This window comes from Dipteris shenzhenensis, chromosome 6 (genome assembly GCF_047967505.1).
Source record: "Dipteris shenzhenensis isolate YYH24624 ecotype China chromosome 6, Dip_SZ_1.0, whole genome shotgun sequence".
In the NCBI taxonomy this organism is placed as follows: domain Eukaryota; kingdom Viridiplantae; phylum Streptophyta; class Polypodiopsida; order Gleicheniales; family Dipteridaceae; genus Dipteris; species Dipteris shenzhenensis.
In genome coordinates this window covers 49,890,499-49,951,446 of record NC_141601.1, presented here as the reverse complement: position 1 = coordinate 49,951,446, position 60,948 = coordinate 49,890,499, and the positions used below count along the sequence as shown (strand labels likewise).

The 60,948-nt window shown below is 44.4% G+C and overlaps 2 protein-coding genes across 5 annotated transcripts; both read left to right on the top strand.

The window, feature by feature from the left end:
- The first annotated feature begins 201 nt into the window (after nucleotides 1-201).
- Nucleotides 202-43,583, top strand: LOC147901290 (chromophore lyase CRL, chloroplastic-like). Of its 3 annotated transcripts, XM_087375609.1 has the most exons (11): nucleotides 202-554; nucleotides 24,311-24,360; nucleotides 24,606-24,666; nucleotides 24,900-24,935; nucleotides 25,171-25,221; nucleotides 25,413-25,505; nucleotides 42,397-42,501; nucleotides 42,700-42,792; nucleotides 42,949-43,045; nucleotides 43,129-43,168; nucleotides 43,419-43,583. In XM_087375609.1, the coding sequence occupies exons 1-10, from the start codon at nucleotides 339-341 to the stop codon at nucleotides 43,140-43,142; spliced, it is 816 nt and encodes a 271-aa protein (XP_087231735.1). In that variant the 5' UTR covers nucleotides 202-338; the 3' UTR covers nucleotides 43,143-43,168; nucleotides 43,419-43,583. The 3 variants fall into 3 exon arrangements, with proteins under 3 accessions (XP_087231735.1, XP_087231734.1, XP_087231736.1); XM_087375608.1 differs by having other exon boundaries at nucleotides 43,129-43,583; XM_087375610.1 differs by lacking the exon at nucleotides 202-554 and adding an exon at nucleotides 14,942-15,029 and having other exon boundaries at nucleotides 24,295-24,360; nucleotides 43,129-43,583.
- Nucleotides 43,584-54,209: 10,626 nt separating this feature from the next.
- Nucleotides 54,210-57,261, top strand: LOC147901289 (Fe(3+) dicitrate transport system permease). 2 transcript variants are annotated; one of them, XM_087376049.1, is made up of 3 exons: nucleotides 54,210-54,348; nucleotides 55,942-56,259; nucleotides 56,462-57,261. In XM_087376049.1, exons 2-3 carry the CDS (start codon nucleotides 56,112-56,114, stop codon nucleotides 57,031-57,033), a joined length of 720 nt encoding a protein of 239 aa, XP_087232175.1. In that variant the 5' UTR covers nucleotides 54,210-54,348; nucleotides 55,942-56,111; the 3' UTR covers nucleotides 57,034-57,261. The 2 variants fall into 2 exon arrangements, with proteins under 2 accessions (XP_087232175.1, XP_087232177.1); XM_087376051.1 differs by having other exon boundaries at nucleotides 54,210-54,367; nucleotides 55,959-56,259.
- Nucleotides 57,262-60,948: the final 3,687 nt, after the last annotated feature.

The window sequence follows — 60,948 nt, the reverse complement described above, 5'->3', positions numbered from 1 at the left end:
GGATGTTTAAGGGCATCCCATGCAATGTAATGCATCTGTTTCTTGCCCTCACCTTTTGCCCACAAGAAGGCCCGAAAGAGCCTTTCCACCTCGTTCCAACTTGAAATTCCAAGGCAACATAAGTAATTGTCGCTGATAAGAGATTCTTTGGATATTCTTACTGTTGGTCCAAGAGTGATTTGAAGAGAGAATGGTTGAATTTATTGAGTGTGTGTGCATAATGAAGTTGATCCATTGGGTAAGGAAGGGTGGATTGGGTACCTAGTCTTTTGGTGAGGAAGCTCTACATTAGACTTCTTTCCAGTCTCTCTGTATGTCAATGGTAAGTGCAAGCTTCCATGGCGAGTTCTTCAGTTGATGACGCTTCTTCCCTCAAAGAAGCATCCTCTCCTCACTCTCCTGGTGACCCTCGCCCTCGCGCCCACATTGTCCCTGGCCTCGTCCTTAAGGCCCTTTGCTTGCTCGGAGGTGCTCTCCTCATCCGGAAGCTTACCAAGCGTACTACACGCCGGGATCACGCGCTCAAGGTCGCTGATGCCCTCAGCGGAGAGAAGGTCCCTGCTGTAACTTCCATGTTTTTCTATGTCCAATAATATATTGCAGGGCATGAATTCCTTCTTTTATGGAATATGCAATGGTAGCAACAGGCTTGTAATTAGATAGAATTGCTTCAGTGGACGATAAGGGAAGATCCTACCGGAAAACGCTCAGTAGCACCTACGTCGTATTGGGCTTGTTAACAACTGTTTTTGGTATCTAGTCATCTGAAATATATAGTTCAGTAGATTGAAATTTGACAGCTCTTCTTCACACCCACATGATGGCAGATGGCCACGAGGCATATTCTTGGACGAACCTGACATTGCTTTACAAGATGCATGCAAACTTTTCGATTCTACCTAATTCGGAATGATAAATTTCACTGTATATCGATGAATGCCAGCCATCGATACTAATTCCATCTGGGATTTATCGAGTTAACTCTGCAACATTGTGCTTGTTAATTCAATTATAAATATTCAAGACAGACGGGTCTATCTTCTTTGATGAGAAGATATTCTTCTTTGAATAGTCACGAGCTCATCCAATGCATTCACGATGTGGATAAGATTTAAGAATGTACAGCTTAGATTGTGCTGTCCCCTCAGACTCAAGTCAAGTTGTAAGATTCATTTTACTTGTAAGCAGCTGTGGAGTAGGTTAGTAAAATGCAACGTTGCCAGCAGGTCTCTAGTATCCTCCGGACCTTACTTTCAGAAATGATTAGTAGGAAACGGAACTAGATGCTATCCAGTATGTCAAGTTCTGAAGGAAGCTAAAGTGCAAGTCAAGTATAATGCAATCTTGACAGTAGCCTCTGGGCCTTGGCTTCTAGTTTCTTTCGGGAATGACCTTGCTTCTAGTTGAGAGGATGTACGGTAAATCATTGTCCTAGGAGCTTTTTTGGGGCACTGCTACAGGTTGTGCTGCCCTGTTTCAGCAGTTATGTATGCAGCTTGCAAAGAAGTGATGCCTTGTGGCAGGGTGACGTGTGCATTGATTGAGCAATTGACCTGTCCCTGGGGATGAGGAGAGCCTAGTGGTGATGTGACATGTGTGCATTGATTGATGGAGGCAGCAAATTGACCTGTACCTGTGGGATGGGCAGACCCTAGTTGCGGCTGTAGATCCTGTTGATGGAACCTTGTGCTGTGATAGTGGCAGTCATTTACTATCTGAAGGATGACCATTGGCGGGGCCTTCACTCCTTGTGAATGACATGTGACATTAAGAGGGACTTTAGTCCTATATACAAAAATATGGCAACGGAGGCCTTGGATATATGGAGCTTCTCTCTTGGGATTTCTTTGGGTGGTCAGTGGGCATGGCACGGCTATGGTATGCGGCGGGGAAGCCCGCATCCCAAACTACGATTACGGGGTGCAGCCTCTCTCTCTCATTCACTCTTTTTCCACTTGGATAGTCATGTAGGCTATTGACTGTAGTCTAGAGAGCATGGCTTGGGAGAGCATATCAGCAGTAGCATGTATACATTATCTAAGATGTAGAAGACTCGACTAGTAGTGCCTACTGGGTCCTGTAATTGTTGGTCCATCCTGGCAAGCTCATCATCAAGAAGCTCCAAAATCACAGACCTTGTACTCCCCTTTGTGCCATGCTGTCTACATTTCCCCACATTGGAAGCATTGATTGTTTTGCCATATATCCCACATGGTAGCTTCGATTAGCTGTCCTTGCATTGCATCTTTGGCTATGATGTCCACCCCAAATAGGAGCAGCCGAAAAACATATTCATTTATATAACTGTTGTAGTTAGGCTCAAGAAACAGTAAACCTTTGTGCTTCCTCACGGATCCATGATTGTTGGTAGTCTTTCAGAACTGATCTTGATTGTGTCAATGCAACCCGTTGTTGTATACAATAATCGAGGACGAGTGGAGACACAAAATTGGATACCGTGAGGTTGCTGAGATCAATCCATGTGTAGGGCATGCGTGATGATTTCATCATCCTTCTCCACCAAGTGTGGCCATAGTCTTCTGAGTGCATGGCATCATAAATGACCTTGCTCTCATCTTTTGTTAGACCAAAGCTGAAGTAATCTTCTAGGCTTGTGGGAGATTGTTCTAGCCCATTTGGTGCCGTGGTCTTACCTTTGAACCTGTGGATTGTCAATGTGTCTTTCAAGTCTCTGCTAAATACCTGCCCAACATTGCCTCCACAATATCATAATGAATGTGGCCTATGAATAGCTAAACAAGTGTAGGAAGATGAACGAGCCTTAGCATTGGTTGATAAGGCCATATGAGCATAGTGCAGCTCTAGCAAGGCATCATTAGTGTTCCACTGGCCTCCTAAATCCATGTGTTGGTTGGGCCTATACTTTCCCCTCACATGCTGATTGAGTCTAGATTTTGGGTGGGAAAAAGGCTCTCCCAAGAGGATTCATGGGAGGCTGGGATATGCCATTTCGAATGGCTGTCGTGAAGACGGGTCTCCACCCCATGCATGTGAAGCGTCGAACGACCCAATGGCATCACCAACCGGTGTAGTCAGATGTGGGAGTGATTGACAAAAGTTCCCGTTGAGATGCTCATAGTGCTGTGTTCACTTACAGATCCTGCATGATGCATGTCTTGTGTCCTGTGCTCTTCTGCAATAGGTTTTCTCCTGTCGTGCTAGTAAGGATGTAACATCAGCATGCCTATAGGCATCCCTTCTTAGATGTCCACACATATATTGATGAGCATGCCAACTATCAATACGAGAATGCTCCGTCCGCATCATCTGGGCTGTCATTTCTATGTCCCTTTTTGCACTCATCTAAACAGATTACACTCGTCAAAGCTGTGGAATTTTCTTTGCCTGCTGTAGGATTGACTTCCAAGGCATTTTGACAACTTCTAAGGCCTGTATTTAAGTCATATGGGCTGGAAATTATTCCAAGAGTAAAGAACACTCTAAACATCTTAGAGTCTTTGGCTCTGGCTATCATCATAGAAGCTGGGAAACCTTGTCCAATCCAGCCAGTTTCTGTGCTCTCAAAAGTGGGGTTGTTTGGGCCTAGAAGGGCTAAAAGGGATATAGTTGAGGGGAGTACATAAGCCTACCTCACTCCTATTGTACCTCATGTTTTGATGTTGACAACTGCTTCCTTATCGATAGTCCCTTCCATTTCCTTCACATCTATGCATGCTTTTGCTCTCTTTCCATCCCTCACCATGTGAAATACACAATGAGGCCTTTTGCATACATCACATACCACGACATTCACTTCGACCATAGGTTATCCCCCGAGTACGCCACCCTCCTTTCTACCCTACTCACACATTGTGAAGACATCCCAAGTCTAAAAAATTGTGTTGCTTTGATCATGTGCTTCCTTCATGATGCCGCTGTCCAAACCTTTCCCCACACCACATGCTCCACTCATCCCCCACCTATTGGTTCAGTCCCCTGCAATTGGTGGTATGATAGTGATGTAAGGCTTTACGTTGCCAACTCAGATTCAAAACCAAGCACCATCTTTTGAGTGCGATAGAGACCATATGCCAGGATCATCGTCTAGTCTGCCAAAAGAAGCAGGCATTCATGGACATGAGAAGTTACTAAACATCTTGTTTAGCAACAATTCTAACATTAGTTATATCTTTCTTTGATTGCTTGCAGACCCGCTGCATAGATCATGAGGTCTTTTTGGCATATACTGAAATTTTCAGTTGATGTAATTCTAGCACCTTATTTTGAGGTTGCTACTCATATAATATAATCAATCAAAGATTTCACCAAAAAAAAAAAGTGTGAGTGAGTGATGGCCTTTGTTGCTTGTTTGACAATGATCAACACAAGCTGAGAAAATGACAGCTTCGTTCCAGGCAAAAAGCTATGCAATATATGGGTCCTTTTTCAAAAGGCTTCATGCCTCCGCCGCATGCATTCTTTGCACCATGTCATGCGTCGGGATGGAACTTGGACAATGAATGAACAGCAGCTTGATGATGAGGTTCGAAGCTACTTTTCTGATATGTTTGCAGCCCCACCTCCTCCCCTGCTGTGGAGGTTGATGCAAGGAGGGTTTTTTAACAAAATGTTCGACCCACTTTCTCTCAAGAGGATGCACATAAGTTGCAATTGCCTTTTACAGATTTGGAACTGAAAGCAACACTATCCAAATCGGGGTGCGCTAAATCTCCGGGATGGGATGGTTTGAGACTGGAATTTTTTGTTGAATATTGGGATCATTTGAGCCCTGTTCTTTTGTGTATGATTAATAGGGTCGGACTTCTGGTCATATGCCTTTATCTTGAAAAAGGGCTTGCTGCGATTTATTCCAAAAAATTGTCAATCATTATCTGATTGGCGTCCAATCACCTTGATGCCTGTGGTATACAAGTGAATTTCTAAAATGTTGGTTTTGCATATATCACACTTTTTGTACATGGGATTGCATCCTGCACAGTATGGTTTTGTGTCTCACAGGCACAATATTGCAAATGCTTATATTGGCATAGAATATGCCAAATACACTTAGCAGGATGTTCTCATCATGCAAGTGGACATTGAACAAGCATTTGACACCATCAAATGGAACTCATTGCTGCAGTTATGAGACCATTGGGCTTTGCTGCAATTTATTCCAAGAAATCCCTTTTGTCAATCATTATCTGATTGGCGTCCAATCACCTTGATGCTTGTGGTATACAAGTGAATTTCTAAAATGTTGGTTTTGCATATATCACACTTTTTGTACATGGATTGCATCCTGCACAGTATGGTTTTGTGCCTCACAGGCACAATATTGCAAATGCTTATATTGGCATAGAATATGCCAAATATGTTTAGCCTGATGTTCTCATCATGCAAGTGGACATTGAAAAAGCATTTGACACCGTTAGACGGAACTCATTACTGCAGTTATGAGACAATTGGGCTTTGGGCCAAAAATGCAAAATGTGGTTTATTGACTTATGATGAGGGCACGGCAACTTGCCTTTTATCCAATGCCCTCTCATCTTCTTGGTCGTTAGGCCGTCTGGTTCGACAGGGATGTCGTCTTAGTGCTCTTCTCTTTGCGATTGCTACTGATCCACTGTTGATGCAAATTGATGCCTTGGATTCTCAGCGGGTTTTGCATGGCATTGAGTTTCCAAGAGGAGCGCCTTTTCTCAATTGGGCTTATGCTGATGATTCCTTTTTCTTCCTCCGAAACTCGGAGGATGATATCAGGCATATTATGCATGCATTACATCTTTTTGGGTCTGCTGCTGGTTTGGAAGTTAATTTCAGCAAATCCAAACTCTTGCCCCTTTGCGAGTGTGATTGGCAGCATCTTGTGGCTTGGAGTAGTGATCAGTTGGTGCGTCATTTGGGCTATCCTATAGGATGGCATGTGTCTTTGCCACAAGAGAGACTTGGGGTGTTGCAAAAGCTGTTCCGCAAGTTAGATTATCGGAAGTTATCTACTTGGCTGCTGCATGTTCTCCTTCGAATTTTTCAGTCTATTCTTATGGCTTATGTGCAGTTTTACTTGCCCCTTATGCCTTGGTCTTCTCGAGATATTCAAAAGTTTATCACTAAGGTTATGGAATGCTTTTGGTGCACCAAGTATGTGTTGGAAAGGTCACCTCCCCATCTGTAAGCCCCCATATGAGGAGAGCATGGGGGAGGGAGACCTAGGGCAGAACCCAACAGAAAAAGAGAGAAAGGGGCTGCCACATAGACAGCATCATGGCTGGCATGAGGGCAGCACATCTAGAACTGTTAAGGGCAGGACAGAGGGCCAGGAAAGTACGGAGCAGAAGCAAGACAGTCTGGGACAGATTGCGGAGGATCTAGGACATGGAGGCGCACTGTTTGCAGAGGCGCAGACATGGCAGGGAGTGCAGGCTCAGATCTGCAGCAAGGAATGTGACTGTCAGTGGGCAGGTGGCAGGCCTTTTATAGGCTGCATATTTGCCTTGAATGGAGGGCCAAAAGCCCTGGAAGTTTGGGCCATAAAAGGCCTGACTTGTGAGCCCTTTAAGGGCGGTTTTTACAGACTGAGTCGGTTTTTACAGACTGGTCGGTTTTTTGGTGCAGGCCTTGGGGCCTATATAAAGAGGCCATTTAGCCTCATTTCATCATCACTTGCAGCAGCAGATCCAGAGCAGAAAGGAGCAGGAGGTAGCCACCCTCTGGACCTACATTCAGGAAGATAGAGAGGTGCTAGCAGGGCTGCAGACTTAGCTAACAGGAAGCTGCCCACCTAGACTGGTTTCCAGACAGCAAGGTGGAGAGGATGATTCTAGACGGAAAGTCTAACTCACGCTCGAGGTGGAGCACGCGGACTCTAGTCTAGAGATAGCCAGCAGATAGGAGAAGGACTTTTGTGGTAAGATCAGAGGACCACACCATTGGTGGGACTCTGGATCTGTCTCTTTTGTATTGTGTCCATAGTTGTGGACGGAAATATATTATTTGGTGGTTTCTCTATCTGGTTTGGTTCATTGTCTATTGATGAGTCTGCACACCTATTGAATGCACATAAGTAAAGAAGTTTGTGATTCCACACCCACACCGCACACTGTGTGAGCTCCTGGGCATTATTTTCGCTGCGTGTACCCTCTGTTGGGTATTTTCTAACATGGTATCAGAGCCCAAGTAGGAGGCTCATAGGTGTGGGAGCCTGAAGGCAGGGACCTTGCTGAAGGACGACCCTGATTCAGAAGCTCTAGGGAATCGACTTCCACGACTGGAGGATTGTGCCCTTGCGAGAAGGAGGGTGACTCAGGTTCAGTCAGGTGCGTTCAGAGTTCTGGTTTACTGCATTTGAGTTTGGTTGACTTTGTTGAGTGGTATATACAGCAGAGATGTCGACAGCCTCTTCAGCCCCTGCTATTCCTTCCTCCTCCTCCAGTTTTCTCTCTTTCACTATCCCTAACTTTGGAGAGTTTGGGAACCTGGACGGGACTAATTACCCGATCTGGAAAGTGAAGATCCGGAGTCATTTAGTGGCTTGGAAGTTGTGGAAGCTGACCACGGGAGAGGAGTCGAAGCCGGAAGACATGGTGGACAGTAAAGGGAAGGTACTCATGGCAGTAGATAGAGAGGAGCTTGAAGCTTGGGAAGAAAGAGATGCCCATGCCCTGGCAATAATCATAGGGACTACGGTGGAGTCTGTTCTTCCGCATATCCAGCTGGCCGAGACGTCAGTAGAGGCGTGGGCCACCCTGAAGGATCTGTACGAGACAGATAATACCTCCCGGATCGTGCTTCTTCAGCATCAACTCTACAATCTTGATATGGAAGAAGGCGATACGGTACATAGCCATTTGACGAAGGTCAAGGTGGTGCGGGATCAGCTGGCAGCAATTGGTCAGAAGACGGACTCATGCCATCTGGCCTTGATGGTACTGAGGAGATTGCCTCGGAGTTTCAAGAGCTTTGTTACGGCTGTGACAGCAGGACAGAGGACCAAACCTCTGACATTTGAGGAGTTGTGTCCCTTATTGCTACAGGAGGAAGCTCGGGAGAAGCTCTACAACGGGGACAAAGATGACAAGGCGATGCTGGTGAAGGATTCCGCAGGTAAGGGAAAGGGCAAGCCTAACAGTGGCAAGTCCAATAAAGATGACTCTGATGACGAGGGGACTTCGAAGAGGAAGCACAAGAAGAAGTGTTTCTATTGTGATACGCCCGGACATTTTGCAAAGGACTGCAGAAAGAAAAAGGTGGATCTGAAAAACAAACAAGAGTCTGACCCAGATTCAGAGGGAAAGGCCAAAGCTAATGTGGTAATCGAAGAATTGTTCCTGGTGACATCACCTAGTGTTACCGAGGTCAGGTATGTTGATCCCGAAATCACAGTAAGGATGTTTGACATAGAGAGTTGGGTCGACGAGGAGTCAGATGCCTTTGTGAAGGTGAAGGACAGTATGGAGCGCTTGGTACCTTCCAGGTGTGTAGCTGTTGACACTGACACGAGGGTGGATTCCATGGAAAGCCTTGGGGTCTCATGGTCAGATGGATGCTGGACTTCAGAAGGGGACAGTACAGGATTACACAGGATCTTGGCGGGTGCCTCATTGAGGTACAGGGTTTGCTTTCAGAGCGAACATTCAGGCAGTACAACAGTCTGGTATGTATTTGATATTCTGCATTTGAGCCTTTATAGCATGCTGTGGAGAGATTCTGCTCTTCATTTGTCTCAAGTGATAAGAGATTGGAAGGAATTGGCCTTCTTCGAAGGCAGAAGGGGAAGTTTTGGTGCTTCTTCAAATCTCGGACGCAGATTGCTAGAAGGTGGTGGACAAAGAGTACTGAAGCCAGAAGAGTACCTGCTTGAGAACTCAGTGAGAGTTCATGGTCCAGGTTATTCGGAATTATTCATTGGTGCAGACCTTGCCAAAGGAAGGACGGGTTGAAACAGACCCTCAGAGCATGGTGCCTGGAAGACTCCAGGTTGTTCACTCATTATGAGGGGGACGACTGGAAGATCGTGACGGCTGGATTGCTCGAGTTCAGAGGCGGGAATGCGACTGAAGAAGGTGGTACCAGGAGATGCTACCAGAGATGGACCTGTGTACCAGGATGGTGTGCAGAAGCAGAACCGGACCTGGTGGAGCAGGAGCCACTGGATGAAAAGCCAGGAAAAGATTTTGACACCGAAAGGTTCCAGAGGACTACGACCAGGGAGTTACTGGAGCATCTTCATCGACGTGTTGGCATTGGGCTGAGATGTGTCGGTGAGAGGGGGTGTTGGAAAGGTCACCTCCCCATCTGTAAGCCCCCATATGAGGAGAGCATGGGGGAGGGAGACCTAGGGCAGAACCCAACAGAAAAAGAGAGAAAGGGGCTGCCACATAGACAGCATCATGGCTGGCATGAGGGCAGCACATCTAGAACTGTTAAGGGCAGGACAGAGGGCCAGGAAAGTACGGAGCAGAAGCAAGACAGTCTAGGACAGATTGCGGAGGATCTAGGACATGGAGGCGCACTGTTTGCAGAGGCGTAGACATGTCAGGGAGTGCAGGCTCAGATCTGCAGCAAGGAATGTGACTGTCAGTGGGCAGGTGGCAGGCCTTTTATAGGCTGCATATTTGCCTTGAATGGAGGGCCAAAAGCCCTGGAAGTTTGGGCCATAAAAGGCCTGACTTGTGAGCCCTTTAAGGGCGGTTTTTACAGACTGAGTCGGTTTTTACAGACTGGTCGGTTTTTTGGTGCAGGCCTTGGGGCCTATATAAAGAGGCCATTTAGCCTCATTTCATCATCACTTGCAGCAGCAGATCCAGAGCAGAAAGGAGCAGGAGGTAGCCACCCTCTGGACCTACATTCAGGAAGATAGAGAGGTGCTAGCAGGGCTGCAGACTTAGCTAACAGGAAGCTGCCCACCTAGACTGGTTTCCAGACAGCAAGGTGGAGAGGATGATTCTAGACGGAAAGTCTACTCACGCTCGAGGTGGAGCACGCGGACTCTAGTCTAGAGATAGCCAGCAGATAGGAGAAGGACTTTTGTGGTAAGATCAGAGGACCACACCATTGGTGGGACTCTGGATCTGTCTCTTTTGTATTGTGTCCATAGTTGTGGACGGAAATATATTATTTGGTGGTTTCTCTATCTGGTTTGGTTCATTGTCTATTGATGAGTCTGCACACCTATTGAATGCACATAAGTAAAGAAGTTTGTGATTCCACACCCACACCGCACACTGTGTGAGCTCCTGGGTATTATTTTCGCTGCGTGTACCCTCTGTTGGGTATTTTCTAACAGTATGATCATAAGGCTCTCCGCCTTCTCAAAAGCTTCCTTGACTTGCCCCAATTGCTCTCATGTATTGCAGCTGTCTGGGACCTGTCCTTTTGCACGGGATTTCTTTTTCCGATTGATGACAAGGCTTTGAGCTCGTTTTCCAACCACTTCCTTTGGGAAGCAATTTTGGTTGGTTGGAAGATATACTTCTATCCTGGAGTATGATAATTTCTTCTCTTGGTGTCAATGTTGGGTTCTTTGGTCATCGTATCATGCTCGTACCATTCAACTATATAAGCACTCTTCAGCGAATGTCTTCCCATACTTTTGAGCTTCTTTGCTTTGGTCTCTATAGGATTCTCTTGGAGACCTTCCTCAGGACCAGTTGGAAGTTTTTTATTGCTGTTTTTAGTTATGAATAGTAGCTGTCCCACTCTTGGACAGCTATGAATGTAAATGCTTTCTGGTACAAAAAAAACACATTTTCCTCCCCCTCCCTTATTATTGTTTATTATTATTTAAACTTGAAATTAAAAAACAAAAAACAAAGTAGTTAAAAAATAATGATACTAATTGTTTCCTTATGCTTGCATTGGTGTTTCATTTGCTTTCTTATATGTACGTTTGTTTATCTTTGTTCCCTTGTGTCAGTATATTAGTTGTTGTTTCTTTCTCCTCCTTTTTTTTACAATTTAAGGGGTTAGGTTGGGTTGTGATGGAAATTTAATGTAATTAATTCTAAGTCTCTCTCTCTCTCTCTCTCTCTGCATTTCTTTTTCTGATTTTCTGCTTTCTTTCTTTCTTTTTGCTATCGAATTTCTTGTTGTTTGGTTGTGATTTCAAAGCTTAGTAAGCACTGTGTTTACTGAAGAGATTCTGGAATCTTTCGAAACCCAGATGGCAGCTTATGCTAGGATACTGGTGAGAACAAAAGCGTAGCTTTACTTACTAGTTTTTATCATTTACTCATAATTTTGTCTAAAGTCTCTTACAAAGTCCCTTTGTTCTTTTGCTTATGCTATAAATAATTTTAATTGGTAAGATTGTATATATTCTAGTCTTATGAAGGTATATATAAAATTCCAAAGACTTCTAACGGAAGTTTCTCGAGTGACAGACTCTCAACAGACTGCTCTTCTCATTGTGCTAGCAGAGTTTGAGGCTACCCTTTTACAGCTTGATGCAGTTTTTCAGGTGGTCACCTATCTTCATAGAGTCACGAACTTTGACATTTGAATGAGCAGATTGCCATGGCTGGCTTTGTCCTCATCTATTGCATTGGAGGCAGCTGGGGATCAAAGACAACTGGGGATAAGAGGAACTGGTATGCTCGGATAGGCAGATGGTTTGCAAGCTTGGGACTCCATATGGATAGACTACGGCTGTTTTAGTATATTCTTGCGGCTCCATCCATTTTGCCCACCTATCATGAGGTGAACCAGGTCATTAAAGAGGATCTATTACAGCTCCACACATACAAGACTTGGCTTGCACCTTAGAAGCTTTCAATAAAACTCAGGTTTTACAGAGATCACTGCTTACAGATCTAAGAGGAGGGGGTTACCAAACCATCAGGCTACACTGAGATCCATCTCCACATGCTCGAACAATCTTGCGGGGGCAGTTCCGAGTATCTTCTCACATCTACGGGTTAAGACAAGATGGGCAAGAGGGCATTCCCACATGAGAGATGGTCTCTTGCACTTTGCCCTGTGTACTATGAGATTCGTGGATGGCACCTTTGACTATTCAAGATGGTCCACTTAGAGATTTCTTGGCACATCTTGATCATCGATGTGTGGCCAGCTTTGTTCTCGGGTCCTAGTGACGTAGAGATCAGCTCTTGCGAGCATAGAGGAGAGCACATAAGAGACCATTAGAACTCAGTCAAAGGACGATCACTGATTTTTTCTTTGGTGACTAGAGCCATTGACAGCAGGTGATGAGATGCAGTAGAGACCGAGAGAGCATGAGTTGAGAGACCCGACCTTAGGTGGACTCTCACATGAGCGCCGTAGACATCCCTCTTTACTAGTTGACAAGGGAAGATAGACCATTGGAGTGGTGTAATTTTTTGCTCATTGGTTAAGGATGGTGCTCTCAAATATTGCGTTTTGAAGCATGGTGGGAGAGTGGTATTTTGTCGTGTATGAGCACTGATCCCTCTCTGCTTCAGGTCGTGGACTCTACGGGGTTAGCGGAATTGGACCTTTGAAACGAAACTCAGTAGTTGAGGTGATTCGTTGAGGACAGCGTCATGATTGAATTGGCTGGAAGGCCTTTCCTTCATGAAACTGTTGCATGAATCAGTTCTAACTGGCTTTGGGACAGTTTGAGGGCATTGGTGTACTATTTTGGGCTGGTTTGTCAGTTTGGACAGGTTGAAAGAGATGACGAATAGCAGACAACTACCCAGCTTTTTGACTGTGGAATAGCCGCCGTGAGGTTGCATGCTGCCCTACCAAGGGCACAGGCGGCTATATGCTGATGGTTCTGATTTGTTTCAGTAGATAGAAGGCTTCTAGACAGAAGCAGAGATACGAATCTCCTTTACGCATGCATGTGCTATACATGTGGCCACGTGCCTAGATAGCTTTGTATGCAAATGCATTCTGCTGGTTTTACATGCAGATGTTCCTCCCTCCCTGCTTTGCATGTACATTCATGCAGGTGTTCCCCCCCTGGCTTTGCATCTTGTCGTCATGCATAGGTAACTTGGCATGCATGAGCTGGAAAGCCGTACATGTCAAAGGTATCTTTGGGCTGATGAGCTGGTCGCTGAAGACAAGTCAGCTGCATGACTGGCCATTTGTGCCAGCAATTGGATGTCAATCATTGGGTTTCAGAAGGCCAAAACTAGAGAATCTTACCATGCTTATGCATGCACGTGCGAAGGATTGAGATCTTTCCTTAAGAAGCATATGAAAGTACCGTTTGAGAAACATGCAAGAGGTGCATAGCTGCTATGATTAGTGTACTGTTACAGCCATGTCTACTCCAATGCCTGTGGAGTTTTTCAGAAATGTACCTTATGACATAGAGCTAGTAGTGAACAGTCATAGCAGCTAACGTTCTGTTGCCCACCTATCAGATGGATGTCAAAGATACCTTCCTCAATGGCTACCTAAGCAAAGTGATCTATATGGATCAGCCTGTGGAATACGCAGTTCCAGGACAGGACCATCTAAAATGCAGATTTAAGTTTGAAGCAGGCTCCTAGGCAATTGAATGCCAGGGTATTAGCACATGGTTCCCACAGTTCATCTGTAGATCCATCTGTCTACATCTTTCCGACTGGAAGGAGTATTGCAGTAATACTCATGTATGTAGATGATTATTACTGTAAAATTGACATCAGAATTTTCAATGAAAGATATGTGTTAGCTGCATCATTTCCTTGTAATACAAATCAGGAGGTCTAATTTGCAGACTATGTTAACTAAGTCCATGTTTGCAAAGAAACTGTTGCATCAGTTTCAGATGATGGATGCCAAGCCATGTGGCACTCCAATGGAAAGAAACTTGAAGTTGTCACAGTATACTGATTCTCCGGATAGAGATTCTCAGCTGTAGAGACAGTTCATAGGTGGTGTCATCTATCTGACAAGTAGCAGACCGGATCTCTGTTATGCAGTGGATGTTCTCAACCAGTTTATACAGAAATCGAAGAAGAAAGATCACTCTTTTCTTTTGGCTTTCTATTCATGGAGGGATTGTTGTGAACTTGTGGAGATCCAGGTTCGGGATTGACCCTACTTGTCCTGTTGTCACATAGCAGTTGAGTCAGTATAGCATTGCCTTTGGGAGTGCAGACAGTCTGGAAAGGTGTTGCCAGGATTTTCAGCATCTTTCATACAACGCCTTTCTATATGACCTGGGGTTCAATGGCTTGGTTATTTCTTACTGGCCCACATGTGTTTTTCGAGGGACATGATCCAGATCCAGCTTTCAGTGTACGGCGACACTCAGTGGAGTCTTGTTTCCTCCAGGATGTTCTCCTCACTCCTTTCAGAGCTGTTCATGCCTCAGTAGACACGTCTTGGGAGATTGTGGCTAGCATTGTAGCTTGGCATATTTGGAGAGCCAGGTGTACAGAGGCGATGGAGGGTATCCAGGTTCATTCTTCCCAGACTATGGCTAGTATTTGGACTGACACAGTACACACTCTGATGGCCATTTGGGCGAGCATGTAGGGATCCTCCAGAGCAGCCACTGCCAGGAGAGTTACTTTTTTCAGAGTTTGGAGGGGATCTCCTTTCTTCTTTGAGTTTCCTTCAGGGTTGAGATGGCATTTTTAGCCTCCGCCTTGGTTCTGTATTAGCTCACTTTGAGCTGTTTTTTCCTCCATGATGTACTCCCGCATTTGAGCTTGCTCTCGCGGTTTCATACATACTTAATGAAGTAATTTTCTTGAAAAAAAATAGCGGGGCATCACAAATAGCTTGTTAGACTGTATGGTTTTAGAAACTGTTGTTAAGAGTTTGACTGTCTGTGGCCTTCTCTCTCCGATTACTTTGACAACATGAGCAGCCTACATTTGGCAAGAAACTCTGTGTTTCATGCCTGTACCAAGCACATTGAGATGCATCATCACTTCATCCGAGAAAAGGTACTTTTCAGAGAAGCTGATTTACTTTATTGTCCTACAATGGAATAGGTGGCAGATATCTTTACAAAGCCCTTGAGCTTTGAGAAGTTTGCTTGCTTTTGACATTGGCTTGGGGTTTGCCAGAACCTCTTGCAACTTACGAGGGAGAGAAATGGGTGATAAGTTGCTAGTTTTTGCTCAGTTTCCCTCATAGTAATGTGGTGAGTTTTTAGTTTCAGCTTGTACTCATCGTAGTATGGTGATTTTCAGTTTTTTGCCTTTAGTTCAGATTTCTTGTTTTGCTCCCCTCTCTCATCTCTAAGTGCGATTTAAGAGGGGGTTTTGAGATTACAAATTGCATGTGGTATAGGATTCATAATCCCTTATCCACGCCTTTTTATATAAACCCATTTATGGGTTCACTCCATTAGTCGAGCACGGTGTATATGTGTGTACAACATACAGTGCGTCCTGTTCACCTTATAAAGAAAATACTTGGAGACAAATAAAACAATACTGAAGACAATCAATGGCTGAAGAAGATATATATATCACAAACGGAACTTAGTACAAGTGAAGAGAAGCTCTGAAACAAACTTCAGTCCTGACAACTGTAGTGGACTTCTGCACTAGCTCCACAAGTTGGAACTGAACCAAATCTGAGACAACAAACTGATGAAGGGGTTGCTGCAGATTTGGAATAGAAAGAACGGAATCTGGAGCGGAAGTTGGAGGTAATCTGATGCAGAAAGAAGAGCAGAACTGAAGCAGAAAGGAAGGCTGTTCTGGAACAGAAAAGTGGGCAGATCTGGAGCTGAAAAAGGGGACAGATCTGGAGCAGAAAGGAGGACAGATCTGAGCAGAAAGGAGGGGCAGATCTGGGGCAGAAAAGAGGGCAGATCTGGAGCTGTAAAAGGGGACAGATCTGCAGCAGAAAGGAGGACAGATCTGAGCAGAAAGGAGGACAGATCTGAGCAGAAAGAAGGAGCAGATCTGGGGCAGAAAAGAGGGCAGCAGAGGAGGCAGCCAGGAGGCAGAAGTTGAGGCAGCAGAGGAGGCAGCCAGGAGGCAGAAGTGGCTCAGGGTGTGCAGGAACCTCTGGAGCTGGAGAAGAGATAATGTGTCAATACCTAGCCCCCCCCCCTTTAAATAGGAAGGGGCAGAAAAAGTCGGTCAACCTGTAGGTTGACCGACCTGGTCAGAGTTGACCAGGTCAATCTGGTCGGCCAGATCTGGTCAGACCAGAAAAACATTTTTTTAAAGAATTTTTTATTTTTGTTTCTCCTCTGCACCGGGGCTTTTGACATTTCTTTGGTTGTGGTTTTTGCCTCCGATGCGAGGTTTCTTTGACAGGATTTGGAGAGGCACCAGTGGTGTTTGTACCTGTTTATCTGGTCCTGGAGAATTGGAGATTGCCTGGCTTAACACCCCCTCTCAATGTCCAATGCAGACAGGAGAAGCAAAGAGGTGTTCCATGAGTGATCTATCATCTTCATCAGCCTTTTTTTTTGGTGGGGTTTTCATTTAGATGGAGATGCCTACAGAGTAGGTTTTCATCTTCACTAAACGCCCAGATGATGGTACAAAAAAAGAAAGACTTGAAGGAGTGCCCTCGCAGGGGATTTGTTCACTTCCTTAAGTACACAAAGAGAAAAGAAACTGTTAAAGAGGAGGAGGTAAACCAATCCCCAACCGTGGGCAGAGATGCTCAAGAGTAGGGCGATTAACCGGCTTGGTAAGAATATCAGCATGATTATCGGCAGCTGGAACATAGATCAACCGAATAGTACCTAGTTCCACTTGCTCGCGAGTAAAATGAAAGTGAACACCAACATGTTTGGTGCGGTTGGAAAAAATGGGATTGCCTGCGAGAGCAATGGCACTTTTGTTGTCGACGTAGAGGATCGTGGGTTCAGTACAAGGAAAGTGCAATTCTGCCAAAAACTGTCGGAGATATATGGCCTCTGTGGTACAATCATACAAGGCCCGGTATTCAGCCTCAGTAGAAGAACCAGCAACAGTCTCTTGTTTACGGCTAGACCAAGAAACATGTGTTGAGCCAAACGAGAAAATATAGCCGCCATGAGAACGACGATTGTCCGGGTCACCAGCCCAGTCAGAATCAGTGTATCCCTGTAGGGTTAGTCCTGGTCTGAAATGTAAACCATAAGAGTAAGTACCACGAATGAGGAGAGCCGACCAAGATCAGTCATTTCAAAAGTGATGCTGAGTTAAGTTTTAATGTACTGAAGTGTAGTGGGAGTGGAGCCTAAAAGCAAAAGATCATCGCCATAGAGTAAAATAAAGCAGACCCCCTCTGACGAATGATGGATATATAAATTTGGATCAAAGGGAGTAGAATGAAAACCATTAGTTTTGAGGAAGGTGTCTATTCGGTGGAACCATGATCGAGGTGCTTGTTTGAGACCATAAAGAGCTTTGCGGAGACGGAAAACCTTATTTTCATGGCCAGGAGGAGAAAAACCTGGTGGGGGAGTCACATAGACTTCTTCATCAAGGTAGCCATTGAGAAAGGCACTCTTGACATCCATTTGATAGATAGTCCAGTGGTGATGAGCAGCTAAGGCAAGAAGAAGACGAAAGGAAGTTAACCGAGCAGTAGGGGCAAAGGTTTCCTCATAATCGATACCATGTTTTTGGCGGAATCCTTGCACTACTAAGCGGGCTTTGTATTTGTCCAGGGTGCCATCGGCTTTGAGTTTTGTTCGGAAGATCCACTTGGTTCCGATGACCTTTTTGTGAGTGGGTCGATTGACCAAGATCCAGGTCTGATTGCGATCAATACTTTCAAGCTCCTGTTCCATAGCACGATGCCACGCAGGATTTTTAACTGCTTCCTGCCAAGTGGCAGGTTCAGAATGTATGATATAGGCCGTGGTAAAAAAAGAGGCAGTGGCAGTAGAAGAAGTTATTCGAGTAGAGCGGCGCGGACCAAAAGGAGGAAGTTCGACAGGAATAATCCCGGAATCCTTCATAGTTTGACGATACCAGCGTGGCAGTGGGCCGTGAGGAGAAGCAATGGGTGGGGGGAGAGATGTTTCGGGAGGAGAGGAAGGAATTTCGGGTGGAGAATTGTCGGAAGGAACTGGAGTGGAGACGTCATCAGTAGAGAGAATAGAGGAATTTTTAAGCACTGCTCTTTCATCGAAGACCACATCTCGGCGAACCAAAACTTTGTTTGTACGAGGATCAAATAATCGATAAGCTTTGGCTTCTGCCGAGTAGCCAACTAGAAGAAAAAGTTCAGCACGAGGTTCGAGTTTACCGCGAGTATCATTGGGAGTATGAGTGTACGCGCGGCAACCAAAGATTTGAAGATGAGAAATAGAAGGACGATAGCCATAAAAGGCCTCAAAAGGCGTCATGTTCGGGATGGGTTGAGTAGGACAGCGATTAAGGATATAGACAGAAGTATTGACGACTTGAGACGTTCAGGCAACTCGGCTGCAAAAAGCATGGAACGGGCCATGTTCATGACAGAACGTTGTCGCCGTTCGACACGAGCATTTTGGGAAGGCGAATTTGGAGATGTAAGATGGCGTTGGATACCATGCTCTTGAAGGAATTGAGTGAATTCATGGGAAATGAATTCACCACCATTATCACTACGAGCAATCCCAATAGACTTGCCTGTTTGGTTCATAACCAAGCGAGCCCAAGTAGCAAAAAAAGAAAAAGTGTCGGATTTCTCTTTCATGAAAAACACCCATTGATAGCGAGAGTAATCATCCACAATTAAAAAGAAATAATGTGAACCATTGAGGGACGGAACATGAGATTTGCCACTAATATCGAGATGAATTAGACGCAAAATCTCACTGGCTCGAGAAGTGGAATGAGAAGGAAAAGGAGTGCGGCTTTGTTTACCTAATTGACAGGGATGACAAATATCTTTAGCGCGCGATAATTTAGGTAGGCCATCAACTAGATGATCCCGAGACATTTCATATAAAGAGTCATAGGACAAATGTCCCAGACGATAATGCCATAATCGTTCTGTGTCAGTTGGATCTTTTAGGGTAGCATTACCGTAAAGCCGATGAAACTCAGAACCGCAAGGGGAGGGAGTCGCAAGAAATTGATTTATAAAGTACAGACCATTAGGTTGAGCATCACCTCGAGCTAGAAGGAGTCCCGAGGACTCATCTATGATGTCAACATGCATCTTTGTAAATAGCACTGTGCGACCAAGGAGGCAAAGTTGATGAACAGAAAGAAGATTGACCCCTAATTGGGGCACATAAAACACTTGATCCAATTGAGCAAGTTTGGGACCTTTGTCAGTATCAAAAGTTATTGAACCAACACCATGAATAGTAGCAACAGAGTTATTGCCACAACGAACTCCCCCTGTTGCCGGTTGGCGAGAAATGAAGAGATCAGGATGAGGGGTCATATGATGAGTGGCTCCACTATCCACAATCCAAGAAGATTTAGAGTCACATGAAAGAGTATGAAAAGCTGACCCAGATAAGGAAGAGGAGGAGTCAAGCTCGGTGATATGGATCAAGGCTTGAGAAGTGAAGTCTAGAGAATCTCCGGTGGACCAGTCAGACAGACCTTCAGGAGTTATAAAGGGAGGAGAAGGAGTGAAGTGATTAGTGACATGGCCCTGGGGTCTCCAGAGACCAGTGTTCGAAGGAGGAGGAGGAGGACCACCCCTAGGACGCCAACGAGGTGGCTGAGGAGTCGTGGTAGGGGGCTGTGGAGTCCAACGGGGTGGTTGAGGAGTCGTGGTAGGGAGCTGAGGAGTCCAACGGGGTGGTTGAGGAGTCATGGTGGGAGGCTGAGGAAGAAGGCCTTTGGCTTTGGAGCGACATTCATCGTCAATATGCCCAACTCTCTGGCAATGCTGACAAAATCTATTCTTTTTGGGAAGGGAGTGCCAGGCGGGTTTACTACTAGAGGGGTTAGGAGTAGGAGAGGGCTTTCCGGAGCTAGGTTGATCTTTTGGAATCCCGGAGAGAAGAGCCCCCTCTGAAGCAGGAATGCTATGTTTTTGGTGGACCTGAGAGTAAAGACGAGCATAACGCAAAAGTTGACATTTAAACTCATAAAAAGTAGGAAGAGAAGGTTGAGAAATGATTTGTTGCATAAAACTGAAATACTTGGGCGGAAGTTTATTTAAAAAGAAAGTAACTTGGTCATCCTCAGATTTGGGAGGACCAGTTGTGGCAAATTCAGCAACTAACCGCCGGTAATCGGCTAGTTTAACCTTGAGATCATCGTCAGCAAGAATCTGGAATTGTTGGAGATCATGGTCAAGATTGATACGACGAGTATGATCTCGAGCTGCATAGCGGTCAGTGAGATGTGCCCATCGCTCAGAGGCAAGATCAAAATGCTGTAATTGAGAGTGAAATTCAGGTAAAAGACCTTGCATAATTTCAACAATGGCAGTGGCATTACGATGTCGCCACGAACGAACTACCTGAGGAGGATAAACATGAGGATCAGGTGGCGATTCGGTACCTTGAACGAGTTCCCATAGGTCTTGAGAATCAAGCACATGGCGCATAAGATTGGACCATGTGGTATAATTAGACCCGTTAAAACGAGTCATATCAGTGAAAGCATGTTTGGCTGTTGCAGAGACAAGGTGAGGGGAAGAAATAGAATGATAGGGAGAAGCAACCGGAGGAGGCAGAAGAGAATTGGGAATAGTAGCAGAGTGAGAAGAAGGGAGAGGTGGCATCACCGGAGGAATAAAGGAATTTGAAAAAGGTCCTGAGGGGGAGGGATGAATATGAGAGGCGGGATAAGACATGAGAGGTGAAAAAGAGGCAGCGGGAGAGATAGAGGGAAATAAACTATAGGAATCCAGTGGCATGGGAGGAGGAGGATGAGAAACCACTGGAGGAAAGATGGCAGCGGAAGAGATGAGAGGGAAGGGAGGGAGGGAGGGATGTGAACCGAAAGCAAACTCATTGTCAGACGCATTTCTTCCTTCTCGTCTGCGAGTGTTCACATGCATGTATGGATCTGTGTCCTCGTGATTACTTGTTCCTATGCCTTGCATAACAGAAGGAGTTGCACTAAGGGAATAGGGCATCATACCTTGCACTGATTCTTGTGGAATAGGCACTGTCGAATAATCCAATGTTCTCATGCCGGCCTGTCCTCTTTCGTCAGGGGATACTTGTTCTTCGTTGGCACCGAACTTGAGATGTTGCTCAGCTTCTTCTGAGTTGAATAGAGGTCCTTGTTGACGTATTGGAGAGAACCGTGGAGAGGTAGAGGCACGAGGTGTGCGGGTACCTGCTTCAAGTTCCTTCCATTTCTGGAATTCAGCAAATTCTTTAAAGAGTTTGGAGAGGTATTCATCACCTGATTTATCTTCCAAGCTTTCCAGATCAAGGCTCAGGTGTCGATTGGCACACCTGGCTCTGATACCATATAAAGAAAATACTTGGAGACAAATAAAACAATACTGAAGACAATCAATGGCTGAAGAAGATATATATATCACAAACGGAACTTAGTACAAGTGAAGAGAAGCTCTGAAACAAACTTCAGTCCTGACAACTGTAGTGGACTTCTGCACTAGCTCCACAAGTTGGAACTGAACCAAATCTGAGACAACAAACTGATGAAGGGGTTGCTGCAGATTTGGAATAGAAAGAACGGAATCTGGAGCGGAAGTTGGAGGTAATCTGATGCAGAAAGAAGAGCAGAACTGAAGCAGAAAGGAAGGCTGTTCTGGAACAGAAAAGTGGGCAGATCTGGAGCTGAAAAAGGGGACAGATCTGGAGCAGAAAGGAGGACAGATCTGAGCAGAAAGGAGGGGCAGATCTGGGGCAGAAAAGAGGGCAGATCTGGAGCTGTAAAAGGGGACAGATCTGCAGCAGAAAGGAGGACAGATCTGAGCAGAAAGGAGGACAGATCTGAGCAGAAAGAAGGAGCAGATCTGGGGCAGAAAAGAGGGCAGCAGAGGAGGCAGCCAGGAGGCAGAAGTTGAGGCAGCAGAGGAGGCAGCCAGGAGGCAGAAGTGGCTCAGGGTGTGCAGGAACCTCTGGAGCTGGAGAAGAGATAATGTGTCAATACCTAGCCCCCCCCCCCCCCTTTAAATAGGAAGGGGCAGAAAAAGTCGGTCAACCTGTAGGTTGACCGACCTGGTCAGAGTTGACCAACCAGGTCAATCTGGTCGGCCAGATCTGGTCAGACCAGAAAAATTTTTTTAAAGAATTTTTTATTTTTGTTTCTCCTCTGCACCGGGGCTTTTGACATTTCTTTGGTTGTGGTTTTTGCCTCCGATGCGAGGTTTCTTTGAGAGGATTTGGAGAGGCACCAGTGGTGTTTGTACCTGTTTATCTGGTCCTGGAGAATTGGAGATTGCCTGGCTTAACACACCTCTCTCTCTATTTAAATCTTTAACAAGTACTTGTTTTGAGAGATGGAAATCCTGTTTGACTCTGCTAAACCTCACCGTCAAGGAAATAATGAAGAAGTCTCAAGTTTATCATGTTTGAGTCCTCCTTTTGAGGACCTTTCGCCTCTTGGATCTTTCTTTTCATTCGTAGGGGTTGCTTTTACCGACTTTAGTCTCACCAAAGTGATGTCAGTCACCGCAACATCTAAGTTATACTCAAAACATGCAAGGCACGCTTGGATACATGGCACTTGGTACTACCCTAGTCCCACTGCTGTAATATCAATTATCTCTTGTGAGCCACCTACAAGTTGTAACTTCTTCTGATCGATCCCCCAGTTATTGTGGTAACTTTTGTTGGAGATATGGACATTTTTCAAGGAAATGTGACGTCTACAGCTACGGGATCCTTGCGATGCAGGAGCTGGTGAGTGGACGGAGGCCAATAGACGAAGTAGGTGGGAAGAAGGCAAGACCTTTGTGCACACGATAGAATGGATATAGTGGACGAGAAGCTGCGTGAACAGTACAACGAGCATGAGGATCAGATCAAGCAGTTGCTGAGTGTGGCGCTGCAGTGCACACAAGAGAACCAAAGACGGAGGCCCACCATATCAGCAAGTCATGCAAATGCTGCTGTCTTACACTAGATCTCGACTTGTGGTCTCCTTAACTGTATTATGCGCTCAAGTTTCTACAGCATATTGTAGCCTATGTTCTGCTATAAACTCCTTTATTAGCATCTCATTAGTATTTATACCCATGTATCCTTGGAGGCCAAGAAGGTTTGCACCATGCTCTTCAGGTCATCCAAGAAGCTACCCTCCAGGGCGAAAGCAGATTGAATTCAGATCTGTATCCAGCTGAATTAGTTTGGTGGAAGGCAGGGCTAAGCAATGAACAGGCGGGGGCCTGTTCTATTGGATTTCATTAGGTTCCAAGTTCAAAAGAATCACATAACAGGTGCTCAGATTCGAGAATAAGGTGAGGCAAACAGCTTCGAGTAGCAAACAGCCACCAAAAGAAGAACATGTGTTTTGGCGTTGTGTTTAGTTCGTAGAGTACACTTACATTACCCTGCAAGTGTGATGGTAATATAAGACAGCATTTAACCCTATTTTGTAGAACTATAAAAGCTAGTAGCAAAGGTGCTCACGAGTACTTGTACTCTCTTGTTCACGTACATACACATAGACCATGCACACACGTATGTGCACTCATGCACTTTTCAATGGTCTGGCTCCCTCCTTTGCTAACCTTTGATCTACGTTTGTCCCCCCTTTGTTTCTTCACTCATTCTCTTCCCGTGTTTCTCTTTGATTTATGTTTGTCCCTTCTTCGTGTCTTCACTCATTCTCCTTCCTCTATGTTTCCCCATTTTTAACAGTTGAGCGGTGTACCCCCATTGAGCCTGGCGCTATCCTTGAGGTCTCCTGTCCAAGTTATTAAATTATTAGGAACGCTTAATATATTAACAGGCTGCAACTTTTGGGAAATGGCAAGATCTATGACACTGGCGAGATGCATGAGGGTCATATGCACAGTCTGTATTCTTTGGTATTTGGCTAACAGTATCAGTAATACTAACACATTTTCCAGCTCGGATTCACTATCGATGAAGATTGAGAGTTTCAATATTTAAGACTGCTACATTTAATAGTGTGGAAGCTAATGTTTGAACGTCACAGATTCAATGAAGTTACCTTTCATCAAGAGTGGTGTTCTAAGCCAAGTAAGCTGTCATGTTTAAACTAATAAGGTCTAGAAGTAAACTCTTTTCCAATGGTGGTTCTCCTGCAATATAATTTTGCATGACATTGGCTCTGAATTTCCTGTTATTTGAGACACAATAGGCACAATAGCCTGTATGGTGGCAACAAGTGAGACTTTCTATCTACTTTTTAATGTTAAAGTATTATTTGAGAAGCAAACTTCATCTTCCAATTCTTCCTGAAGCGTTTCAACCCACAATTGCTGGGAATAAAGTTTTGTTCCTGCAGATGTTGTTTTGTTTTGCCTTTATTGGTCTTTGAATTAGTTACTCAGTGATGTCTATTAGCTTTTCTATGTAATCACTCATAACAAAAGTTTGGTGGATTTCCAGTTTTCAACGGAGCAAGCAATGCGTGATCCACAGGCTTATTTCAATCTCAGGTGACATTCTCCCAATTTAAAAATTTCTTTGGTTTTAAGCTCTTATGTTTGCACAAATATTTCATCATCCTAATTATCCTTATGGTTGCACGAATATTTGATCATCCTAATTATATTTATTGAGCTGGAAGAAGGATTGCTTTTCTTGCCTCAAGGGTCAAATTGTAAATTACGATTCTTAATTTTGTTGATAACCAAATTGAGTCCCTTTTTTGTGGTCAACCTTGATTGAACTGCATGCATAGATTTATTGGGTGCCCAGCAGCAGAGCTTACAGATGGATCAAGAGTTCTGTACATGGAACAGGTGACTTGCAATGCAGTCTTCTCTTCTGAGATGGATCTTTTGCGAGCCTGTAAAGTGACATCTACAGTGATGCAATGAAACGTTATGATATCCTGCAACTGGTTGTTGATAAACATCTTTTGCCTACGAAGTCTTATCTGTCTGTATGTTATTCAATAAGTTGCTGGTTGTTAATAGACATTTTTTGAAGTCCTGTCTGTCTTTAGGTTATTGACCAAAGTTGTGTTGGACAGGCTTTTTGGAGGACCCCGGAAAGGCCTTATCGACAGGTAATCAGTTCATTTTTTCTCAAATGACATGTAGCTTGTATTGGAGCTCTGGAAAAGCTTGGATTCTCCAAGATTTTCTTTACCTACTCATTGATTGTATCTCTGTTTCTTCTGGCCTCATGCCATCTCTGTCCCCTAATGAATACCATGCATGCTTTCAATCTTTACTTCACATTCTATTGGGTCTGATCTCGTCTTTTATGACAATGATGATGGCTGTTTCCTCTTGCTTCAGAGATTTTTTAAGGTGAAACCGTGCCCTGAAGAATTGAAATGTGATGTGGAGGTGAGACATTACATCAAGGATTCCTTTTATGTTGCTGACAGCATACTTGTGCAAACTGTAAAGTCCTTGTATATGATGGCTGACTGATGCTGCGGGGGTGATTTGAGAAGTATGAGCTTATACATTCTATCACAAATGTATATCTGCATGACTTTGTTTCATAGAAAGGTCCTGTGTTATGCTTATTTCAGGTGTCTGCTTATGCTATACGAGATATTGAAGAATACAGAAATTTCTGTGATCAACCAAGGGATCAGCGCCCACAGCCAGTGGAAGTGATTGGGGTAAGGCTTTGAGGTTTTGGACAAAACATGAAGAGTGTATCTACGTCTGTATTGTATGAGCCAGTTCAATCTTTTGCTTGCAAGCATATCACAATTATAGATTCACTAATACTTGGCTTCACAATTGGCTCAGCAAAGTGGGTCTGTTGCAGCAAAGAAGAGAATGTTTGAACAACAATAAGTATCACAGGATATGATTTAATCCATAGCCTCTCTCAATCATTCCATATAAGAGTAGAATCCATTTTACTCCTTCACTCTAGAGACACAATGTTGTGGGGCAGGAGGCCTACTCATTACACATTAGCCACTGCTAACCTGAGGCTCCAACGACAATCCTCTGTCTATGAACTACCTGCAACACCTGCGTATACAGACACAAGGACACATGGTGTAGGCTAGTGCATCACCACCCAACCGTAGATTCTCGCAAGGATCACCCCTGAGCTAGAGGTCCAAACCCTGAATCCGCGCATAGATGTTGTTAGGGAATCACGGTCTGGACGGGCTTCTTCCTAGTTGGACATGGTCAGGAGGCCCCAATCCCAAGAATGCACTAAATGAGCTGAGGCTCACACTTATGTAGGCATAGGGTGCCTTAGGTGTCTTAACTTAGGTCACCACAAAAGTGGTCGAGCTTCTTTAGGTTGAAGCAACAAACATCTAGCAGGGTGCTGGGCAAAGTACAGTCAAGGACTGTGCAAATTGAGGTGTAAGTGTAGGTAGAGGTGCTCTGAAAGGTCTGCTCCTGTGTGCCTTTGAAAGGGCTTTGTGGGATGCAGATAGTGAGGCAAAGGCCTCACTTATGTAGGGCAAGCATACCCGAAAAACTGACCAACTGGTTCTGTCCCAGCCAGACAACCAGGTCAACAGATCAGGCCGGCGTGGTTTGGTAGTTGACCCGACCTGCTAGTCGGTTGACTTCCAGGTCAGTCGACCTGGACAGTCCAAATTTCTATCCATTGGTCAATCCTTTCAGGTGCCTAAAAGGCCACCTCTTTTCTGCTCTGTTTTTTGCTGACAGAGGTTGCTGTGTGCAATCCAAAGCTCACAACTGCTCAGTTGCAGCTCAGCCTACCCTTGCTTGCTTACAGATACACTACCTGATGTCCTCCTCATATGGGGTCTCATAGGTGGGTCAGTGATATTTTCTAACATCTCCTCTCATTGATTCAATGCGGGCCAATCCCCAAATGTCGAATGAGATGCTCCATCTGCTCACGAGAGAACCTTGGTGAATAGATCGGCAGCATTTTCTAAGTCAGTTCGATGAAGTCGTCCATGATCAGCTCTCTAATAAAGTGGTAGTGAACCTCAATGTGCTCGTCTAAGCATGAAATATTGGGTTCTTCGCGACGATCACAATACGACTTCGGTTGTCGCATAAGATATCCACCGCTTCATCCTGTAGAACCTCCATGTCTTCGAGGATCCTCTTGAGCCATTGTGGACTCGCATGATGGATGCCATACATGCCTCTATATTGTGCCTTCCTAGATGAAAGAGTGACTATGGGTTGCTTCTTACTGAGCTAGGAAATGACTCCTGATCCCATAACCTGAGGTACCCTTCAAGTACCATAACATACGCAAGGAAGCTTGCCATTGATTCTCTTGAGGTTTTGGTGAGAACTGACAAAGTAACCCCCACTGAGAATTCAATGTTAGGATGAGTGTTTGTGAGGTAGAGCAAGCTTCCCACAAGGTACCAATACTGGGTCGAGTCCACTAGCTCAGAAGAATCTTCTTTGCTGGGTTTGTTCCCAACTTCCATGGGCAACATTGCCTCTTTGTACTGTACTTTTCTTGAAGATGGAAAGTCTTCTCTTTCTCCTGCGATATTTCTATTTCTAAAAAGTAATGCAACAACCAAGATCAGTCATTTCAAAGTCTTCATGGAAGAGAGTCTTCACCTTCTTCATGTTGCTGTTGTAAATTGTAATCCCCTGTCACGACAAGATCATTGACAAAGAGCATCACCCTCATCCAATCCCCCTCTGAATGGAGAGATTGATTTGCAGATGAACGTCGAGAAAGGCCAATCTGTGAAAAGTAATTGTCAATGTGTTATACCATGCTTGGGGAGCCTGTTTCAGCCAGTAGAGTGCCTTCTTCAGTCTGCAAACCATGGTTCTCATGGTCTGAAATCCTTGTGGCTGCTCCACATAGACTTCCTCCTCAAGTCTCTATTGAGGTAGACTTCACATCCATCTAGTAGGTGGGCCCCTTTTAGTGGGCAGCTAGTGCTATCAGTGTTCGAACATAAAATTCGACATTAACCTTAGGCCAAAAGAAAGTTCTTTTGAGTAGATCCAAAGTTTTGAGTGACTTACCCCTCATATCTCTCATTCCGGTACACACACCTTACCCTTTTAGAAAAGCACAGCATTCCAAATGGAATACTCTCTTGCTTCCAAGAGGGGCTACTCTCTAATTTTCCTAAAAGGGGCATTCCTAGCTTGTACTTCATCCTACACATGTTTGAACATATCATTCTTTGGACAATGGTGAGCAGAATTGGTAGCTGTGAATCAACTTTGCTTCATAGAGATGAACTTTGACCTGTATGACTCTCTTACGTGAGGCATCAGCTACCTTGTTGGTAGATCTCTTTCGATAAGGGTTCTTGAGGTCAAATTTTGGCATCAGCTTCGAACACCGGGTTAGGTCAAAAGTATTGCAAAAATACTTTAAATAAGAGTTATCGACGATACCACAGAAGTAGATCCATACAAATGACGTCTCTTCTTTCTCAATGCGCGAATAATAGCATACAACTCTTTTTCATGCGTTGGCCACCTATACTTTTGCTCAGTTTTACTCTCAAAAGCTACTGGTCTACTGTCATAGAACAATGCTGCACTAACAACATAGTTCACTCACTTGCATCCGTTTAACCACGGATGGTTTACTAGGATCCACAGTTTGCAGCATAGGAGCTCATATGAGCTCATTGAGCTCATGTTTCAATTGCTTTTGAAACATTCATCAATCTCCTCAGTCCACATACAACGGCTCCAAACGTCACAACCTATAGGTGACAGATTGTGAATTTGAAAACACGGGTTCGAATGACGAGGTATGGGCCTTGCCCTCCTCCAAAAAAGCGGGATGCGATTAGTCCCAACCTTAGCAGAAACAAGACTTTCGGTGTTAGTCCCGACCTTAGCAGAATCTGCACTTTCAGTGGCAGTTACCCCTTTACTAACCGTAATCACAAGTTGTTGAGCCATGTGAACATAGACTGCGCACCAGGCATAAGTGTGATGCTATGTTCAATATTCCTCATAGAAGGGAGACCATAAGGAAGTTCCTTTGGAAACATGCTAGAATACTTTGACATAATCTTTGAATTAGTTGAGCCTGGGTGAATCATCACTCCAAGTGCTTCGACTAATCGAGTCAAGACCTGTGTATAAGTTTCAGTCAGCTGATCCTCATCATAATGATACAGAGAAATGAATAGTCCATTCGCACACTGCTCACCCACCATTAAAGCATTCATGTAGGCAGCCGTAGCCATTGTTGAAGTATAACTATTAGAGCAAGAAACAGCAGGAAACTTAACTCCATTGCTACTTTTTCCTGATAGCAACATCATTTTCAACATTATTACGCTAGAGAATTGCTTCCTGTGTGTGTGTGTGTCCAAATATTGCAATAAATCATCATCAAAAAACAATTTTTGGTTTAAAAAATACACCAAAAAGCATCACATCCACCCATTTGCAATAAACAAAGCATTTCCAAAGCAAAACTGAAATATTGTTGATTTTGAATCATACTGAAACTGAATTACATAATTCAAGCTTTACCATTACCACGGTTTAATGGACATGCGTTTGACAAGTGACCAGGCTTGACACACTTAAAGCGTAGTCCCTTCACCCAAGATTTGTAATGAGGGAACTGGCAAACATAGTCTCCCTGTGATACCAATATTCCTGGACGTTCCTTGTTGAAAAGCTCAAATAACTGCATGCAGCATAAAGAAGCATAAATAATATCTGCCAACATTTGTGGCCCAAAAATCTCAACATCACACTACGTTAGGACTGCAATCATAATAGCTGAATCTCGGGTCTTGTCTTGTTGGCTTATTTCTGCAACTTACTGGACAAGGAACGATTTTACATATTTTCGAATATGTAGCTCATAGGCTAGTGATACCTTGATGAACTATAATTAGTAGTCCTGACATCACCCTCATAGTTGTGTCCAGCCTCATCATGTGCACATGGATTTGTTGCAAGTGCCAACACATGGCAGCAATATTTATCATGTGTGTAGGCAGCACGAGGACACCCTTCTGAAGTCCTGCCCTTGCATTTACAGCACTCCTATGAGATGCCATTGTTCTCATTATGTCTGCTAAGTGTAGAAGGCAAAACTCCTAGGTATACTCACCTAGTAAGCAGTAGTGAAAGGCATGAGTTATGTCACAGTTGTGGCCATACTCCCCACTGTGATGCTCTTGAATGTGTTGTGATGCAGCTGTAGGATTAGGATTAAGCTGTCATGCATATCTTGTTCATGCTGCACAAGTTGCTCCTCATCATTGTGAGTAAGTTTAGTTTGGCATCCTTTGCTTTCATCTGTGTGATCTTCTATATTTTCTTTCTTTATGGAGACCATACAATGCTCAATACTCACGTCCTCCCCGGAGACTTTGTCCTCAAAGTTTGCATGCCTAAATGTATCACGTGCAAGTGCATCCAAATCCGCTGGTAAGCATCTCCATCTTGATTTCTATCATATATGTGCTCATCATTGCTTGGTTCATCATCTATCGTTTCAATGTTCATGCATCAGGCCTGCTTCATTGTCACTGTTATGTAGGCTTGTTCCATATGCCTGCATATAGGTATTTCTTCTATTAGGCTGTGGAACTGCCAGGGCATCATCTGGAGCAATGTATTGGTCCTGCAAACTGATATAACATCCCTCTTTCTCTTGGTCACCATATCTGTTTCCATCATGTGGGCTGCTGTTTTTTATTTGAGCAGCTATGCCCACAAAACCCTTTTGTATTTGCACCTGGAAACAACCAGATTTTTGTCCTGCATATCGAGGCATCTTCTGTGGCTTTGAAGTGCGTATTAGGGAGAGGCGTAGTATGGCTGGGCTTCTGCATTACCAGGATCGGCATAACTGCATTCTCCTCAGATGTTGAGTGTCTATTTTTATAGGTTTGCTTAGCCTTTGTGATAACTCCTCTCAGCATCATACCTGTTGCTGATCTATGGCATTCGTTTCTCCACATTTAGCATAACAACAACCGTCATATATGCCCCGACCATGCAAGGCGTTTTGTGCTTGCAATGCACTAGACCGTGAGGCAACATGCATTTCATCTTGGAGACCACTTGAAATCTGATGCATGACAATCTTCTCAATAAGTCCAAACTGAGAAAATACTTAATGCAACACATCCAGTGTAATGGGGTACAACAGATTGTGGATGGTAATTAAGCTGCCCTAAGGCTTTTTGCATGCTGCTCAAGGCCCTACATAAGCTGCCCAAAACTAGAGACATGCTGCTCAAAGCCCTACATAAGCTGCCCAAAACGAGAGGCATGTTTGCCCCATGTTCACTCCATAGGCATTTGACTGTCTCATTGTATGTAATAAAGCTTGTTGCTGTCCAACTATGCCAAATGCATGCATGTGTGCTGGATGGCTGTGAATTCTTACTTGTCTCATAGCTTGAAATGTGATGGAGAGGCCTAGAAGAAGGTGGCTGAAAACAGCCTTGTAGGGGCTGGTAAAGGTGGGCTGGGTGGGTGTTCCCTAGATCACCTAGGACAAATTTGGACTATAGACTAAGACAGTTAGGACACTTAGTGTACTTAGGAAGTTAATGTAACCTAAGCCCCACTAACTTGGCCTAATCTTGGCCTTCATTAAAAGCTTCAGTTTTTTTCGGTGAATTGATACACGGCATCTTTGCAACAGGCCCTGATGTCTGCTCAGCCTTTTCAAGTTTGGACTAGGATTTGCTGGCTCGGCTGTTCTTTCGATTGCTTTTCTTCTTTAGCTTTCCACTTTAATCGGTTGTCGAAGGTCCTGCATGCTTTTGTGTGAGCGACTGTCCTAGATCTTCACAAAATGGATTGCTTAGTTGCGTGTCTTGAACTTCTGATACTTGATCTCATTCTGTTAGTCTTTCGGTAGGCTACAAATTAAGAAGAGGTGAAGAGTCTACTAGCTAAACTTGGAAAATTTAGCTGTGACCTTCTCGAAATCTTGGATAAAGGAATCCAAGGGCTTCTTTGTTGGGAATGGGGTGAGTTGAGAACAACAAAACTTGGAGATGTATTGAGAATACAAGAGTCACGCTACAAAGGAAGCTAACCCCAATACTAAACGTAAGGGGGGAAAACCTACTAAAATTGGAGGAAAAATTATCCCAAGGGTCTATTGCACCACACTACTCATGATCTAACAAATTCCCCTTGCAGTGGTAATGTGATCATGTACAGATAAATGTGTCAATTACCAAAAGAAGTAAGGCTAAAGCTTGCGGAAAGCTTCAAACTTTTCTTTGGGTATTGTCTTGGTGAAAAGATTGTTAGAATTATAGATATAATTTAGTAGTGACCAATGTAATTTAATAAGCTAGTTAGGGGCACTTTTCCCTCTTTAAGAGGTTTTTCCCCCTAACTGCAGTTAGTCCACTAACTATGGTTGGTGACTACTAAGGTTTTGTCACTAGGACAAAATCTTATCTCACTCCTTCAGTTGTATCACACTCACACTCATCTATTTGCAACTAAGCTTCCAGCTCTCTCTCTCTCTCCCGTTTCTTGCTCTCGCTGTTGCTCTCTCCCTTTCTCACATTTGGTATCAGAGCGGGTTCTTCTTGCTCTTGCTCTTGCTGCACGTTCGCCTCCGGCTCCAGCCCAACAGCTCCCTGCTCCAATCGCTCATCGTCCGTACAATCTGTACGGACTGATTATGTACAGTCCCGCACTGTACCTGTGCTTCCTTCTGTACTATCTCGTACAGCTCACACGTGCGTCGTTATAGCTCCCACCTCGTCGACAGCGTCGTACAGATCTCGGACTGTACGTACAAATCGTCGTACAATTGCTCGTGAACAAATCTGTACAGTCTCCGTTTGTTGCATCGTATGTCCGTACAGTTGCAGTGCCTGTTCCAGCCGTACATCGTAGTCAGCCGTACAGCTCGTTGCTATACTGTACGGTTCGCCGTACAGTTCCGTACCAGTTCCTGCATCAGATTCCGTATGGTTCGCAGTATTGTTCTGTACACCTGCATACTGTACATACCGTACAATACGGTAATCCATACTTCCGTCGTACAGTCAGTGTACCAGCAGGGCCTTCTTGCTTCGTGCATCTGTCGTTTTCAGTACAGACTTTTGAGCAGGGTTCTACTTGCAAGGTTCTTTGGCAGGCTCATTCTTTGCATATAGCCATTGTTTGGCTCAGTTTTGTGGGAGCATAGTTGGGTTTTTTGGGCAAACATTGCAGTAAATCTGCAAGTGTTGAAGAAATTTGGGGCTTAACTGTAATTTTGCAGTAAAATTTGGGGCTTTTGTAAAATTTTGGCACATATTGCAAGAAAATTGCAAAGATTGGCCAAGAAATTGGGGATTTTGCAAGAGAATAGCTATTTGGGTGAAATTTGACTCAATTTCAACTCGAAATTCGGAGCTTTTGCAGATCTAATCTGAAATTTGGGGCTTTTGTTTAGAAATTGCAGATTTGGGGCTTTTAGTAAATTTGCCCCTTTCTGGTTGCAATTTCAAGCCACAAATTGGGGCTTTTGTGTTGGGAGAGCAATTTTGGAGATTTCAGTTCATACTGCCTTTCTATGAGTGCTTTGAAGCGCTTTTGGCAGGTTTTGGGAGAGATTGGATGCTCTGGCAGATTTCTGACAGAGACATTACAGAGATTTGAGTTGCATTTTTAGCCAGTGTTTGGCTGTGTTTTTTGGGATTTGTGCACTCCATTCCCAGCAAGGGAATTCAGATTTGCATTTGCTGTATTTTCTTTCTCAGACATGGCTCAACAAAATCAGAATGATTTCCAGTTCGGTGGTCTTTCACAGGAAGACAAGTTGGATGGTGCCAACTACTCCCTCTGGAGTTTTATGGTACGCAATATTTTGATTTCTCGTAATTTGTGGGATTATGAATGGGGATGAGATTCGACCAGCAGGTATGGCACCTAATACCCCTCCCCAGCAAGGAGGTGAAAGAGGTCGTGCACAGGGTGCAGTTGCAGGACAGGTTGTTGGTGCAGTTGTAGCCACCACTCTAGAACAAAAGAGATGGGATTCACGGGATGCCTTAGCTTTGTCATGCATCTCTCTTTCAGTGAAAAGATTTATCATTCCGCATATCCGGTCGTGTAAGACCTCGAAGGCAGCGTGGGATATCTTAGAAAGCATGTATGCAGCCCGGAATGATGCAATGGTATCTTTCTTGAAAAGAGAGTTAAGTAATACACATATGGAAGAGGGTGACTCCATGTCAGTCCACCTCACAAAGCTACAGGATCTCAGAGAGCAATTATTGAACATTATTCCTGATTCAGAGATGATTACCACCACTCTGAATTCTCTTCCTGAGACTTATCTCAGCTTTCATACCTCGCTGAACTTATCATTAAGGGGGGGTGTAAATCCTCTCACTTTTCATGAGTTGATAGGACTTCTGCTTCAGGAAGAGCAGTCCGGGAAAAACTTGGCTTCACGTGCAGGTGAACAAGCTATGCTCTCAAAGTTCAAGTCAAAAGGAAAGGGACAGGCAAAGACATCAGTAAATCAGCCTTCCAGTGGGTCAGGACAACCTTCACAAAGGCTAAGAATGATGCAAGTAAGCCCAAGAAGAAGGATTTTTGTCATTACTGCAAAAAGCCAGGTCATCACATTGCAGAATGCAGGAAAAGGCTTGCAAAAGAGAGGAAAAACAACTCCGGTATGGCTGTTTCAGATTCAGCTCCTCATGCATCTGACAGTGGGGATGCTGCAGCCAACTTTGTTGGACAGGATTATGCCTTTTTATCTTGCATTTCAGATTCTAGGCTGGCTGCTCCAGATGCTCGGGATAGTACAGCCACTTGTAATGATAATACATATGCCTTTTTGACTTGCAGTTATGATCCTTCCACGGATGCATCAGCTTTCAGTGTCAATGAAACACTGAATACTTGGTATTTTGACAGTGGTGCCTCCAAGCATATCACTTCTAGGAAGTGTCTCTTCACTTCCTTGCATCCACCTCCCGTTGGTAAGAAAGTCACTTGTGCCAACAACTCGTCATATTCAGTACGTGGTACAGGAGAAGTTGAGCTTACAGCGATTGATGGCTCAGTTTTCAGACTTTCAGATGTCTTGTATGTGCCTGGTATCACCAAGAATCTCCTTTCAGTGTCCACTCTTAACAAGGTTGGATTTTAGGTCATCTTTGAGGATGACAAATGTGCTGTCCGAGACAGAGAAAATGATTATGCCTTGAGATTATCTGGTACTCTGCTGCGTGGGCTTTTTCAGCTTGATCTTTTTGAGAAAAGAGCAGCCCATGCTCTTGCAGTTTCTACTCCTACTGCTGCCATGCATGATGCAAAGTTATGGCATGCCAGATATGGCCACATGCATTACAACAGCTGGATGACACTTCAGAAGCACTCTATGGTTGATGCATTGCCACCTCTTGAGATACCTCCTCCACATGCCTGTGAAGGGTGCATTTTAGGCAAGATGCATAGATTCCCCTTCAAAAAGGATGGTTCAGTTAAAGCTGTCCGAAAATTACAGCTTATACACAGTGATGTCTGTGGTCCCATGAGGACTCCATCATTGGGTGGTCATCTCTACTTTGTTACTTTTATTGATGATTACTCCAATTTCACTGGGGTCTTTGGGCTGAAGCGCAAATCAGAAGTGTTCATGGTGTTTAAACACTTTTCAGCCATGGTTGAAAATGAATCTGGACTCAAGATACAGGCATTGCGCACAGATAGAGGTGGGGAATACTTGTCTGTAGATTTTGATGCTTTTCTGAAAGGCAAGGGTATTGTGCATCAGCTCAAAGTGAGGCTGACCCCTCAGCAAAATGGCAAAGCTGAGAGGAAACATAGAGACTCTTATGGAGATGGACAGATGTATGCTGAAAAGCAAACACATGCCTCACAAATTCTGGCTTGAAGGTCTAATGTGTGCCAACTACATCTTAAATCGGTCTCCCACTAAGGCTTTGAAAACAAAAACTCCCTATGAAGTCTGGAATGGGAGAAAGCCTTCAGTGGATCATTTCCGTGTCTTTGGATGCCTTGCATATGCTCACGTGCCAGTTGAATTTCGGCGTAAGTTGTCAGATAAGGCAATTAAGTGCATATTTGTTGGGTACAATGCAGAAAGCAAGGGGTACTATCTCTACAATCTTGCTACACGCAAGATCATTGTCAGTAGAGATGTGATATTTGCAGAAAATTCAGCTCACACTCAAGCAGAAAATTCAGCTCACACTCATCCTTCTTCTTCAGAGGACGTTTTTGAGCGGTTGCTACCCATTGCCTTGGGTTCCCCTGCTGATATTTCTGATGCAAATAAGAATTTACAGCCACCTCCCAATGCTCCAATTCAGCCACAGGATGTCTTGCCACCTCCACAGGCAGTGGAACAGGTGGTTCAACAAGAAATTGCAGACATACATGTAGCAAAAATAGTCCCAAACTGGGTGTTACAGACTCACAGGGAGAGTAAGATCGATGCTCCATTACCTGGCAGGACTCGCAGTGCAGTAAGGCACATGGAAGGTGCTAATTCAGTGGAATAAGCATATGCAGGTACTCTTCTCGATGAGGAGGAGCTTGCAACATTCGAAGAAGCAAAGGACAATGTGCATTGGATGAATGCCATACACGATGAATTGCAGTCCATTAAGAAAAATCAGACTTGGGATGTCGTAGACTTGTCACCAGGTAAACATGCCATTGGTACACGATGGGTTTTCAAGGTGAAAGCCAGATGGCTCCATTGACAGATACAAGGCAAGGCTGGTTGCCAAAGGCTATGCTCAGAAAAAGGGCATAGACTATGAGGAGACTTTTGCTCCTACATCCCGGATGACCACCATCCGATCTGTTATTGCAATGGCTGCACATTTTAAGTGGAATGTTCATCAGTTGGACATTAAAACAGCCTTCCTAAATGAAGACTTGTTGGAAGAGGTTTATGTCAAACAACCTCCAGGCTTTGAAATTTCAAGAAATGCACTTCAGGTATGCAAGTTGAATAAAGCTTTGTATGGGCTGAAACAGGCCCCTCGTGCATGGTATGCCAAGATTCATGCCTTTTTGACCAGCAAGGGACTGCACAATAGTCCTACTGAGAGCACCCTCTACATCAAGAAGGATGGGGGGAAATTTTAGTCATCATTCTTTATGTCGATGACTTACTGCTCACAGGGTCTAATGAAGATAATATTGCAGATTTCAAAGCTGATTTGCAGACCAACTTTGACATGTCAGATTTGGGGCTGCTTCACTTTTATTTGGGGATCCAGTTCTCTCAAGAGAGACCTGGCACTGTTATGTCTCAGTCCAAGTATGTGCAGAAACTCTTGGACAGATTTAACATGCATGATTGTAAGCCCATAGCCACTCCCATGGAGCTGGGGCTGAAACTCACAATGCATGATGCAGGAGAATCAGTTGATGCCACATTTTACAGTTAGGCTATTGGATGCCTCATTTATCTCTGCAACACTAGACCTGATATTCAGTTGCAGTATCTCAGGTGAGCAGGTATATGCACAGCCCAAAAACTATGCATTGGCAGGCAGTTAAGCGCATCTTCGATTATTTGCAGGGCACGAAGTCTTTTGGCTTGTTATTTCCCAGGGGGGGTGACTTGCAGATGCATGCCTACAGTGATTCAGATTGGGCTGGTGATTATGACACTAGGCAGTCCACTAGTGGCAATTGTTTCTTTTTGGTTAAAGCTTGCATTTCTTGGCTGAGTAAGAAACAATCTACAGTGGCTACCTCATCATGTGAAGCTGGGCAGCTTTCACAGCAACAGTTGAATGTGTTTGGCTGCGTCGTCTATTTGCTGATCTTCATCTGTCATTGGAGGGTCCTTCTCAATTCTCACTGATAGTCAGAGTGCCATTGCAGTGGCAAAGAATCCAGTGTTTCATGCTCGCACGAAGCACGTTGAGGTTCACTATCACTACGTGAGAGAGAAGTTGCATGCAGGAGAGATCAGTATGATCTTTGTGTCCACACATGACAATGTTGCAGATATTTTCACCAAAGCACTTCCACGTGAAAAGTTTGAGGCATTTTACAGTGCCGTGAACTTATATCCGTTTGGTGATTAATCATCCTTGTACATGACATTGGCATTGCAGGGGGGTGTTAGAATTATAGATATAATTCAGCAGTGACCAATGTAATTTAATAAGCTAGTAAGGGGCACTTTTTCCTCTTTAAGAGGTTTTTTCCCCTAACCGCAGTTAGTCCACTAACTAGGTTAGTGACTACTAAGGTTTTGTCACTAGGACAAAACCTTCTCTCACTCCTTCAGTTGTATCACTCTCACACTCATCTATTTGCAACTAAGCTTTCATCTCTCTCTCTCTCCCGTTTCTTGCTCTCACTGTTGCTCTTGTAGGTCATCTTCTGATGGTTCTAGTGATGCCCTATAGGCCATGGTATGTGCCTTGTAGGCATAAGTGTAGGCACTTATAGTGTTAGTGCCTTCTAGGCCACATAGGACACTTAGTCCTATGTGACACCTAGGACACTTAGTCCTAGGTCTAGGTACAAGTACTTAGTACTTGTGTGTTTTCAAATAATCTAAGATTGACGTGACTTCTCTATCGACTCGTCTTGTACCTGCACTTTCTCTCTCTCTTTTCTCAACGGACATTTAGTGGTATCAGAGCAGGTTTTGCTCTAGCCTTCCAGCTCTCCTCAGCCTCGAGTCCTCCATTGCTCATTGGAGATTTTTCTACCCTGCTGGTCGACAAATTCCCAGCCTGTTCGAGGCTCTTAAGCTGCTGTCCAATATTTAGGCGTCGTACAGTTTGCACCTTCCGTACAGTATCTGCGTCGTACAGTTCGTACATGAGTAGATTTGCATCGTCGCCATACATCTGCATTGAAGGTTGCCGTACACCCATCGGCGCCGTACTCTGCACCGTACTCTGCGTTGTCGCCATACATCTGCATCGAAGGTCGCCGTGCATCCATCGGCGTTGTACTCTACACCGTCTGTGCTGTACATCCGTTGCAAGATCAGGGAATAGATAGCATGGTCACTTTCTTGAGTTTGCACTCCTTGCTACAGCTTGCAATGAAGAGCCTTTGTGCCATAAAGATGCTTTTGACAGCAAAGAGTGGATGGATGCAATGAAAACTGAGTTACAATCTATTGCCAAAAATGACACATGGGAATTAGTAGATCTCCCACCTGGCAAGCATGCCATTGGAACGCGATGGGTCTACAAATTAAAAAGGAAATCTGATGGCAACATAGATCGATACAAAGCCCATCTTGTTGCAAAAGGGTATGCCCAACAACAAGGCATTGACTTTGAGGAGACATTTGCTCCCACATCCAGGATTACTACCATTCGATGTGTCATTGCCATTGCAGCCCATCATCATTGGGAAGTGCACCAACTTGACATCAAGACCGCTTTTCTTCATGGGGATCTGCAGGAAGAAGTCTATGTCACACAACCTCCTGGCTTTGAGGTTGTTAATTCTGAAAACAAGGTATGCCGGTTTAGAAAAGCCCTTTATGGTTTGAAATAGGCACCCAGGGCATGGTATGCCAAAATTCATGCACACTTACTATCCCTTGGTTTTCAGAATAGTCCCACAGAACCCACTCTTTATTTCCGTGGGAGTGGATCTGATTTTTTAGTGCTGATTTTATATGTGGATGATATGCTTATCAACTCAGAAAATTGCAGCTTTCAAGGCTGATTTGCAGCAGATTTTTGACATGTCAGACATGGGACGGCTCCATTATTATTTGGGCATTCAGTTTGCTCATGTTGAGGGGGGTTTCATGATGTCTCAATCCAAGTATATTGGACAGCTCCTTGATCGTTTTCAGTTTGAGGATTGCAAGCCAATCTCTACTCCAGTGGACCCTGGCTTCAAATTCTCAGCTCATGATGGGAGCCCACCATGTGATATCACTCTTTATCAGCAGGCTGTTGGATGCCTTATTTATTTATGTCACACCAGACCTGACTTGCAGTATGCAGTATCTCAGCTCAACAGATTCATGCACATGCCCAGTTCACATCATTGGCAGGCAGTGAAGAGAGTCTTCAGATATCTCAGAGGCACTCGGGATTTAGCCCTCTTCTACGGTGATCAGGGTTCACTTACCATGCATGCTTACACGGATAGTGATTGGGCAGGATGTTCCGACACCAGAGTGTCACATACTGGCAATTGTTTTTTGCTTGGCAATTCATGTATTTCTTGGCTCAGCAAGAAGCAACCGATAGTTGCCACGTTTAGCTGTGAGGCTGAGTACAGGGCAGCTTTCACCGCTACAGTAGAGTGTGTTTGGCTTCGACAGTTACTTACAGATCTTGGTATTTGCCAGACATCCTCCACTATTGTCTACACTGACAGCCAGAGTGCTTTGGCCATTGCGCGTAACCCAATGTTTCATGTGCGTACCAAGCGTATTGAAGTTCACTATCATTATGTTCCGGAGCGGTTGTCAGCAGGAGACATAGAGTTGTCCTATCTTTCCACAGAGGAGGACATCACATATATGTTTACAAAGGCACTTCCTCGTCCCAAGTTCGAAGTCTTCCGACAGGCTTTACACTTGGTTCCCTTTGTCACATGATTTGACATTCCTTGTACATTCATAGGTGGCTATATCCTTTTGGATGAACATGTGCCACCATGACCAGAAACTACCAGGTATTCTGAGACGTTTCCAGAGTACTTCAGCCCATCCCATGGAGGGGGGTTTATAGGCCATCTTCTGATGGTTCTAGTGATGCCCTATAGGCCATGGTATGTGCCTTGTAGGCATAAGTGTAGGCACTTATAGTGTTAGTGCCTTCTAGGCCACATAGGACACTTAGTCCTATGTGACACCTAGGACACTTAGTCCTAGGTCTAGGTACAAGTACTTAGTACTTGTGTGTTTTCAAATAATCTAAGATTGACGTGACTTCTCTATCGACTCGTCTTGTACCTGCACTCTCTCTCTCTCTTTTCTCAACGGACCTTCAGCTCTCTCCCTTTCTCACAAAGATCTATTGTGTAGGACAATAGATCAAGTTGATCTTTCTTGCATGCAATCGCTCTATGACATAATGATAATGTATCCAATTTGTTTTGTGTGAGCATGAAACGCAAGATTTTGTGCTATTGCTGGCACTTTTGACTGTCAAGGGCATAGGAGTGGGTGGTTGCAAATCCCCATAAAGATCTCCATCAATTTTCCAAGCTATACACACTCGATTGTAGTTATGAAGCCTATTATGTTGGCCATAGTGGGTTGTTTTTTGATCAACCAAGATATGCATAAGCTCCGAAGAAAGAAACAATTTCCACTAGTGGACTATCTACCATCATTGTCATCAGCCTAGTCTGGATACGGAATGCATGGAACTGAGAAGCACCCCCCTGGCATAAACAATCGTAGATGTTGGGTACCCCTGCAAATATCTAAAAATGCATTTTACTGCATACTAGTGAGTGGCCTTCGCCTTCAGGCTGTGCATATATCTGCTCACCTGTGACATCCCAAACTGAATATCAAGATGCGTTGCATAGGTAAATCAGGCGGCCAACAGGTGGACTTTATAGAGTGACAGCATAATCTTTCTTAGAAAGTTTATGCCCTGGTTCAATAGGAATCAAAATAGGTCTACAATTCTGCATGTTGAACTCGGTCAGTTTCATGACAATGCCCTCTTATGACTACATAAATTCAATTTCCAAACAATAGTGAAATAGTTCCAAATCCAACATACAAAGAAGCTTCAAGATCTTTCTTGAATTTTGCAATTTTCTCTTCATTGGTGCCTGTGAGGGGCATACATCCACATAAAGGATGATTATCAACATATCCCTCTGTCCTTGACATGTAGGGTACGTTCAGTGGATTGTTGTTTAGAGCCTAGCTGGTCAAATAAGTATGAATCTTCTTATACTAAGCCTATGTGGAGCTTGTTTGAGCCCATGAATTGCATTATGCAGCTTGCATACTTTATTTTCCTGACCATGCATGAAATAGGTAGGTTGACTCACATAGAATTCCTCTTGCAAATCCCTATTCAGAAAGGCTGTTCTAGTGTTCAACTGATGCACTTTTCAGCCATGATGAGCAGCCAATGAAACAACACACCTGATGGTGGTCATCTTGGAAGTGGGGGCAAATGTTTCATCATAATTTATCCCTTCTGCTCAGAATAGCCTTTGGCAACCAACCTAACCTTGTTCCTGCCAATGGTACTATCAGATTTCCTCATTAAATTTGTACACCCACCTAGTCCCAATATACTTTTTGTCAATGAGAAAGCCATCAGGTCCGTCTGCATCACAAAATGTGCTCATCTAAGCTGAATCAGCACAGTGTGCTCCTTTTGAACCTCTTGAACCAGCTTTTATCATACTAGGTAGAGGAGATGACATATTACTATCTCCCAAATTTTGCATAAGCTGTTGTCTGGAGCATCCAAAGTCTGTCGTGCAGGCTGCAAAAACTGCTTTTCTGCTGGCTGTTCTATTCTGCTTTCAACTGGCAGTGGCAGCCCTTCAGTTCAAGGAAATACATTTATAATTATAGTTTCTTCTTTTGTTTAATTGTGATCTTGTAGATTCTATGACATCCGTTTATTACACTTCATTTTGTTCTCTGTTCAGGACATTGCTGAGCACCTGACCACAGTTTATCTCTCCAAATGTGAACAAGGGCGTCGATGCCTTTATGAGGGTTCCACTCCTCCTGGGGGTTTTCCAAATTCTTGGGTAGGATTCGTGATATCTGTAACATTTGCCTATTTTTTCAATTTGTATGGAAGAGACTGTGTTCCATAGTTCGTGCAGAAACTGGTGTTCAGATGGATGTCCAGTGGATCTATCTGCTGGCTAGAGAATGGAAGATGTATCTATTTGAATTTCACCTTTTTCATCTTTGGTGTTAAGTTTTAGTGAATATAATGGCAGAATGGAGCTACATATTGCACATCAGAGCTCACAACTTTTAAGAATGGAGATGTCCATTGCTGGGACCGGGCTTACAATGATGAGGGAACCCAGGTAATCCTAGATAAATTTTACTAAAGGGCAGGTAGGAAGAATGTGCCATGTCAACTTTAATATTCCAGGGGTAAGATAGCTTGCTGGAAACTTGTAGATCACGTATGTTCATACTCATCTCAGTGTGTGGCTCTTTAAAATATGCCCAAAAAATAGGTTTGGGGTGTACAGCAGGGGCCATATGAGTTTAGACCAGCTACTTCAAAAACAAATGGCTCATTTCTAGATGGACAGTTTTCATCACTTCAATCTGGTAAGAATAAAGTTTTTGGATTATAGCTTTGCCTGGCCAGTAGAATTTTTGCATAGATTGATACTTTCTTTGCATGCATACAGGTGCTATGGGCTAGTAGACTCTCATTTTCTGCTACACCTGGTATACTCAAGGATTCCCCCTGTATTTTGGCTTGCAGAATGTTGCAAGATTTTATCATCTTGCAATTTACAACTTGTATCACCATCACGTCACTGGATTTACTATGCACATTGGAAATAAGTTATGTAAATCTCTCTTTAAGCAAGATTAAGTATTGTGTGCAGCTCTGACCCGAGTCTGCAAAAGCAGCCTGGAAAATTTGAATGGCATTTGTGAAGGCTAACCCATATTTCCTTCATTCGACCAACAGGATTTGGCAAGGCTCTGCGTCTGTGCACAAGCCGTTTTGTTGACAGAAAACTACTGAAATTCCAGGAACCTGGCTCTGTATTGATGACCTGATGAAAAGTGGCTATGTGCCCTTCTCATTGCTGTGAAATTGTGTTTGTTAATAAAATAGTCAGATTGAAAATGTAAGGTGATTCTTGTGAAGACTTTCTACTTTTACCAATACCCACGCCCCATGGATCACTATGTTTATGCAAGATGCTGAGGGCCTTTGTGGAGACCATGAATAATGCTTGCAATGCAAAAATAAAATAAATAAGAAAGAACCGTTGTTTTCCTTCAACGAGTAAGATAAGAACCTCACAAAAAAAGAAGGCCCACAAGATAAGATCTCATAAAAATTTCAGCAAAGGGCTCTAGAATCTTAGCTCTGCCTTGTCTTTTCTTTCTTTGCCTTCTCCTTCCACCTTTGCCTCCTTTAACTTTTCCTTCTCCCCCCACCTCTTTGGGACAGCAGGTCTCTTGGGAAACCAACTAGAGGGAGAAGGGGTGGTGGAGAGGGGGAACAGTGTGAGCAGGGGGGAGGGAGGGAGAGGGTTTGACTAGGGGGGGAGGGCTTGGTTGGGGGGACGGGTTTGGCCTGGGGAAGGAGGGAAGAGGGGGGAGAAGGGAGTGGGGAGAGGGAAAGGGGGAGGGGGAGGGTTCGAGTCGAGAGAGGAGAGTTTGGGGCCCCTAAGCATGCAGCTAAACCTTAATGCCACATGTCAAAATTATAAACAGGGGACATGTCTACGCGACAGAAAATTCAGTGATTTAACGAGTACCCCATTTTACAGAACACAAGGATAAACCAACAAATCCACATATGGTGGGTAAATGGGGGAAGGGAATGGAAAATGGGGGCTCTTTGTAGCTCCCATTCCATGCAAGGGGGAAGGTAATGGAAAATTTGGGGAGGGGGGGGGGCTACTCTTTCCCCATTTTGCCCCCCCCCCCCCCCTCTCTCTAAAAAAAAAGAAAACCATTTTGAGTCTGTAGATTGGGTAGGGGTATAGTGGGATGTGTGATGGGGTGTGGGGGTTTGCTAGCAGACGTATGGTGGGTGGGTTGGGGGGGAAGTTGTGCAAGCCCCAAGTTTCCATTCCCTTCTGCAACATGGTGGGTGGGGGATGAAATGGCTCTCTAGATCCCCCATTTCCTGTTTCCTTCCCCCCCCCCCCCCCATTTTCATATCCACTTTTCACGTGGGTATATGTATGTGGGCATGGCGGGAGTATGTTGGGGTATGGTAGGTGGTTGGGGGGAAGGAAATAGAAAATGAGGGTTCGCTAAAGCCGCAATTTTATTTTTCTTTCCCACCCACCCTATCGACTTTCATTCCCATTTTTCATGTGGGTATATGTCGGTAGGGTATGGTGGGTGTATGGGCATGTGGTGTGTGTTGGAAGAGGTCTAGTGGGTGGCTAGGGGGAAGGGAAAAAACTAGGTGCTCTCCAGAGCCTCAATTTTCCATCCCCTTGCCTCCCACCCACCCATTTCCAATTCCATTTTCGTGTGGGTATATGGGGGTGGGGCTATGGTATGGGTGTGTGTTGTAGAGGTATGGGGGTAGGATGAAGGGGAAGAGAAATGAAAATGGCGGCTCTCGAAAGACCCAATTTTATTTGTGGTAGTCCTTTTCATTCGCTCCCACTCACACATTTTCATTAACATTTTTCATGTGGGTAGGGATATGGTTGGTGTGTATGAGTGTATGTTGGTAGAGTTATAGTGGGTAGTTGGGGGGGGAAGGAAAAGGAAAATTGGAACTCACGAGAGCCCCCAATTTCACTTGCATCGGTGTAGATGAAAATGAGCCCCAATTTTGCATTCCCCTCCACTACACTTACCCATTTCATTTTTGTGGGTATACATGGGTAGCAATATGGTGGGTGTGGGGGGGTTCTTTGAGGGTGTATGTTGGTAGAGGTTGGTAGGTGAAGGAAATGGAATATGGGGGCTCCAACAAGCCCCCATCTTCTCTTTTCTTTCCCCACCTTCCCTTTTAATTTCCATTTCTAATGTGGGTGTTATATATGAATACGGGTATGGGGGATGTGGTTGTGTGTGTCGGTAGAGGTATGGCAAGTAATGGGAAGGAAGGAATGGGGGGGCTCACCGGTGCCCCTATCTTTCTTTCCTTTCCCCCCTCCCATTTTCATTTCCATTTTCCATGTCAGTGTGTCCAAGAATACGGATTACAACAAGATCAAGATCATTCTAGAGTTGCCCCCCCCCCCCCCCCCCCCCCCCCTGAATGCCAAGGGAGTGCAGTAGTTTATAGGCCATAGGGGTTGCTATCAAAGGTTCATCCTATTCTATGCAGACATAATCCGACCATTGTACAAGCTATTACTAGTCTTTGAGTGGACCTCAGGAATGTCAAAAATCCTTCCCTCAAGCTAGCTTTGGCCACTGCACCGGTATTGCGGGTGTCGGACTGGAACCTAATATTCCACGTCCACATTAGATGCCTCAAACTTTGCCATTGGATGCATGTTAGCCCAACCAGGGGAGTACAATAAAATGTTTTCACTCAACTACACTCCAAACCACATACTGCACAAAACATGCATAAGGTTGCAAACAAATTCTTAATACTAGCCTACTGCTCTAATGAGGCAATGATGTCTTCTGCTAACAGATGTGAGCATAGTTGTTTTCATGAAGGAAGGACAACACCCTTAATCAACGTAGAACACGTGCCCTTCTAAAAAAGACCAATTAAGTTAATCAAATAGAGAGCAAGGGTCCAAGTGGGCATGCTCGTTGGGATTAGTATATTAGTATGTTTAGAGGGGTTAAAAAATCCACCTTCACATGATTGGAGGAAGTTTTGATGGGATGGGATTTGGATAGGGACTTGGTTCTTTTTACTGGGTGTTCACTCCATTGTATGTGTGGATCATCCTAGCCTTCCATTTGTGGAGGTGATAGATAATCTAGACTGATTGGCTCGTATCCTAGGGGATTCATTCTTCATTAAAGGGGGACATCACTTGCGTGCATGAACTTCAAGAAAAACCCCTATTTAAGATCCATGTAGGATGATAAAACACCCTTATTTAAGCTTATAAGATTCTACCAAAAGTCTCCTATGTCCCCCCTTCCCTTAAATCTCCATTCTTTGTCAAGCATTTAGATTCACAATAAGAAAATTTAGATTACTTTCCCTTTGACTATTTAAAACCATACACAAAACCAAACTTGTTTGGACAAGTTACCCAAGGTAGCCTATAGTATGTCCCCCCTCTTAAATATGGCATGGCCCTTCAACTTAAATTAAATGTTGGAAAAAAATAAAAAGGCCCCCCACCCCTAATGTATAGGCTTATGCCTCATTTCAAAAACGCCCCCTATTGTACACTCACGTGATATCATAACTTTCCCCCTATCCCTCTGGGCTCGTATTGTGTGTTGGTCTCACCATCTCTTCTCTCCATCTCCTCCCTTGTGAGCATCTTCTTCCCATTGAGCACTCATCTTGTTTCTTAACATGGAATGAGAGCATAGGCTCTCTCCCAACTTAGTTTCTTGCCATTTCAATTTCAGCTTATGAAGGTTTCTACAAATCAAAGAAAAGCGGGTTGTGGCTTCGATCCACTTTTATTTCTAGTGTCGTATTTCCTCTCTGAGGAACTCCAATACATTGGTAGGAGAGGCAATAATTCTCAAGATCTACCCTTACTGCACCCCTGCTCACCTTTGGGGTTTGAGCATGTTAAACACGCATAGGGGCACCACCGTACTCAAGTCTTCATGCTCAGGGGTTGTTATTTGGAATCCTATTCTTTCTCGGACATCAATGTTTGCCAGAATGTGCATCCAATTCTGAGAGAACTCTAGCTCAGGGAGAGGGGCATACGAAAATTCATCTGCCTCCTTCCCCTTGCCTTCTCTCTCACAAGTTTGGAATAGTTTTAGGGATGTGGTCTTATCGGTTGTGTTGCATTACACGGCAAATAGGTGCCGTGACACAGTGGGTGGGCCTTATATGTACGTGGGTCCACTTGCATGATTTGCTCCTCATGTCCTAAATAGGTGAAGTCCATGACCATAAATCAAATGGGGTACGTGAAGCCGAATACTTTAATGTTAATACCCGTGAAAACTCCCAGGGGTTTAGCAGTTCTGTTGTCAGCTAGCTTTACTACCAAATGGGTTTGCTTGAGGGAAGGTTTTCCCCACCTCTCCCAACATTCTTTGGTGCATACACTCACACCCGCTCCCCCATCTAGCATGGCGTCAACCTTTTGGTTCTGGTAGGTTATGGTAATAGTTTCATTAGTGTCATCACCTTCAAAGTATTGGCCTAACTTATTGATGGGGACCTTGGGTAGGTTTCGGCTCTCCTCCTGTGGTTGGTTGTCTTTGGGGTTGGTAGGACCTTGGGGCAGAAACTGCTTGTTCATCCAGTTTGAGAGGTCTCTCTAAAGGGTAGGATTCCCTTTTAACAAGGATGCAATTGGCATCTTGATCTTTGTGGAGAGGAGGGCCGCTAACCCGAAAATATCACATGGTTCTTGAGAGGTCTCCCTCCCTACCGATAGTGGATCCTCGAGGCAGTAGAGGCCTCCTTCTTCTCTTAGGTTTTGCAGCATTGAGTCATCCTCAAACATCCGTTGCATCAAGTCTAGAGCCTCAAAGTTACCGGAGCTGGGTAGCTCCTCTTCTTCCACCCTCTCTGGAACCCTAAGTGCCTTTGCCCCCCTATGAGTAGTCACGTGATCCGGGTGGATGGTATCCAACCCTCTGTTCACCTTGAACCTATGCTCAATTTTCTCTTAGCATTCCCATACCAGGTTCCAAGCGTCCATTAAGTGTTGTTTCTCTAAGACTGGATTTGGATATGTTCCTTAATAAGAAGGTGGAGCTATGAGGCCTTGGGCCCACACTGGCTTGTTTACATCTAGGTACGGGGGCATACTCGGATTGTCCTAAGAAAGGGCTCATCTAGAGGTAGAGGAGGTGGTGAGGGTGTCTGTCTCATCATCTTGGATGAGCACTTGGTTCATTCCTTTGCCCACCCTGGTGACCTTCTTGGACTTGGTCTACGGGGGGGTTGGGGCGCCTCGGGAATTTGCGACATAGACATTCTGTCCTTCCTTGCTTGCTTCTTCATTTCCTTGCCTATGGCCCTTGCCTGCATCCTTGTGATGACCTTCAAGGGCACTACTGCTACTTGACCCTATTCAATACTCAGCAAATTGATGCTAGTGCTCTTGAGCGGGGTGGCTGGAATGGTTGCTCTCCTTAAAGGAAAATCCTTGCATAATTGCTCCACTCCGCACCCAACACACAAGGGCATGGGACTTGTTGTGGGAGGAACCACATGGGTAAGATCCCTATATGGATAGTCCTTTAAGTCTCCATGAATCCTGGTCTTTTCATTTTCCTTGCATCCTGCATCCATTCTGCATGAGCTGTCATGTGGTTTGACACACCTGAGTCAACATACCACACATCATTGCTTTCTTTTGCACTTGTCACAGAATTGGTCATGTGCTGCACCATAAACAAATGCTCATTTTTGTCATCACCTTGTCTACTAGAGGATGCATAATTGCCTTGCTGCAATTTTCTAGTCATGATGTCATTTTGCTTTTTATAGCAGTCTTTAACCATATGACCCATTTTACCATAGTAGTAGCATTCAACATTGCTATTTGCATTTTGACCTCTCTGCCATCCACTACGACCTCTTTGGCTCCCCCTGCCTCTAAAATTACCACGTCCTCGTCCATAGGACTAGTTTTCTTGAATTTGCTGCATACTCTGATTTCTAACATGGCCTCAAGATCGGCCTACTCTACCTCTGCCTCTACCTCTTCCAGCATTTGAGTAGAAGACAGTTTCTTTTGAAGTTCCTCCTGAAGAAGATGCACCACCATTTCTCTGCTCTTTAGAAATTAGAAGAGCAATCAACTCCTCAAAATCAGGAAATTTTTCACGGATGGCAATGGATGTCCAGAATTGTGCATAATCCTTTCCTAGACCATTCAAGGTCACAGAAACTAAATCATTATCTCCCACTGGCGACCCAATGGAAGCAAGTGCATCTGCAATCTTCTTCACCTTCATGTGGTAGTCATTGATGCTCATATTTTCTCTCTGCACATTATGCAACTCCTGCTTGAGCTGCATTTTCCTGGCTTGCATATTTGTGCTAGACATTTTTATCAAAGTATCCCATGCCTCCTTCGGCGTGCTTGCATCTTGAATATGCACAATCATAGAATCTGAAATACTGATAGACAGCCAGTACATAACTTTTCTGGCTCTCTCATGCTAGCCTTGAAATGCTTGCAACTCCTGTTGATTGGGAACATTAGGAATAACTGGTTCTTGTTCAGCTCCAGTAATGAACTCCCAATAGACTTTTCCCTTAAGGAAATTCGTCATTCTAATTTTGCATGCTTGGAAGTTGTTCTCGTCAAGCTTTTCAGTGACAATCTGTGAAAGAGCATTAGACACCATTACTGAACACTGCAAAAATATTCTATCATTGCAAAAAACACAACTTCTGCCTCACAAGGGCAAATCTGCAAAACTGACGAAAGAGGTATTTGACCACACAGTCACTTCCTAGTGACGATTTTGCATCAGCAGGCAATAATAATGATTCTATCACTCCCAATATCTCTACGCACAGGCATATGATGCAATTTCTGCGGTAACTTTTCACCGACCTGTAGAACAGTGGTCGCATAGCAAAAACAGGGCACTTTTTTGAGTGCCTGTGGAAAACTTCCACCACTAAAATGGGCCCCAAAATGGCCTTGAATCAAAAAATAATGTCACCTAGGGCTTTGCCCTTTCCCGTAGCATATCTATCCTCTCGCCGCACCACGAAGGGCGTCCCAATCTGAGACAATGCACTCTTGCACTTTCTGGCTGTGTTACCTGCAGAGATTTGCTCCTAAACTTGAGAAAGGATAGCAACACTAATCCTCTTACCAAGACACCACGAACTTGGTTTGCTTTCTTGAGCTCCTTACCATGAACTGAGCTCTGATACCATGTAAAGAGAGTGAGAGAGAAGTAAGGAGTCTCACTTGCAGCTTTCTCACATACATAATGGGGGAATACACACAAAGGTGGAGGCTGGAAACAGTTTTCCTCTTCTTAGTTGTGTAAACCAAAAGAACTCTCTCTTAGTACAAAAGGAATAGGTGAACCCTATATGTGGGTCTCAAACCAAACTCAGCTAACTAAGGTGGCATACTAATTGAGCCACTAACTAGAGTACATAAAGATAGCTGTCATCCAGCTATTATTCATGGGTGGTGTACCAACCGCATCTGCAACTAACAAGTGGAGGACATAAATGCACAACGGTCACCCTGGCATATCACTAGTGGAGCTCGATATCTCAACAATTATATCTTTCCATTGTCCCAAACTTGTTTGCATTGATTGTATTCTATTCTTTGAATCGATCGAAGGCCTTATTTCTAAATCCCTCTCATGGCTCCCACTAACAAGTGACGAAAAAGCACCTTGCACATCGAAGTTGCACCAAAGTATGCCATAACTCGTCAATGTTATGGCCACAAGGTTGCCGGCAAAGATACACTAGATCGATTACGACAACAAGGAACAAAGCATGTCGACTTATGGAGTGTTGGTGGACTCTATCTAGTGGATCCTTTGATAGGTGCTCTACCTTTATTTGAAAATATGACGAGTTTGATTCAATATGTAGGCGATGGTCTTCAAGGCTTACTAGGATATTGTAAACGCATTAGCCATTCCAATGCTGAAGGACACTTTGCAAAGGTTCACTTGTTGATAATGGAAGGAGAGACAAAGATACTTAGAGATACCGTGCATAACCTTCAAGAACAACAAAAACTTGCTAACTCAAAAATTGCAAAAGAGAGGTCACAAGAGACAATCACAAGATTAATAGATGAGAAGAACAAACTGTTGAAAAAGGCTTGGTGTATCCAACAAGAGCTTGCTACATTGACTAGGAGATTAGAAAGGATAAAAAGAACCCCTCTAGGTTACAAGCATAGGATCAAGCTCGTGCCACTAATGGAGAGCTTGGCATTTGGTGGTGGAGCAAGGAAGTGCAGGGTGAAAGCTACAAGGTATATATATTTGGACTATTTTGTAATTATGAAGCATTACTTACAAATGAGTCATTTATTTTTCTAATGTCATCATGATTTCTGCAGAAATTTTATGGAAGAGATTATTGGAAGAAATTTCTCTAACAAACTTTGTGCCGTAAAGAGTGTAGTCAAGAAGAAAGAATTCATTTCTATTCTTAGGGACCCCCGTCGGTGCGAATTGCGATATGCAATATGCTTATTTCAAGAGTATGCGACATGGAGGAGGGATTAATGGAAGTAATGCTCTTCATGAGATGTTCGAGTGGTTTTATCGTGGTATAGTCGGGTCCTCCTATGCATGGAATAGAGCTTTGCAAATGGAGTTAGCCCAAGCAGTTCGTTGAACTCAAACAAGTAAAAGAAGGAATTCATGGTGGATATCTTTGCAAGCTTCCCAAAAACATAGAAGTTGGATAGCAACCAAAAGTCGTGTTGGAAAGCATTGGATCACTAAACCAATTGTACTTTGATTTTAATTAAAATTACACTTCAATATTTCTTGAGGACATTTGATTAATTGGCTCTTTTTTTTCAAACAAGTGTTAAATTTTGTACTTGTGGACCCAACAAGGGCAGGCGATGAGAAAAGGTCGGGGGAGCGACCTCACAGGAGTTCAAGGGGAATTTCAAAAACCCCTTAGATAAGTTTTTTTCCCCAAAACAAACACCGTTCCTCTTTACGTAATTTTTTCCTAAAGTTGAATGAAAAAACCCAATGTTTTAATGAACTAAGTAATTTTTTTGATAAATATCCCTTCTTTACAATGCACATGGTACAGTAAAATTTTGTGAGGTTAACGATGATGACAAATAGCAGGGGGGGGGGGGGGAGGAGGGGTTAAGGGGGGGTAAAGGGGGAAAGGTGGGGGGGGAGGGGGGCTAACTAATAATGATGCACAAAATAAATATACCCCTATATATATGCAAATACCTTCATTTTCTTAGTACCACCAATACTCTCTCATACTAGTACATTCCTTTCTACCGTCACATCTCCCATAGCCCCACCACCACCGACATGGCAAGAACAAAGCAGACTGGAAGATCGGTTGATTCCAGGACAAAGCTCCCAATCCCTCCCGATGTATATAATGCAAGATCGAAGAGAGAAGAAAGAGGAGGCAGGAGGAGGAGGAGGAGGAGGAGAGGATAGAAACCAATGAGCAAACAAATGACGATGAAGAAGAAAATGGGGAGCAATCAAATCCTCAGAATCAGCCCGAGGCACCTCAAGAGCTAGAAAGCAGACCAGAGGAACAGGAGTGCAAAAGATGCAGATTGGAAGAATGGGCCAGAGGACAAGAAGATGCCAGGCAAATGCGGATTCAATTGGCTCAACAACAAAGGGCACAAATGGAGAGCCAACAACGACGACCCGCATGGCACAATGCTACTCAGGACTTTCCACATTCTAGATAGGGTGGAAAATCTTTGCCAGAATTGCATCGCACAGCAAAAGGAAAAGGCAAAGCTCATAGTAGGCGAGGTGGAGGTGGAGGTGGAGGTGGAGGTGGAGTCCCTAGAAGACACCGTAGAAAGCCTGGAAGGAAGGCACTTCAAGAGATAAGAAAGTATCAAAGTAGATCGCAAGAGCTCCATTCACTTAATTGGTGAAAGAGATCATGCAGTCCTACAGGGATGACTATCGTATTTAGTCAATCGCACTAGCCGCCATAGAAGAAGCAGCAGAAGTGGCGATCGTAACCCTTCTTGAGGACACAAACTTGTGTGCAATCCATGCCAAGAGGGTTACGATCATGGCAAAAGACATGCAGCTAGCAAGGCGGATCAGAGAAGACCCACAACTTAGGCCATAGATCAGATTTTTTGTTGTATTCACTATGGACACCAATTTTGGTTGTCAAAAGCAATTTTGTGCAAAGATGGTTGTAAATATTTTTTGTAATAGAATCCTTTGGAAAGTATGTTTCTTGTAGATTTTCAACTTTGAGCTTTCATTTTCAAGTGGAATCTTGTAGTGTATTATTTACTTCCATATATGATGTATGTACATAATGTAATTGATTGTTGATGGCAAATAATCATGGTAGAATGTAATTAGTCCACTAGTATGTAATTAGTCACAATAATCATGGTAGAATGTGATTAGACACTACTATGTGATGGGGGATGCATACCCAAAAAAAAAAATCCCCTGAGGGGCCCTGGTGCACGTAGTTATTTTTTTGTGTTTGTTTCTTGTGTGTGTGATGGGTGTGTGTGTGTGTGTGATGGGGGAAAGATATGCCCCAAAAAGAGAGAGAGATTTAAAAAAAAACATAAAAAAGCCCCCGAGAGGCCCTAGTGCGCGCAAGCACGACTTTGGGCCACATGGGGTCCCCTGAGAGGCCCTAGTGCATGCAAATATCTTTCCCCCATCACCACCTGAAGTGTGGACTCGATGGTCGGTAACTAAGAGACAGATAGGTTGGGCACATGAAGTCTCTTTCGATAGCATTTCGCTAAGCAGATTCCTGCAGAGGCAATCGGATTTAGGGGCACATGTCAACCTGAAGCTCATCGGAACCCCGATCGGAGTTACGGGCACATGTTAGGATTGAAATCCGGTAGGTGAGAGAAGCATTCATATTGGATATACCCCTCTTGCCGGACTCTGCTTGCCTGTGTAGTCCAATTGCATGAGTCCAGCATTTCGGGAGGCTTCCGACTGCCTTCCCTGCGTGAAACATGCCTGAACCACCCCTAAAGCGCTGCATGTGCCGAGGGTGAGAGAGCGGAGAAGATACGAGGACCCTGAGGGGCTGAGGGAAGGGGGAAGAGGAAAGGCAAGAGGTCCGAAAAGTTGCCGAGGGTGAGAGAGTGGAGAAGATACGAGGACCCTGAGGGGCTGAGGGAAGGGGGAAGAAAGAAAGTTTATTAAAGTCTTCGGGAGACCGTGAAGGTCTATGAGACTAAAGATAACTGATACAATGAGCATAACGGTGGTGGTCTCAAAACGGGCCAACCAACCGTTTCTACAAAAAAGAGGTTATGAAGGACTATATGTCTAGTCCTGATACAAAAAATATGTGTCTACCTCCAGATGATACAAAGAAGAAGAAGGGGGGGGCACAAAAAAATGGGGCAGAGGGGGGAGATACAGTATACATGTGCAGGTGGTGATCGTCAGAGACCAATCATAGAGGGGCCGTCAAATGGGAAGTCAGAAAAAACCCTGCGATAGATGATTGGCCTCTGACGTCACGCGGCCTAGTCGAGCTCAGTCGTCGAGGGCGGCGGGTGGCCCTGTGGATGAGGGCAACGGTAACCCCAGTGGGGCGGGCCGAGAGCAGAGACGAGATGTCATGGACCTGGATGTGTGAGTCTGTTCACTGACGCAGCTGTCGGGGCTCTGGCTCTCGCTCACGTCCGCGTCGCCGGCTAGACTAAGAAGAGGTATCCTGTGGCTGAAAGAAGTCGGTGATAGGCCGCTGGGTGTCCTCACGCTGTGTGTGCTGCTCGTGTCGCTGTGCTCGGAGAGAAGTATCTTGGTGGCGGGTCATCTCATGTAAGAAAGCGGCTAGGCACCGCTGATTCGGGAATTGTAGCATGTGTGGGAGGGAGTCGAATCCGTTGCGGAAGAGGCAGTGGTATCGGCCTCGAATGGCATAATAGATAGGACATCTGAAAGCAAAATGCTCCTCCGACTCGATCTCCTGTAAGTCGCAAAGTGGGCAAAGGCGGTCCTCTCGTGGGATACCCTCTGCGCGTCCACTCTCGATCCGTAATCGGTGTGACGAGACCCTAAACTGACCGAGGGAGATCCGGAGCGCATGTGGTAGATGAAGTTGTGTGTAACCCGGAGGTGTGATGAAGCCCTCCTGTGAGATCTGGAGGCAGTGTCGGCGGTAGAAGTCGAGCTTCACAGGAAGCTCGGAGTGAAGAAACCATGTCCGCCAGGTGTGGAGCTGGAGCAGTTCCGCCCGAATGAGCCGGTTGACCTCCTGGTCAGTGGGGGAGAGAGGAGATGGTGGAGCGTCGAGGCTGTACTGAAAAGGAGGCAACCGGTCTAAGTCGAGGCCCAGTCGGGTGAACCAACTGGAAAGACGACTATACTAGCATCGCTGGTCCCCATCAATGGATAAGGCCATAGAGGAGGATAGGGCTAACCAAGGTAGGCGGAGGCGACCGTCAGCGGAGGAGCCAATATCCCTGACTCTATGGAGGTAGGTGATAGCCTGAAAAGCCGCATCAAGTTGTAGGGGTGAGGCGCCGAATTCTGCTAGAATGATCTGGTGTGGTACCGATGGTTTGCCACGGATCATCCGAGCAAACATCAGTATCTGCAGGCGCTCAACTCGAGCTCACTCTGTGTCTGAAAGGTCGACTCCCCACCAAGGGCTACCATACATGCCTGCTGGGCGGACCAAAGAGGAAAGGCATGAGGTCCGAAAAGAGTGAAGAGACAGAAAGAGAGAGAGAGAGAGAGAGAGACTGTTGGTGAGTGGTAAGGTGGTGTTGCAGAGCAAAGAGCAAAGAGCAAAGAGCTTGGCATTGAATCTTGTTTTGTTGTTGTTGAGAGCAAAGAGCTGAGGTGTTGGCATTGAATCGGCAGCATGCCCAGCTTCAGCGCAGAGGAGATTTCCACTATCGGGGGAATCGCCACCGTCTCCCTCCTCCACTCCTTCATTCCCACCCATTGGTTGCCCTTCTCCGTCGTTGGCCGAGCCCAAAAATGGACTCTTTCCCAGACCCTCCTCGTCAGTACGTTCCTCCCTCTCCCTCTCTCTCTCATTCTTACCTTTGCACCAGATTGCCTTCCCTTCTCTGCAGATCTGTGGGTTCTTCTTTCTGCCGCGAATTAGCCCCTTTTTGGTGTTTCTTTCGTTTATTAGGTTAATGTTCCTAGATTTCATTTTCTGACGACACCGGGATCGCACAATTGTTTTGGTGTTGTACTCTACAGCTGCCTTTGGAGCGGTTTGCCATGTGTTGTCGACCAGTCTCCTAGGTCTCACTGCGATAACCATGGCTAACAGCATTGCCAGCGAGGAGACCGTGCATAAGCTCGCATCGTTGCTGCTCATCTTTCTTGGTGCTAGCTACATTTTGTTATTTTTATGTGGCAAGGGAGGTCACTCGCACTCCCATAATCATTCAATGGAAAAGATGGCTGTTTTCGGTCTGATCTTGGTGCCCACACTCTCTCCTTGTGCAACCACTCTGCCGGTGTTTTTGGCTGTGGGTAATTCTTCTTCAAGTTTGATAGCACTTGCCATAGCTGTGCTACTCTTCAGTACTTTAGCTGTCATGGTTACATTGGTGGCACTTTCGTTCTATGGAGCTAGTCAGCTCAAGTTTCACTGGGTGGAAAGGTATGACAAAGCTCTTGTTGGAACTGTGCTCTGTTTAGTGGGTATCTTGACATACGTTTTTCATCATCATGACGATGAAGGCCATTCACATTCTGAGAGTCTTGCCATCAATGGCCTTCAGAATTCGGTTGCACTTCACAGGAAACATATATTCTCATTTTAGACGTCAGCAGCTGAGAATCTGAATGTATATTTCCTAAAATTGTCCAACGCAGTCCTATAAAAAGGTACAATTCCAGATGTGCTAGAATTTCTTCATTGTGTTACAATACAGCTCGTAATGTGATGCACAATGCACAACGAGAGGTGGTAATGCTTTTCTCTTAATTTGTGATTGCCTCCTGTCCTTTGATGGAGGACATTATTCACAGCATCTCATGATGGAAAGGCTTGCAAGTTTATAGCCACTGCAACATACCTTTATGGAATCTTGTTTTTGTGTAGAAGTTTTTGTTATTATGCGTACTTCTGTGATTTTTCCAGATTCGGTGGCATGAGTGTTTTTAATTAGGAAATTACATGGATGGCATGCCTCTACAACTTTTGTCTCTTCAGATACTGAACCAGAGCTATTAGCAGCCTTAAGCTCTCGCCCATCAACTTTATTGCCAGCTGCAATGAGATGGCCAGATTCACAATGAGGTGGCATCTGGGGAGCCATATCCCTCGATACCCTTCCAGCCATATTCCAAAAGCGGATCGTACCTTTGAATTTTTAAGCTTTCAAGTAAATGCACCTCTATGAGAATCATCTAACATTTTTTTAAATATTTTTATGAGAATCATCTAACATTAACAGACTGCGCCGATCAAAGTTATATACCTATCCATCCGTACCTTCCCTAGTATATACCCATCCGCCCAAAGGACCCTTCACGTTGTTCCTGATCCATACACTGGCTGTTTAGATACCTCATGGCAAGCTAGTCTCGACACGTTGGAGTGTATTCAAGAGGGCTTCATCACTGCTCTTAGCTCTAGTTCTGATGAGGCTAGAGATGTCGTAAGTGTGCGATTATTTCCAAATTAATGGTATGTTCAGATTTGTGGATGAGGCTCATAGCCGTAGTTCCAGTCATATGCCTTGTCAACTAATTTATATTTGAAACTGAAATGAATATATAAGTTGCAGCTTGGAGGAAGTAAAATGCATACGAGAGGCCAGCCTTCATCATAACTGAGCCTGCCTTATTGATATTAACATGAACTTTTAGTGGTAACAGGTGTGTGCTTGTGATACATGTGGATGAAGAAGATGTTTTACACGTGGGGTGATTGTTATACTGTCAAAATGCACTCCTCAATTTACTTTCATCCAAAGTTTATGTTAATAGTTAAATGATTCTAACATGTTGTATCTCTTAGATATGTTATGAGCTGAGCTCAGATTAGATATCATTTCTATTCAAGAATTGTTTCTAAGTACAGAAGCTATTGATGACTGGGAACCTGGAATGCAAGGCAAGAAACTTATGGATGATCCCATGGGAGGAAAGGATGCTACTCTTTTGTAAGCCTGAACATGTTTTTTTGCACGTAATGGTCATTCATGCCTCGTCTCTTCTTAGCTCAGTTTAGGTCAACTATCCTGGATGTTTATAATAATTCAGATTATATTATGATTTAGCGCACTGTCCAAATGCTCCATTATTTGTTCTAGGCTTTAGCAAGCTTGGATAGTTGTTGTCAAAATAGAAGAGTCAATGCGTCAATGCTCCACCTGTGAGCTGCGAAATGAGGAGGACAAAAGGGCTTGACACTTGGCAAATCCTAGTTTGGGTCTGGGGCTGCCAGATGGGCAGCACATGGACTGCCACTTGGGCACTTGATAAGGCTGATATGTGGGCATGTGTGGAAGCATGTGCAGCTGCCACTTGGGCAGCACATTGGCTGCTGTATGTGCAGCACCTTATAAGAACGTGTTATATAGGGCACAACAAGAGAGTTATCCTAGATTTCCTCTTCCTCCACTCAATATCGTAACTTAATAAAATAAGTGTAATTACAAAGCGGCATTTTGCATTTAAGGTTATGATATGTAGTACAAAATTATATTTGTCTATTAGAAGTAATACCTCATCAAAATGTTGTAACCCCAATCAGTGTGCTCTTGTTGCTATTGGTGGCAATCCTAATTAAATAGCCAAGGAAAGGGATAGAGTATGGATGGCAATAGGGTTAAACAAATCACCTCCACCATCCAAACCCCTTATCACCTTCTAAATCATCTATCCTCACATTGGCATTCCCATCTTGTAGGGTCATCCCCGTATTAGCTGTAAGAAAAAAGGAAATGCATGGCTTTTGGTTTTCCCCCACCCATCCATCCACCATACCTCTTCAACACAAACCCACTTACACCCTCGCACATCGTCCATATGTAAAATGGAAATGAAAATGGGTTTGTTTTTGGGTGGGTGGGGGGGCTTGGGGTTGGGATTGATGGGGGTGGGAAGAGGAAATGGAAAATAGGTGCCCTTTAGATCCATCATGTTCATATGTGCTAATGTAGATGAAAGCACCCATTTTCCTTTTTCTTCCCCCTCTCCCACACACCATACCTCTACCATCGTACACCTATACACCCCCCCCACACACCCACTATACCCCTACCAAGAACGATGCCGAGGTTAATTACACTACAACAGAGAGAAAAGGCTTGGCCATGGTTTACGCATTAAGAAGTTCAGGCATTACTTTCTAGCCAACAAGTTCGTCTTTTTTGTTGATCGTGAAGCATTACTATATTTGGTTAACAAGCCCTGCATGACAAGACGCATAACAAGGTGGATGCTAATCCTCCTAGAGTTTGACTTCATAGTAGGTAAGGTGCATAAAGGAAAGACCCACATCCTAACCAACCACCTCTTGAGGATTCCCAATGGGGAAGCTTGAGGGTGACCTCCCAAATGCTCCCCTATTTCTCATTGAATAATTTCGGAATGGGCAGCCAAAATAGGCCACTACTTAGCAAATGGGTTACCCCTAGACAAAGCTCTCAAGAGGGACAGAGCCCACAAACTCATTAAGGACGCGGCACCATATCAGCTAATTCCAAGCCAACTCTACCACATGGGTAAGGATGGCATCACGTGCAGGTGCGTGTGCGAACATATATCGACGTGCTCAAAGAACCCCATTTCAAGATAGTCGGTGGTCACTTCGTTGCTTAGATTACGGCATGTGAAGTGTTGCAGGCAGGCCTTTGGTGGCCAACTCTCTTCGGAGATGCAACCAAGTTTACTCTCTTCGGAGATGCAACCAAGTTTATTAAGCAATGCGATCTCTGCCAAAGGGTGCAAATCCCACATAAAGCGAACATGATGCCCTTAACAGGAATATTAACTGATCAGCCCTTTGAGAAATGGGGCATAGAATTTATTGGTCTGATAAGCCCAGCAGCTAAAGGAACAAGGACCAGATACATTATTCTAGCCATAGATTATTTCACCAAATGGGTGGAGGGATGAGCCACAAGAAAAGCTGATGCACGATCCACCGCTAAGTTTTTATACAAGTCATTACACGGTTCGGGTGTCCCTTGGAATTAGTCAGCGATCGAGGAACTCATTTTCTCAATGAAACCATAATGATCCTAACTAGCGTATTCGTGATCATACATAGGAAGTCAACGCCATACTATCCCAGGGCAAACGGTCTGGCTGAGAGCTCGAACAAAACATGCTGCAAGAATATAACTTGCACAGTCGAAGCCAGTCGTACCGACTAGGAGCACAAGCTCATCACATCATTGTGGGCCTACCGAACATCTTACAAAGTGCCAACAAACTAGACCCACTTTAGCTTAGCCTTTGGGGTGGAAGTAGTTATGCCAATGGAGTATGTAGTGCCTAGCCTTCGCATCATGATCAAGGAAAGGCTCACTGAAAAATGCTTTGGCGGAGTGCTTAATTGATCTTGAATGACTAGATGAAATGAGATTGCATGTAGCCTATTGCCTTCAAGTGGAGAAGGCAAGGCATAAAAAAGGGTTCAACTGCAAACTCAAGAACAAAGACCTCGAGGAGGAGGATCTAGCACTCCTCTATAGCGTCTGTAACACCAAGTGCAAACTTAA

What these genes read in the sequence shown, in the direction of transcription:
- LOC147901289 (XM_087376049.1), top strand. Translation starts at nt 56,112, where the DNA reads ATGCCCAGCTTCAGCGCAGAGGAGATTTCCACTATCGGGGGAATCGCC. An exon ending in TTCCCAGACCCTCCTCGTCA is followed by an intron (nt 56,260 to 56,461) that starts GTACGTTCCTCC and finishes TGTACTCTACAG; the next exon opens with CTGCCTTTGGAGCGGTTTGC.
- LOC147901290 (XM_087375609.1), top strand. Translation starts at nt 339, where the DNA reads ATGGCGAGTTCTTCAGTTGATGACGCTTCTTCCCTCAAAGAAGCATCC. An exon ending in GAGTTCTGTACATGGAACAG is followed by an intron (nt 24,667 to 24,899) that starts GTGACTTGCAAT and finishes TGTGTTGGACAG; the next exon opens with GCTTTTTGGAGGACCCCGGA. An exon ending in CGGAAAGGCCTTATCGACAG is followed by an intron (nt 24,936 to 25,170) that starts GTAATCAGTTCA and finishes CTCTTGCTTCAG; the next exon opens with AGATTTTTTAAGGTGAAACC.